General features: G+C 40.3%; 2 protein-coding genes across 7 annotated transcripts; both read left to right on the forward strand.

Moving 5' to 3' along the window:
* Positions 1–7,193: 7,193 nt before the first annotated feature.
* Positions 7,194–35,111, forward strand: FAM214A (family with sequence similarity 214 member A). Of its 2 annotated transcripts, XM_042039558.1 has the most exons (12): positions 7,194–7,281; positions 17,963–18,147; positions 18,963–19,165; positions 19,615–19,740; positions 20,003–21,848; positions 22,489–22,605; positions 23,553–23,632; positions 24,464–24,572; positions 25,403–25,561; positions 27,391–27,459; positions 28,302–28,501; positions 33,868–35,111. In XM_042039558.1, the coding sequence occupies exons 3-12, from the start codon at positions 18,996–18,998 to the stop codon at positions 34,019–34,021; spliced, it is 3,030 nt and encodes a 1,009-aa protein (XP_041895492.1). In that variant the 5' UTR covers positions 7,194–7,281; positions 17,963–18,147; positions 18,963–18,995; the 3' UTR covers positions 34,022–35,111. The 2 variants fall into 2 exon arrangements, with proteins under 2 accessions (XP_041895492.1, XP_041895491.1); XM_042039557.1 differs by lacking the exon at positions 7,194–7,281 and having other exon boundaries at positions 17,956–18,147.
* A 4,005-nt stretch (positions 35,112–39,116) lies between these two features.
* ARPP19 (cAMP regulated phosphoprotein 19) lies at positions 39,117–50,438 on the forward strand. 5 transcript variants are annotated; one of them, XM_042039559.1, is made up of 3 exons: positions 39,117–39,325; positions 44,135–44,257; positions 46,917–50,438. In XM_042039559.1, the coding sequence occupies exons 1-3, from the start codon at positions 39,281–39,283 to the stop codon at positions 47,085–47,087; spliced, it is 339 nt and encodes a 112-aa protein (XP_041895493.1). In that variant the 5' UTR covers positions 39,117–39,280; the 3' UTR covers positions 47,088–50,438. The 5 variants fall into 5 exon arrangements, with proteins under 5 accessions (XP_041895493.1, XP_041895497.1, XP_041895496.1 ...); XM_042039563.1 differs by lacking the exon at positions 39,117–39,325 and adding an exon at positions 41,559–41,914; XM_042039562.1 differs by lacking the exon at positions 39,117–39,325 and adding an exon at positions 41,559–41,911.
* The last annotated feature ends 2,706 nt before the right edge of the window (positions 50,439–53,144 follow it).

Here is a 53,144-nt window from a genome sequence, read left to right on the forward strand (position 1 = left end):
GTTGCTATGCGCGCCCCTACTCTGCCTCCTTTGTGGAGGATGCCGTGGGCAGCCACCCGCCCGCGCCGGCGCTGCGGGGCTCGCTGCGGGGCTCGCTGCCGGAGCGCCGCGCCGCGCCGAGAAGGTGCGTACGGCAGCGAGCCCCCGGGCCGGGCCGCTCGGGGCGGGGGCCGGGCGGAGCGGCGGGGGGAGGCTGGAGGCGGCCGCACCGGCCCGGACTGGCTTCCCGGGCGTGAAGCGAGTTCAAGCCGTGTGGCTCGGAGCGATCGGCCGTTGTTGGTGGTGTTTGCCTGGGAAGGGTGATTTGGAGTCCGCCTACAGTGAAGTGTACCCAAGTTTGCCTCTCCGGTTGAGTCTGTAAACAGTTCCTTTAGAAACCCGAACCAGACATTCTTCCTTTCCTTCTGTATACTGAGCCTATGAAAGGCTGAATTTCTGTGAGTTAGGGGTTGGCTTCTTTTTTTTTTTTTTTTTTTCCCTTTTTTAACATTCCCTTAAAGGAAAGTAATGGACAGCCTAAAAATTAACTCGGTTAATTCATTAGGTTGTTAGGGCAAGAGTATTAAATGTCCTGGAACAGGAGGGGAGGATTTTAAAGCCTTTAAAGTGAGACGGGTAGTGAAGTGTCAGATGTGCTAACAGTTGTAGTTAGTGTAGCCATATGTAACTGTTTGACTCTTCATTGTTGTGAGAAAAAAAACCAACCTCTTCCTCCTCCCAAAAACACCCTGAAGCTTAACTGAGTTTCTTCTGTGCCTTGTTATGTAGGTCAAGTTTCTCTCTCCTCTTTTTTTTTTTTTTTTTCTCTAGCAGGAGGAAACTATTACAGTATTTTGATTTCTGCTAGAAACAATGCATGAAACATTATCAGCCCTTTGCCACTACTAGTTTGTCTTGGGGCAAATGAAGCTGATGCAAATATGTCATCTTTGGGGGCAATAAAAATATGTATTTTTAGTTAGCATCTTACTGGTTGCTCAACTATATGGTATAAAAAGCTAATTAAATAGCAGACTGAACTCAGTGCAGAACTGAGGATTAGCCATTGCTTTTTGTGCAAACTTATCTAAAAACGTGACTGTTGCTCTGACTAAGTACTTGCATATATATATATTTATATATATATTTATCCTGTGTCTAGAGCTTGTTGATATTCCTGTGAAAAGTACAAGAGCTCTAGTTTAAGTGAGCTTGCTGACATTGGATGCCCACTTCCTGACACGGGAGCAGGAGTGATTCCACTAGTGTACTCTTGTGTTTTGTGTGGCAATATCGGCTTTGAATCACTGAAGCATTGCTTTGTACAGTAGTAAGGAATTTTTGAGAGGACAAAGTGAAATCTCATAATTGCATATATTAAATTTTAAATATGTGAGTCTGCCATTTTGCTATGTGGAAAATTACCATATATTAGGGGAGAGGGAGGCAAACTAGATTCTTGGCTGAAATTCTGTTAAGCCTTTCAGTTTTGACCCTATTTAATGTTTTATTCTTTGGAGTACCAGAAGACTATTACAGCTTAATAACATGACTTACAGTGTGGAAACTTGTAAATAGCTGAATTGTGCTGTGTGACACAGTTCAATTCTAAAACTATCAAAAATGTTCTTTTGTTTTATGCATTCAAAATTCCATAGTAGGCTCTGGTGTCCATTTTAAAGTGTGCAGTCTTTTACAGAGCTTGAGAGTTGTAATGTCCTCATTTATCCTCCCAAATAAAATTTTAAAACAATTTTATGGGCCTGGCCACTCTCCCAGGAATTTTTCAAATGGGAAGCATATATTGTCTCTTTTGTAACTTTTTTACTTTTGCAGGTTACTGTTTAACCACTTAGGGACAGGCGTTGTAGGTGAAGGTTAATAGCATTGGAAAAATGACCTGAGGAGCTTCATGCTGCTCCACCATCATCAATTTCATCTCTCAGAGCTCCTTGCATTTCTCAGGAAGAAGTACAGTCTCTGCCTTTGGTCTGCTAGCCTTATGCCTCTCCTTCCACCCCACCCTCTCAATAATTTGGACTGCAAATACTGAAACAAACCTGCTGGAGGTAGCCTTACTAGCTAGGAGGAGGATTTTGGGTGGTCAAACATGTTCTGACAAAGTTCCACAAGATAAATTACCCACCACTTAGATGACAATGAATGGTTTGTAACATCAAAGTTTTGGGAGATCAAGTAGCACAAAGAGAAGATGAATACAAAAAGAAACTGCCGTAGAAGAGGTCAGATGTTATGAAAATAGTTTGCTCTGGGCTTTTTGTTTTGTCTTTTTCTGTATTTCAGATAAAATAATGGAATTCTTAATCTACATTCCTCACCTGAGGACACCTCCTAACAAGTCCTGTGCTTTTTTTCCCTGTGTGCTTTTTAAAGTTCTGTTCTAGCAGCAGGGCTGCAGAAGTTCTCAGCTTGTAGGTATGACTTCTAACTGACATGTTTAATAAAGCTATAGGAATATCAGCTCCTACTTAACCTGCATACTATAATGTTTAATGTCTTGTCCATTAAAATAAAAGTATTGAATTCTTGAGTGTTGCTATCTCCTCTCCTTGTGAATGCTCTTTAAAAGCTTTATTATTATCCGTGCATTTGCACTCTTGGGTTCGTTTCTCATTTTCTTGTTTTTCAGTTATTTTGGGGGGGAAAAAAGAATTGCAGCTCAGTGGCATTAGTAGGTGCCTTGCATGTAGGCAGAAAATGTGCTTAACAGTTCTTCCCCATGACTGTATAAATAGATCTTTTATAATAATCTTCAGCTTAGTTATGCCATCAGTGTTCACGTACTTGTTGGAGCTGAACCAAGCCTCTCGAGTTGATATGGTCTGATAGTCAGAAAGCTGCTCTGGATGTGTTTCTCCAAGCCTTCACCTGTGAAGTCAGGTATTTGTAATGGAGAATTTTCCTGAACATGCTGAAAGGAAAACCTTTTCAGGCACTTCTAGACTGTTCAGTTGCATCATTCTCTTTGGAACCAGAAGTAATGACACTGGGTTCTAGTTCTGGGTCTCTAAACCATAGCATTATGTCAGATCCATCCTATGCACCTGTGGTCGTATCTACCAAGTCTCTCGTCTTTGTAGTCTGAGAAGGCATCTTAGCCTGTGCTGAGCCATGTCCTGCTGCACTGAAATTGCTGGTGCATGTAACAGGCTGCTGCTCTGCTTGTCATCATGAAAGAGCGACCAGCCTGGAAAATACTGTCTTGTTCTTGGGATGTGTGAATATGAATTAGTCTTCTGATGCCCTGCAACTCTCTTTCCATATTCCACATAAGTATTTTTCAAATTTTTCTTCCACTTTATAATTTTGGAGGATCTGAGTTTTGCTGGCTGTACCTGTGAACGGAGTGCTCTTAGCATATGTTAGGGTGTTAAATGACCGAAACAAGGACTTCCTGCTTTCTGCTGAAGGCCTCTTCCTTGCTCCTAATAGTACAGGGTTTTGGGGTTGTTTTTTTTGTGAAGTAGTTTTAGGAACAGTAAAAGAAACAGACACATTGTTCCCTTTTGTCACTGTACAGCCTCCCACTTCATTCTGAGGGTATGATGAGTGAGGAGCAACAAGACTGGCCTGCTTTCCTAGGATGAGATTCAGAAAGAGTCAGTATTTTTCTTTAGGTCATCCAGATTTAAATGAAGGTAGTGGAGTCAAGATAAGGTAAAATGCTTTTAACTCCAAAATTCTAAGCTTGGAAGTGTGTAACTAAGTTTTTGTTTTCTTCATGTATGCAGCAAGTAGAGAAATATATTTCAGATTCTCTCAGAGGATAAAAGGCAGTATTTACTTGTTAGCAACACATAGTTGAATCAATGCTATTCATCCTCTGAAATAAAATTACAAAGCTTTTCTTTTGCAATATCAAGAAGGTGGGATAAAGAAGATTGAGGGATGCTGTGGAACTTGGGGAAGATAATGTATAGTGGAGTATACTTAAATGGGAGGGATATAGCGTGTCTTGGACTTCAGCCACATCATCTGTCTGATGAAATTCTTTTCAAATTGATGTCTAACAATAAAGCTGCTGCTTCTAGAGGTTGGTGTCTGCATAAGTGTTTGCTTTTTCCTTGGTGAGAAAGGAGAATTTTGGCCAAGTTGAAGTAATGGTGGTCATCCTACCTGAAAGATAACTGAGCCCTCAGATGAATTTCCACATTAATTAGGAGATTTTCAAAAGGGCTGAAGGTGGGGAGACTTAAATAGCAAGCACCAGTGCTAACAAGCAAGACTGTTGTTAAACAGTTAATAACAGATGGCTGAACTTCTGATGCAAATGATGAGACAGAGCAAGAGAAGTTCTCTGCATCCTGACCCAGCGACTCCTCACCACTGCCATGGCAACTAACACTTTTTACTCTCCAGTTTTAGCAAAGTTTATGAAACTGAAGATAACTTGTTGGTTTTATGACTTTAAAATAAATTTTAAAAGGCAAAGCAAACCAGCTGGAGAAGGAGAAAAAGTAAACTAAGAGAAAGTGGATATGAATTCCTAGAGGCCTTGGATATTCTAATTCCTATAACATCTTTCTAAAAGATGTCTGAAGTACTGTATACTTTAAAATGCCTGGCAGTTAAAACATTAGTTTAAATGCAAAAGTTTGTAATGTGAGCAGATCTCTCTGAATGTGTTCTTTAACTTCACATGAAATTCTTTAACTTCACATGAAAATTGCCTCATGCACCTTGAATAGCATTGCAAAGGGGAAAGGGAGCAGGAGGTAGGAAGCTCTATGCCTTTGACCTGGGCATGGTACAGGTGAGGAGGAGCCTGTAGTCTGTGGGGTGGATGTGACTCCTCATCTGACTCGCACGTGCAGCTGAGGTGCTGGCCTTGGGCTGTGTGAGCAGGATGCTGGAAGCACCCCAAGTGCTCTCTTACTCTTATAGCAAGGTTACTCTATGGCTCCTGCACCTACTGTAGTTAAATTCAAACCAGAAGTGTCAATATCTCTTTTTAGGCCAGGACATCTGAAGGATTGTTGTTGTAGACTATAAACTTCATGGCACTGAAAGTACTGGAGGCTGGGGTTTGATTTGGGAAGTCACGAACAAGACCTGTGTATTTAACTGAATCCAGGTCACTTCTCATAAAGCATAAACAACTTGTTGTAAGTCTGTTTTATCAGTGCTGTTTAGAACTTGCAGTTTCCTCAGCTTTTGCTGTGTTTGTGAGGGACATCTATGCTTGTGGGTCTTGCACTGCAGCAGTGGCTTCTTTAGAGTGAAGGGAGTACTTCACATAGTTGTGTGCCAAGCCTCTATATTCTCACGCTGTGTTTCCTGACTGTTTAGTATTGCTGTGTTAGATGGATCAAGGACTTCTTCATCCTCCAGGTGTGTAACTCAGTCATAAGAGGACTTAAAGAGAAGGCAAGCAAATTCATGGGGTTATTGCCTGAAGATTATTATTTGTTATCTGTGATACAAATTAAGAGTCACACTTGGGTATTGTGATTTGCTGGGTATTATACAAGCATGGAACAAAAGACTATCCTCACCTCAGACCTTATGCAAGTATCAAACGCTAAATCAATGGCTTCCAACAGAGGGCTGTGAGGAAACAAAGGGATAATACTGATGGAGGCAGATAAACTGTGCTCCCACAGGCTAACAAGCCTTTATCATCGTAATGGAGAAGCTGCAAAGCAGAGTCATTTTAATCAAGTGTAGGACAACATAGGGCAGGGGAAATAGGGACTAGTGATTAAAGTAATCAGAGGCCAGTTCACTGCAGTAGTGAGTGGGTGACAGCAGGAACGGTGGTAAGCTGTGGAGGATCTTGAAAGCAAAAAAAGAATAATTTTCTTGTTATGAAAGATGATGATTTAGGAGACAAAAAACCCAGGAAAACATGGTTTCCTGTCAGGCACCAACCAGACGTACCTTACAAGGCTGGATGGTCGTGAGGCACAAGCGTGTCTGTGCCTTTCTCACACAAATTCCGTGAGAAATCCTGCAGGCACTGCTGACTCTTCCCAGGGCAGGCAGATAAGGCACTGCCATCTGGTAGCTGAGGCCGGGTGGCATTCACGTGGGCTGTGCCCGGACCAGAGGTCCCCGCTGGCAGGGCGTGCTTCCAGCTTCATCACAGCTTGGACTGGGAAGGATTTATCTCTGAGAAAAATCTTTGGATTTCAGACAAGCATTTTTCCATACTCAAGAGGAAAACCAACTCGTGCTAAAAGCAGTTCTCTAAATACTGTTTCCTAGGGATTCAGCCCAGCAAGAAGGGTGTTGTAAACCCAGTTTGCATGTTTTTCTGGGGATAAAGAGGGCAGGTTGCTTGTTGTCTGGATTCCCATGCCAGATTCTGATCCTTTCAAGATCAGCCACTAATTCAGATGGTAAGAATAAAATGTTCTGTGCTAAAAATCTCTCAGATGTGTTTTTTATTAGTTCTTGAAGATAAGTGATTGCAAAAAACCAGCTGTTTACAGTAATAGCCAATGCAATCAGATATTTCTAAATGGAAACTTAAAGTCTTTTTGACTGTACTCTTCTGTGCTATTGTGTTATCTCTTAGAAAAAATCCTCTTCCTCCAACAAAATTATGCATTGTTGTCCCTTGATAATAACAGAATTTATTTTCTTTATTGATTTCTAGTAGAAAATCTCCGTATAATGTTTTTGCTAATGGGAGGGTTGACAAATTAAGTTATGGGTATCAGGCACTTGGGTTCTGGAATGTTTGTGAACGGCTTTTGTTTTTTTTACCTGATGCTTAACTTGAGCATTCACAATAATTTATTAGATCTATTAAACCTGACAAGTGGGCAAATCCTTAATGTTGCCTGAACTCTGTTAGAAGCTGAAGTGTAGCTTTTGGCATATCTGAGCTGAATTCATCTTGGAGCAATTTTCCCTGAAAGAGAGTAATTTTGATATTTACTTTGGGCATTAATACTTTTTCTGCTGGTCCAAAACTCAGCTTTTTGTTGTTTTTTTTTTTTTTTTTCCCTGCTGTTTACTTTTAATATATATTTGCAAATTGTTAAGGAGGAACTAAAGTTAGGTTTTACCTGTCTGTCTTTGCTTATGTCAATTGGTTTTGCCCAGATAAAAAGAGGCTGTGGAGGGCCTTGAGCTTTGACTGGATAAAAATTTATTATTCTTCATGTGCTGCTCGTGTTCTCTATTTTTAGTGTAGTGTTTTGTTTTTCCTAATAATTTATTGCTCTATCCCTTGACTCACAGGTCACCTGATTTCAGAGCAGGCGAGCAGGGTCTGGACCCTTTTCCCTGAGCCGATAGTTTATCTCGAGGAGCAGGATGCTGCTGCTGCTGGTGAGATTGGGCTGGAAGTGGAGGGGCGAGCCCTGTCCCTCGGTTCTCTGGAAAGTGCGTTCCAGGAATACGCAGCACAGGGTGTTGCAAAACACACGTGCAGCCAATAAGCTGGAGCCACCAGGGTCACCCCGGAGGGTGACTCGGGGTCAGCCCGGGCAGGGCGGCTGCTGCTGCCGCTGTCCTCGCCCGCCTGCCCTCGCTCCGTGCCAGCAGCGGCGCCGCCAGCCCTGCGCTCGCTTTTCCCTGCGAGGGAGAAGCGTTTTGAACAGATACTCGATGAACACACCGCTATTGTTCTTGCTCCAGCAGTGTTGGTTTTGGCACTTCGTACGAGTGTCTGGCATCTCGGGTTGTCGTAAGCTTGTTTTGTTCTGTGAGGTGCCCAGTGGCCCGATGGTCCTGGTAGCCTTCAAAGCTGCAATGCAAGCCTGGCAGGATGGTTGAATGAAGGGGAGAGGGAAAGCAGACGCTTAAATTTTGTAAGCAAACAAGTATGCTGTTTGAAATGTCACTGTTCAAGTGGGCCCAGCTTTTAAAAAGGTACTTTCCAAGGTCCCGTGCTCCAGAGTTTCATTAGTCTGATTGTTTTGGGTTTTTTTAAAATCTTAAAGTCAATCCGATACATAACAAGATAAATGTCACTCAGCTAGACCCTGTCAATTCCTCAAATTGGGTGAAAGCAAAGAGGAAGAAAAACTGCATACATCAAGGTATTCAGTACTTGTGGAGATGAAATATGTCTAGACATGTAAAATGACTGTTTTGATTATTTGGATTGAACTAAAAGTTAGTTACTGCCCAAGCAGTTGCAGATTTTTAATTCCTGGCCCATGAGGTCTATTCAGCCCTGTGGAAAACTGCACAGACTGTCATCTTCTCCAGAATTTAAAAATAAAGCCAATTAACCTTCATTTATCTGGATCAGGGCCATTGGCTGACCTAGGTAACAGTGCTGGCATTCATTCATAACTTCACGGCTTTTACAGGTTCGTCTAAGACAACAGGATATTTATAATTGAGTGTTATCCACCCTTGAGGGAGAGGGGCTGCCTTTTGGGTGGGTGCAGGGTTTATTGCTGCCCTGGTGAGTTGCTGATAGCACCTATTTTACACTCTTACCAAATTTGTAATGTAAGTAACAAACCCAAAACTTTCTTAAAATGTGCTACTTGTAGATGATCAAAATTCTTGCCCTGGAAGAAATAACATACTAACCATGCATGGGAGAGGTCTTTTGTTCATCTGGTTTTATTTTTTTTAATAGTCTTTTAATAGAGTAGACTACTTTCACCAAAAATTGGACTAGGTGGGTTTTTTTCAAGAACATGTAAACTTCTGCCCACCCCTGTACCACAGTCTTCTCTGGTTTATTTTTGTTTGGGGTTTTGGTAACCAGTGTAAAACTGAGAAATTGCAGTATCTATTAAAAATAGATACTGATAGGTATCATTTGAGGAGATTTTCAGCATACAAGAGCTTCCTCAGTAGTATGGTTTTCAAAAACCATCGGCCAGGCCCGTTGGCACCCGACCCCAGTGTGAAGATGAGTGTTTGAGTATTGGCTGTTGAAAGTTTTCTGAGTGTGTGGAAGGGAAGGCTGACTGTTTTGGTGCTTACAAAACCTCATTTGCCTTGACAACAGTATTGTGTTGAGGGCAGAATGCCCAGTGAAAGGTTTCCATAATGTGTGATCCTGTAAGTGACCATGGTACTTTCAGCAGGGGCTTTCCCTGACTCCAGCAGCTGTGGCATGCCTGCTGATTCCACCCAAAAGTGAGTCAGTGCTCTCACACAGCACTTTTCAAATTCTCTCTGGTTTATTTTCCAACAAGTCCAACTATGGTCTGAAGCAAAGGGCATGTGATGTAACAGTTCTTTTTCTTGCAATGGTCTTAGGGAAGAAGAACACCAGCTTGTGCCTGGTGGTTGTAAGCCAGAGTGGAACCTGTGCACACACAGAGCAGTGCTGGCCTTTCCCAGCAAGACTTTTGTGTTCCCATTGCAGTTTTGTCAGGCACTAAATGACTCTTCCAAATAATTTGCTCAAAATCTTTTTGAAAGCTGAATGCTACTTTATATTTCTCCTCAGAAAAGAAGTGTTATTTTATCTGTATTAATAGAAAAATAAGCATGAGAACACTTGAAAGTATATTGCCAAAGTTTCTGAGCACTGTAAGTATTTAAGGTGATGAGATAAAGCATGAAATACCCCAAATTTTTTTTGGTGTTATTTGGGGAAATTTTAGAAACCAGTATTTTTTGGCAAGGATAACACTTCATCTCTATAAATGCTGAGCCCAAAGAGGCTTGTGTCTATTGTGAAGATACATTACAGAGGAATAAACTGAGTGACACTTTAGCAAAAATCTGGTCAGCAAAAGGTGCAAACATGTAGTGTTTATGTAGAGGGCTACGCTCTCTGGCAGCTCTCATGGGCACTGAAATACCTACTGCAGGATTTTTTAAAAGGTCTGTGTTGTTTTCCAGTAACATCTGAAAGTGATTTATTTTCACAAATTACTGCTTTCCATCTCTAAACCAATCCCTGTATGAAATAGTACAGAAGTCTGCAAGTAGTTGAATCTTTGTCAGGCTGGATTGTTAAACAAATTAAAACTGAAACTCGTGTATGTCGTCCTGTATTGTATTGTGTTTAGGGCCTGAAATAAAATTTCTGGCACGCACTTTCATTTATGTACTATAAAAATGCTGTCACAGCTGGAATTTAATGCAGAGCTGCCATCAACCTGTTTAATGGGAGTGATGTCTTGGCTTGGGAGTTAGACTTCCCAATACTCAATTGCAACTGTCACATGGATGATATGCCTTCAGGAAGAGACAAGGATTAGCTAAAGAGATGTGCTGGCTTTCATGTGAAAAGAAAGCAGCAGCTATGGAGGCACTGCAGTATGATGTTTACAGCTAACATGAAGTTGAGTAAGTTGATCAAAGCCTTTGGTCTGTGTGTCTTCAGCCATGTAGTTGCTGCTAAGCTCCTTCTTGAGTTAATGAGTAACCATAATGAAGATGGTCATCATTCTCATCTCCAAAGTTCCCTTGGCTTGGAAAGCCTTGATGAGAGTTATCAGTATCAGTGAGGGAAGCATGGAAAAAAAAATATAGAAATGTTGTATTGGAAAATTCTGTGTTTTAGTGTAAAAATGCTCAGTTATTTGCCAAGGAAACACCTTAGGAAGACATTCTCACATACTCTGTAAGCTTAAGTGTGCTCTGCTTTCTGTTCTAGGGTGACACTCGGCTCCATCAGCTTCTCAAACCAAGCATTTGGATGGGTTTTGCATTGTGGTGCCAGTGCCTGTGAAGTTAGTTTGGGTCTGGTCTCCACATTGCCCTTGCTACCCCCTGGGAACTAGGATGGGATTTAAAACAGGAGCATCTCAGTAATTTGTTTTGAATATAATTCTGCAAAGTTTCTATCAGCATATTTACAAGGGTAATAAATCCTTGTACTGGTGGTGAGTGAAGGCTGGATAGAAACCTATTCCCTTCCAATTACAGCCAAGTGTCTGTTCTATACTAAGCACCACACACTAATTTTAAAAGATCTGTTTTCTCCTAATTATTTTCTTTTTGAAATGAAATACCTGACAGAAATCCTTTGGCTTTTCTGGGAATTAGTTTTCTTTTTTTTTCAGATAGGTGTATTGTGTCATGCAGTTTGTTCTAACACAGTCTAGCTTAGGCAGAGCATCAGCTAAACAAGGGGAAAATGTAAAAAGCTAGAGGTGAATTAATGGAAATTACTTGGTGTGCTCCTTATAGGCATTTTTGTTTCATTAAAGTGTAACTTCAGTTTTTTTGTGTAGTCACATTTAATGTAATCACAATGTAGGAAGCTAATATAAAGGAAAACAGAAATTGATGTGCTCTCGAGGGCTTTAGCTGAGCCAAGTCCTCTTTGCTTTCAGGACCTGTCCAGTTGTAGCATGTTGGTATAAGTAGCACCTTTAGTTTAGGAGTCAGCAAAAAGGAAAATGTTCTCTTCCCACAAGTGGCTTCTATTTAAACTGCTAACCATTGCAGCACTGATAATCTTACAGCCTTGCACTGACATTTCAGCACTTATGTAACCATGTCAGGATACAGGGGGATAGGTGTATTTTACAATATATATGTTCTCTTGCAACTTTTGGTGAATTGATGTTTAAAATAAGCCTCGAAGTTCATGTTTTCAGGTATTGCTTTCCTTCTACTAAATACAGATGTTGAAATTGTAATGATTGACCTACTTTACAATTTGTGATTTCATTGTGAGCAAGAAACAATTCAGCTTGTACCATTTGTTCTTATTCCTTTTCTTTGTCCAGTTAAGGGAAAACAAAACCAGTTTCCCTTGCAAATATTGGATCTAGAATCTGGTTTAATGCCAAAAAATCAAAAGAAGCACATTAAACTGTTGTTGCTTAGATAAAAATAGAAGCTACAGTTGGACGAAGAGAAGTGACTCAGTAAGCAGTATGGTGATGGCAAAATAGGATGTCAGCCAAAACTCAGGAAGCAAGATGGGAACACCCAGATCAGTTTAACAGTCTGCATTTTACACTCCCAGACAGCAGTAGTTTCAGAGATGACTGCAGGAAACTTAAGCTTTAAATGGATTTTATGTCTATACTTATTAAGCTGTTTGAATCTGAGTAAGTTTTAGTAAAATGTGAGCTGTAGTTTGTTTTTTCCCTCCGGCCCAGTTTTAAAACCAGTCTCTCTATTTACAGTAAAGCTGCCTCGAGATTAGCTCTGGGTGCTGTGAGAGGCATCCACAGGAACGTGCAGGAGATGAGCAGTGATACACACGGAGCCAGGGAATTACTGCAGCACTGCACTCTGCAGTGGAGCTCATGGCACTGATTGATTTTTATTGCTCTGCAGCTCTGGAATAACTTCATCAACTCCACATAGCTCTGTCTTGGGCTTTTAAAATCCCCCCTTGCTTACAAGGTAGTGTGCTTTGGTTTGTTTTTCTGCTTATGAACTGGCATAACAACACAGAAGCAGGTGAATTTCTTCCTGTTTTATGTGAAACTAAGTAGGATCAGAGGTTTTTTTATAGCTTATACTGTTATTTCATTTGACAAGCAGGTATGCATCAGTTCCAGTATAAATTCCTATGCTGCCATTTTCTGCCTACAGCTGAACTGCTTTGATACCCAGGTAGTGGTTCAGTTTGGTACCCTGGAAAAAGTAAGCAGATAGTAACAATAAAATGAATTACTGTGCTGCTCTCCTCATGTTTTCACAATGACTGTCCCTGAGCTCAAAGATCTTGAGCCATAAGAACGTAAGACAGTTGTCAGTGTGTGTCAGTCTGTATAGGATTATTCCTAAATCAAGGTGAGTAACCAATTCATTGCATTTGCTTGAGTTTAAGTAACTAATAGCTTGTTTCTTGAAACAAGTAGTCCATCTAATGACTTTACCTCTTGATAGCTTAAATTATACCTAAACTCTTACTATTGCAAAGCTTTTGAAGCGTGTGACTTCAGATATAATGATGGATTTGTAATATGCAGACACAACATGACCGCTCATTTAGAGAATCTTGGATTTGGGGGATTCAAGGGCAACTTTCATTTGAAGTGAAGCACAATGTGGAATTAGTTAACCAAAGCATCCGTAGGTGTTTCTAATTCCAGAAGAGAAGCTGTTAGTCAAACGTTTACATTGTGTTTCATTTCCTTTACAGTAGTTTCTTGAATCCCTGCCTTACTCTTAAAATGTGGAAGTACCTTTCACCTATTTCTTGGAATAGTGAGATAATAAAACTTACCAGAGTTGATTGTTTTGGGAGAAGAGCTTTTGCTGTAATTTTTTCAATGCAGAGCAATGCCCTTGCTGGGAGGTGCTGGGTTCTGAGTGCTGACAGTGCAGCCACTTTATCTCCAGTGTACCTGACTCTCCTGCCATGGGACCCTTGGACCAAAGTGTTTCCTGAGGGACTGCCTGTACTGAAAGTACAAAAAGTAAGATCCAAGTGCTTAAGCCATGCTTTTAGTCTTTGAAAAAGGAAGGAGAGAGCAGGTGTGGGCGACCATGCCACGGTGCCCACTGGACAGCCTGGGTAGGGCAGGAGCAGAGCTTGCATCAGCTGGGAATCTCAACAGCCTACACCATGCATTCCATATTTTGTTGAGTGTTTTGCTTACTGGGTTTCACCTTTCTAAGAAGTGAAATAGGAATGTGATTACTTTAAATCAGTGGCCTTCAAAATCCATTGTGGGTGCCTAAAGATTTTCCAGGAGCGGTCTGCACTGTTACAGAGCATATTCAAAGGCAATTATTAGTTGTTTCATGGACTCTTGAAGGAAGTAGCTCTCAATCAGTGAAGGTCAGGATTAAAGGATACTCCAGTTGAACTAAATTATCTTTCTTTGAAGTCTCTTTGCAAAAATGAGCTCTTTTTCTGAGAAGAGGACAAGCTTGGTAGGCAGTTGTGGTGAGCAGTGCAGTATGAGAGGTGCTAAGACAATAAAATAAGCATGGACTAAGAGAGATTGTGGTCGTATCACGGCTTGGTCATGATGGGAGGGGGTAGCACAGGGCAGGAGCGGCTCTGCTGGGGCCATTTATTGCCTTGCTGTGCCCAGGCAGGACAGGGCAGCAGCTTCCAGATGTGCTGCCCTTCTGGTGCCACCTGGAACACAATGGGTTACATGATACCCAGTGTCTCTGTTTCCTGGCCTAGGCCTAGAAAACTGATTAAATGCTTTTCTAAAACATGTCTTTCAGGAAAACACTTTCTGTAATTACTACAGAAAATGCTGTGATAGGAAAAGGAAGGGAGTTGGTCTGCACCAGCGTGACCTAGTTGGGAAAGGAGTCAGCTGGGCATAACTTGATTAACTGAAGTTTTGGGAGAGTCCTTGGGTTCCAGTTAAGTGGATTTCTGAATCCCTACTACCACAGGACTAACCTTAATTGATGTTTCAGGATGTGAACCAATTTCATTTTTTGGGGAAGATTGTGAGTTCTTATTCTGTATTCCAGTGCTCGTGCACCTGTGTGTAGTGGAGGTAGGAGGACAAGGATGTGAAGACTCCTTGACATTTCTGGTTAAATGGGCTTTTCTGTTTGTCCAGAAGGTGTAGAAAATCAGTCTTTGTTGAGGTTGGTATGTGCAGGAGGCAAAGGAAAACAAAATGATGTGCCTTCAGGTGTCAGTTCTGCAGTACTGTCTGCTTTGCTCTATGCACAGTAGCTTCAGTCTAAATTTAAATTTCTCTTTTTTCCTCCTGGAGTGGTCTGACACCTGCTGCTGTCTCTTGTGACCACCTGGTCAATAACCTTTTCTTTCAATGTATTGGTTAGAGGGCTGTAGTGCCTTATTACTTTAATTCCTATTTACTTGTGTCAGCTAACTTGATTTTTTTGCTATTTTAAGGGGAATAAACCCCAGACACTGCAGGGATGCCTATTTTATGCTATATACTTGCATGTTGCATTGCTAGAGATGAAGCAGAACAATAAAATCATATTTGTATAGTCAGGTTATAGGACTGAGGTTATTCTGTACACAATATATGATGTGTCCTAGGGCTGATTCATACACAAAACCAAACAGTTGCAGCACACACAGAGTAGGACTTTTTTTAACTAAACACTGAGTTTGCTGTTTCTATAAATGTCATTCTACCCTTGTCCTCAATTGCATCAACTTGCATCATCTGTGTCTGTTGTATGGGAACAATTACCAGGCTTCTCAACGGTTATAGGGTTTTTTTCTTTATGAAAACTCTTAGAAGTTGCTAAATGATATATAAATCTAGTGGAGCTATAAAAAGATACTATGCCACATGAACTTTGTAGGAAAAAATATATTTCTCGTTATCTGTTGCTGTTTGTGCTTTACATTTTTTTTTAAAGTCTAGATCAAATAACTGGTTTGTTACATTGCTGACATAATTTTAAAGTGCTGGCTCTGTCTTTATAATGCTGTAGCATTTCCTAGTTCAGCACAGGCTTTTTAATGATGCCATTTTTATTTTGAAACAACATGGTGTTTTTGTAACTGCAGCCAATATAAGTATATAAATACGTCTCTTAAGCTAGTTGGGTCTTCCATTCTTAAGGCAAGAAACTGGTTGCTTCTGAAATAATAGGTCTGATACAGGAACAGGAGCAATATTTGTAAATTGAACTTGGAAATGAGCTTTATCTGTTTATGTGAAATAACATCATGTATGTAATCTGAATCTTGAGCGATGATTACTTCAGAATATGCACCTGGATTTATTGCTTATTTATCTTGCTTATTTACTATTCACTGGATCTTGCATTTGAATATTTTAAACTGTCTATGTCTTGTTGTAGTACCCTGTAATATGTCTCTGAAGGCACTGAGCACTATAAGTATGCAATACAAGCTTTGGTATCAGAGGCTTTTTAACACAAAAAAAGGGGTGGGATTTTCCCTAAATCTAGCTCAGCAGAAGCACTCAGACCATAGGATTTGTCCATTAATTTGTGTCAAGTCCAAAAGATTTTGAGAACATATGGATTATCTTCTTAAAAAGAGAGCTAAATAGTAGAAAGTCTACTGCTTCATATGGTAAGCGTCTAATGATAATTGAAGGGCATGTCTCTTTTACTGTTACTTGCCACTTAAAATTCTCTAGTGTAAATTTTCAGGTATCACATTTTACTGTGCACATGCTGATCTTGATCACACTCTTTACAGTTTTTCTTAAAAATCATACATGTTTTTATGTATTTTAACTAAAAAGAGTTCTTCTTGTGCATGTTCATAGGGATGAAATAGCTTTGTTTAGTCTGCTAAGCATGAGACAATTCTAGTTTAAATTAATTTCACTCCTGTTGAACACTTTCGAGATTTTTGAACTTCTCTGTCAGAGTAGGCAAAATAGTCCACTAGTGATCCTTCCTGCTGGGGCTTTCTTGAAATTACCATGGCCTTTGGACATACAAAGATGAGCTTAGCAGCAAGATAATGCTGCAATTTTTTTTTTTTTTTTTGTCTGTTGTATATCCAAATCCTTTTCAGAGTCTTCCCAAATTCCATTTTCCTGTTCCCAAGTATGACTTGCCTTTTGTTCACCAGACTTCCAGCTGAAAAAAAAATTGCAGGTGCCTAATTTTGTAGGTGACTCATATCACTACCTAAGAGTCTTGTCCTCTCTGTTATTTACCATTCCTTTAATCTTTCATTCACCCTTTATTAGATATTTTTTGCCATCCGTCAGGTGAATGACCATTTTAACATATGCCAGATGAATTAATGTGTTGTTCACATGCCATATGGGGTCCTCCAGGGTAATTCATCTGTCCTCTGGCTCTTCTTCAGCAGTGGGCTGACTTCTGTTATTTACCTTGTGTAGATCCCTTCAAATAGGCTGTAAGCCCTGGGGTCGGTGGTGTACAAGCCTGGGCTAGGCAAATATGTACATGCAAAAGCTGGTTTTACACACTTGATGATTTGCATATGCAGATAATTGCACATTTAATTGGAGCTTTTGTTTCACGCATCCATTCTTGTATGCATCTCTCAAGTCTGCCTTGCAATGTTTGCCAAATGCTCTGCTATTAGGGGACCAAGACAAAAAAGACTTCTGAAGGGTATTTTATGCATGATAATTGAAACATGCATAGAAATTAACTCTGTCCCTGTGGCAGTTTTGTTTTGATGGATGACATAGGACATTTAAGCTAAAATTGTGAGGATGTCATGTGCTTTTGTTCCCCTAAAGCTTGAAAATAAAGGTAAAGAACTGCTGGCGGCCCTGCCTCCACCCGCTTTTTTTTGCTGCTCTTAAAATAGACTTTGAAGTGAATGTATTTTCTCTTTCATGGAAACGAGAGTTTTCTGTAACCTCTTCAGTAATTAAATAATTTTGAAACTTGAAGTGTTTTGAAGCAGAGAGGAGAACGACATGATCTGGTTGTACTTAAATCTGTTTGAATGATGGGTGACATCCTCGTGATGAGGGAGGAGGAGGAGAAGGGTGCTCTGTAAAACACCATAAAATGGTGCATCTTAGCTCTGCAGGAACTGAGTGTGCCAGGGCTCTTCATGAAGAGCAGTGCCAGCTGCTGCTTTGTCTGCAGAGACTTGTTGAGTTTTCATTCTTTGCACAAGTTTAGACTGACCGTGGTACAAAACAATGAATACTCTGTATGTTTCTTCGGGACATTTCCTATGTGTTAATGGTAACTAAAAATGGACCTCTGAAGTAAGCCTTGCTCTCAGCAGGAGGGACTTGCAATAAAAATCTTAAAGAACATTGTGTCCCACTTTTTCTGTAATGGAAGTAAATATTCCTTTTTTTCCTTCTTCTTCAATTTTTAAACTATTTTATGATATATTGTGGCTTCTTATTCCATCTGTCAGATGATAATAACAGTGCCAAGTCATACTGTCATCAGACTTCTCCCACAAGAGCCCAGGAAAGCTTTTGTCTTCTAGAAAAGCTGTAGAAAAACAAAGTTCTTTGTCTGTTTGTAGTGACAACATTATGAGATGAGGAAAGTTGTTTTGTGGTGCTACAGTGGGGAGTGGTGGGCTTTATGGGGAGTGCAGCCAGTCTGACACGAAGATCCATTTCCCATAGCCCACTCTCATTTCAAATGTAATTGAAACAAACTGCAGGGTCAGCCAACAGTTGTTATACAGCAAATGTCATTAATTTTTGTCTTTTTGAAATGACAGATACTTTGGATGAATACTTTGAGTATGAAGCTGAGGAGTTCCTGGTTTCCTTGGCCTTGCTGATCACTGAGGGCCGGACACCAGAGTACTCGATCAAGGGCAGGACAGAGGGCTTCCACTGCCCACCAGCACAGTCAAGTCAGCCACCAACAACTAAGCATGAATGCAGCGACAAACTGGCTCAGGTATGGCCGTGGTTCCCATTTCATGTCCCAAATCCTTGCTACTGTGGTTAAAGTCAGCCAAGAACCCACAGTGGATTCACAGTTAAGCATGAGTAACAATGGCTCTCTGTCAGTCCTTCATTTAAATGAGTATGTAATTCAGTATCCTACTAATAATAGATCTGTCCTTAAAATGAGAGATCATTAAGCCTTTTATCCTTGAACGTGAAGTTCTGCACGACTACCTGAATGCAGTGCCTATTTGAATCTTTATTATGTAAATGACGAGCACTATACTTAGCATTCTTGGTCTAGGGTTTCTTTTGAGAAAATGCAGGCTGACTTGCCTAACTTTTTGCTTTTCCAGGTGTTCTTGAAAAGTTAGTGATCAAAAAAACACAAGCACATCAAATCTAGCCAGTCTGTTTGGGAGTAAAGTTGAAGTTCCTAAGTACTGTGGGAATTTATGTTATATTCATGCAGAAGGTTAGCCTGCTTCAAGACACAGAATTTATAAAGATACTGCTGAGTTGGTCTATCCAAGAGGGTGCCTTGTGGAGAGATAACTGCAAGGTAGCAAAGTGCAGTGGTTGGGGATATGTATTTTTATAAGCTTTTTTTAATTTTCTAAAGAAATTTGCTCAAATGGCAACTGTAAAGGATTTGTTAATTATTTTTTCATTTAATAGCTTTGGAATCTTATTTCTGATTTGGTGAAACCAAACAGAATTTGACCCTTATCCTTCTCTAGTACTTTGGAATGTGCTTTTAAATTAGATTTAAATCTGGCTAGTATTTTTATGGCTTGTGTATGTTGACATTTTCCTTTCCCTCAGTGTCGTCAGGCCAGGCGAACCAGATCTGAGGTTATGCTTCTGTGGAAGAACAATATTCCAATCATGGTAGAAGTGATGCTACTTCCAGACTGTTGCTATAGTGATGAAGGGCCCACCACCGAGGGGAATGATTTAAATGATCCTGCAATCAAACAAGATGCATTGCTGTTAGAAAGGTGGATTTTGGAGCCAGTTCCTCGACAGTAAGTTAGATATGAAGATTAGCTGGTAATTGCAAGAATCTTGTCATATTAAAGTCCTTAAAGTAATCAGTGTTTTTGAACTGGCTCTTTGCCATGAGGACTCATCTAAGCAAACCACTGTTTGCTAGTGAAATCGAAGCATCTCAGTTTTAGTCTTCTTATACTCAAAATTTCTGCAGTACACATTGTGCAGTGCAGAATATGAAAATGATCCTGGCTGCAAATGGTCCTTTAAATACGTTTAACATTTGTTACGTCAAGTTTTGTCAATTTTAATGTGTATAAAAACAAACGAGGCTCTGGGATCTTCAAAAATGTGTGAGGAGTTTTTGTTTTGCTTGATTAAGCTGTATTTTATTATTCTGACCAAAGATCTGACAATATTCTAGTTCTAAAAAGTCTCTGAATATTCTTACCAACACTTATGTGTTTGTCTTTAAATGTCTTAGGAGTGGAGATCGATTTATTGAAGAGAAGACCCTTTTATTGGCTGTCCGGTCCTTTGTCTTCTTCTCTCAGCTGAGCGCGTGGCTGAGCGTTTCACACGGTGCTGTTCCCCGAAACATCCTCTACAGGTACTCCTGGAATGGAAAAAAACTCGTTTGCTGTTTGCAGATTGCTGCAGCTTGTCTTAAAATCATTCTTCTCTCCTGTCCTCCTGCTTGATTTTAGAATTGTTGGCCTGGTACTTTGGCAGTTCTATAGGATTTGTGTACTATGCAAAGTACAGCAGTTGCTGATGTTTTTAGTGCTTTTTCTTAGACCTTTGTTATGAAGTAGATAATTAAAAACTCTTCATTTAGCTATTGTTGTAAATGCCCTTCGGTATTGTTTCAGGGTGAGCGCTGCAGATGTGGATTTGCCGTGGACGTTCTCCCAGACACCCACTGAGCATGTCTTTCCTGTTCCTAATGTTTCTCACAATGTGGCCTTGAGAGTCAGCGTCCAGTCCTTGCCCAGGCAATCCAACTACCCAGTTTTGACCTGTAGTATTCACACCAACCTTAGCTTTTACGAAAAGCGAATGCAAGAGCGTAAGTTCCATCAGCACGGCGATCCCAGTGCTGCTCAGCAATGCAGTACTCCCAGTCCACAGCGTTTTCGTGGGAAACAGACATGGACAATGACACCTGAAGGCCTACTTAATGGAAAAAAGTTGCCTGAATTTACTACATCTTTCAGAAATTTAAAACTTTATCCATCTACCGGACTTGGATCTGACTTTGGGGCATCGCAGTCTAAAGTTCAGTGCTATAATGCTACAGCAGACAGTAAGACACAACCTCATGAAACACCGGTCAGGACTTTTAAATCCTGTTCTCTAGTTGATTCCCGTGTTTCAAATAGTCATTGCTCTCATCAGCCCACAGAAACCAATCCTTTGATAGGCTCTTTACTTCAAGAGCGACAAGAAGTCATTGCTAGGATTGCTCAGCACTTGATTCACTGTGATCCAGCTACTTCACCAGTTGTTGCTGGGCGTCCGTTCAACACACATGAAAACATCTCGGCTACACCAAAAGCTTTCCGGAGTACTTTCGAAGACGAGAACTTGCCAAGGAAAAGCAAGGAAAGCACCCCTGTTTCTGTTGCCAGCTCAGACAATGCAATACAGGAGGATAGTGGGGAAGGCAAAACGAGAGCAGTGCCAGAGGTCACCCTGCTCGACGCCCGTGTTCCAGGGAGCCACTGTGGCCGTCAGTCGGCAGGAGAGAGTAACCCCCTGATCGATTCCCTGCTCCAGGAGCGGCAGGAGGTGATAGCAAGGATTGCCCAACACTTGATTCATTGTGATCCAGCCACTTCCCATGTTGCTGGACGTCCATTCAAGGTGCATGAGGCTAGTCCAGTCACTTCAAAAATTTTCCGAAGTACATATGAAGATGAAAATTTGCTGAAGAAAGGCAAGGAACCGCCTTCTGTTTCTTTTGCTAAATCCAGTTTTTCTCTGTTAGAAGACAGCAGTAAATCAGGGACAAAGACACCTGATACTCCTATCAGTCCTTCTAGGTTTGATGGAGAATTGAAGACGTCTCTGAAAGTCCAAGCAAGAAGAAAATTGGTTTTAGCAAAACCCAGTGAAGCTGTCCAAAATGCATTTCATCAGACTTCAAATAAAACTTCTCATGCATTTAATAACATTCACACATCATCATCATGTATTAAAGGAAATAAATCTGAAGTTCCAGATAAATTTGAAATACATTCTGGTTGTGCACAGAAAGACCAGATAACCAACAGAATTAAACAGGGTTCAAATTCCAGCAGCATTGATGAACAGATTTGCACAAATAAACTTAAAGAAAGAACAGTTGTTAGTGAGAACAACGGCACAGACAGTTTTAATAATTTACAGATAGAAAAATGCAGAATACTTGAAGGTACAAAAAAAGCAACCGTGATGCCAGTATCTGACTCTTTGCACAAAAATGAGCTCAAGCGTTTAGATAAAGACTCCAAAAAACCAAATATTTATGAGCAAAATACTCAGCTTGTTAGTATTGAAAATTATTTAAATAAAGACCATGACAGTTTCAAAAACAAAACCAAACAAGATAAAACAAAAACTGCACATGATGAGAATGAAGACCCAACAAGCCTGGATTTTCAAAGCACTTCTCAGAAGAAACCTGCTGAAGACAATGTAGTTAAGTGTGAGAGGCAGAAGAACCCAGACGTACAGGTAAATACATATGGGAACAGACTATAATTCCTACAGCTGCCCTTTGTCAGATAGCTTGTACCCTCTATCTGCTAAGGACCAGCATGAAGAGGAGTTTAAGCTTGACCTTGTAGGAAGCAGCGTGTTACCATTGTAATCTTGGTCTGAAGTAACTCAGGAAGGATTTCTTCATGGAGAGGGTTAAGCATGGGAATGGACTGCCCAGGTGCTGGTGTCACCAACCCTGGAGGTGTTCAAGAAACAACTTAGTGCCATGGTCTAGCTGACAAGGTGACATGTCAAATGATTCTGTGTGATTGGGTAACTTGGCTGGTGGTGCCTCCCCTAAACTTCGTCAGTTTACCACGGAGAAGAACGCTGTCCTGTTCCACTGCCGGGGCCAGAGCTGGGACTGTTTCCATAGGCAGTGAGGCAGCCTGGTTTGCAGAAGGACACCTGTCTGAGTATGCTCTGTGGTCTTTTGGGAGCAGTCTGTGTAATTATAGATCAAGGGGAATTTATACTGAGTGTTTCATCCCACGCTAGTGTGATGGAGATCCACCTGGGTCAGGAGTCTTGTCCCTTACAGCAAGTGAGTGTTATCATGATAGGTCACTGAAATATCCCATTGATAACCTGAGTGAATTTGTTCTGCTGGCAGAAAGCACCGTCTCTAAAACACACAAACACATGGCGGAAACACAACTTTCGATCCCTGGATGGAACTTCAACCAAGGCTTTTCATCCCAGAACTGGACTGCCTCTGCTTTCAAGTCCTGTAAGTTATTTTTGAAATTCTTTTAACTGAGAAAGGGAGTATTTGTTCTTCTAATGTCTGTGCATGGTATAAAATTTGACAAAATACCTAGGTGAAGTGAGTGTATTTACTTTGTGTCACAGTGAATACTCTTGTGAGTGGAAATTAATGCTTAAATGAGAGTTAACCTGTAAATGAAGCCAAACAGTAGTTTTGGAAAAGAAAATATTAAAGACATACATAGTTGTTGAGATAATATCAAGATTAACAAAAGGTGGCATTAGAAAAATCAATAGAAACAATGCTTTGGTGCCATTTTAGAGCACAAAAGAAAGCATTTTGAAGATCAGTGCTTTAAGTGTAAATTAACATTTTGTCATTTGAGAGGTTTTGTGTTAGTTTTTAATACCTGATTGCCTATTATTCCAAAGCTTTTGTTTCTGTGACCAGTTTGTACAGTACATTCTTCAGTAACCAGAGATGTCATGGAATGATTTAGTGAAACAAAACTGCTGTGATAAGGCAGACTTTGGGGAAGTGTTACAGTTCTTGGTAGGTTGTTAGGAGTTTTAAAAAAGGAGGCAGTCCCTATTAAAACTACTGAAGTAGTGATGTCCTGTAATCAACATGTGATATGCTTTATTCTTCATTGTTTGTAAAGGCTGTCATGTTTTCAGGGAAATTTGATGGAAATTGTTACAGCCTGTTTATTCTGTACTGTTCCAAAGAGACATCAGCTTCCTGAATGTCTTTACTGAAATACTTCCTGCTAATCAGAATTTACAGTCTCGTCATTAATAGTCCTAGAACTTTCTTCACTATGTTTAAAATGTATAAGAATTACTCTCTATGCTCTGTTTTTATAATTTTGTAATGTCATGAAAATTCTTGGCAAAATGTGCTTACTTGGCAAAATTGTCTGTGGTAGCAGCTCAGTTTTCAAATTAGCATCTTCTTTCCTTGTTGAGGTTCCTCAAAGGAAAACACAGTCTGGGTGCTTTGATCTGGATTCATCATTGCTGCAGCTGAAATGTCTGTCTGCAAGAAGGTATGTTTTATTTACCAGAAACATGGAGAATTTTGAGGGAGGCATAATGTGTATATATATATTTATATGCAAAAACAAAGCTTGTTAGCAAAGACAAAAAATGCTTTCAAAAGAATCCTTATTTTAAAACAAGGCTCAGCAGCTGAGGTGCCCTGGGAGTTTCCAGGTTAGCACAGCTCTGGGACATAGCCATGGAATGAGAGCTGCTGGCAGAATGAGTTCTGTCCCCAGCAGGGGTAGATATGCTGTCAGATACACTTGAGTTTTCAGACAGAAAAGCTAGTAATCACTGATTCTTCTTCAAATCAATGTTAATTTTGTGCTGTATTTTGTCCTTAGTGTTGAACAAGTTAAGCATTTTAATGTCTTAACTTGTTCAGAGAATCAGACTTTTAAAAAGGGCCAATCCTGACCTTTTGTACATTAATACATGTAACATAAACAGCTTTTGGTATGGTAGTTTGATGTCAGGAATATGAGATATGCTTCAGAATATGAGACAAAAGTACCTACATACAAGAGAAAATAATCTGATCTTTTGATTCCTGCTAATGGAGTTAAAGAACAAAATTTCTATTGTCTTTATCCCTTGTAATGTAAAACTGGTGAAAATATTTTTCAGTTAACTAGAAAATGCTTTGCTGCTATTATTATTATTATTATTAAATTTGCTACTTTGCTAAAGTATTAATAGGCAATGTTCAACTGTTACTTCTTTAGGACAACATTTTGTAGTACAGTAAATAAATTATTCTCTCTAGAACTGTTTATACCCAGAAGACAAAAGCAAATGTGTTTATTCTTTATATTTATTCTGTCTTTTTTTAATAGCCCACAACAATGTATAAACAGAGACAGTGATCCAGACAGCCATGGGAAACCATTTCTAAGTTCCAGTGCTCCACCAGTAACAAGTCTTAGCCTTCTGGGAAACTTTGAGGTATTGCATATTCTCTAGAATTCTTGTGGTATTTTTAATACTCTTCTGTACTGCTTTTAGAAGTATATTACTGTGAACAATTCCAGCCTTATTAAAATGTAAAAGTTCCTAACTAAATTGAATAAAATTTGTTTTCATTTCCAGCTGTAAAGGCACTTATTTCATGCCCCAGACATCTTCTGTCTCAGAGAATCAAATACAATGAGTTGCTTAAGCTTTTGTTTCTCACTATGGTCAAGTTAGAAGATGTTCTGTTGCCTTAAGTGAGATTTAATAACCTGTAATTGTTCATGTTTATAATGTCCTTACCTAGAAAAAAGGATTTACATTTTCACTCTTAAAGTCTACTTAATATGTCACAAAAGCGGAATTAAATCGGTGTATTAAACAGAACATGTTTGAAGGGTAGGCTCCAGCTCTTCACTTCATGTAGCATATCCAGTAACAGCAACTAACAGCCAGTGCATTAACGGGTTGTATTGTACTGTCTTGTGAAATATGCAGCTGAATTTGTTGGGGAAGGTTACAGATTCTAGGTTATTATGTTTTTCAGATAGTATATGCTGCAAATCATGCATAGATCCTGCTGCAGTAAAGTTCTCCGTGGGCTTTTGCACAGTTTCAGCAGGACGAAGACAGGATTTGGACGCTTTCTCTTAAACCACTGTCATCTTACTGAACGTTCATCATTTTTGCCTTAGTGATTTTTGATTTTTGGCAGGTCACCTTATGAAAGACACAAAGTTTTATATAGACTTGTTTCCTGATCAGTTACACTCTGTTTTATTTGAGGTGTTCCCAAGCTGAGCTGTATGTGCCTTGTTTTCCAGGAATCTGTCCTGAATTTCCGCTTGGACCCGCTCGGTGTTGTGGAGGGTTTCACAGCAGAGGTGGGAGCCAGTGGAGTCTTTTGTCCCACGCACATGACTCTGCCAGTTGAAGTGTCGTTCTACAGCGTTTCAGATGACAATGCGCCCTCTCCTTACATGGTAAGTGTGTGGTTGGATTTATTTTAAATAAATTCTGGTACATGGAGGCGAAGAGCAAGAGCTTGGTGAGTAGAGGGTTCAGAAGGTGAAGATTTGCAGGGATCTGGCTTATTTTCAACTGCCTATGACAGAGTTGTCCTCTCCCCCTTCCTTTCCCTAACTAGTGCTTTTCCTTCCACTTCTCTGCCCCACCATTCAGCTGTTCTCATCTTGGGATATTGAATGTATTTGTCTCCCCCCACACTGCAGTGATCAACCCCCAACATCTCTTTTTATCCATCTACCTTAAAATAGCAGTGAGGCAATAGCTGGACTTACCAGGATACGTTTTGTTGTCCCAACAAGCAGCTGCTCTGGGCAACTAACCACTCTGCAGAGTGGCTTAGGTGCAGGCCAAGGGGCAATTGCTGATGGAGACCTTAGACTTGGAAGTTATTCAGCCCTTTCTTTTAAAGCAGATATTGTTGGGGCTGTCGTGGCACACGGCACTCTCACAGGCTGCATGCTTTGCTGATGTTTGCAGCCACACAGTGTTTGTGTTCTCCGTCTCTGGGTGCTAATTCTGTTCCACCTTTCTACAGTGACAGCACGGGTGTTGCACGTCTAAAAGTGCTCCTCTGTAAAAAGCAAATGGTGTCTTATATGCTGGCAGTGAATCAGAGGCTGGATTTATTCTGAATGCCTGTTAAAGAACCTCAATTTTACATAGGTGGCAGCTCCAATTTTTAGAGGTTTTTGTATGTGTACGTCTGTCTAATACACGGTAAAGAGGTTGTTTAAACATGTAAGTCAAGCAATGAACATCTGAGTATCCCAACATTTAGATTTTAAATTCATAGCAGTTACCATATTTCTGACCTTCTGTTTTGGAAAGTATTCAGAAAAGGAAACTGCTTAGAGTTTAAGTAATGGCTTTGAGTTTAAACTTGTGTATGTCTTAACTGCTGCAAAAAGTATCTCTTCTTTTGCTTTCATCTTTCTAGATTATTTCACTTAATTTTCTAGGAGGTGAAGGGATTCTCATGCTCCTCAAACGGTTAAAGTAGCATTGCTTATTTTCCTAGCTGGGTTTCATTGTTTCAGGCTTTTCCACATGCTCTAAATATGCTATTATGGCTGAGTCTCCCAGGATTAATACAGCATTTGTGTAGTGCCTCCATCATCAGAAACATTGTTTCTGTTTGTATAGCTAGTTTCTCTGCTTTGGGGTCTTTTTTTGGTTGTTTGGTTTGGGTTTTTTGAGTCCAGTGCAGTGGGGTGCAGCAGTGGTGCCCTGCAGGGTGACCAGAGGTGTGGCAGTGCCCTGAGCGTGGCCTCGGCAGCGTCCTGTGCGGCACTCAGGGGTGCTCTGCAGATCACAGCTGGTACCAAAGCAGATGTCATCCTTCCCAAAATTTGGATTAGAGTGGAAGATTAAGTGCATCTGCTGCCTTTGAAAAGCAAAAGTGAGTTCTGTGAGATTTGGAGTATTATTGGTGCAACTGTAGATGATATAGAAATGGAAAGGAGGAGACAAATGTTTCATTTCAACCTCCCAGCTGCTTTGAAAGAAAGCTCTGTTTTGTCCTAGCTCCCTGATGTGGAGAAGATGTGGAAACTTGAATCTTGTTTCAAGAGGAGAACGTACCTCTTATTGCACAGCTTTTAATGGTCTGCCAAACTATCTGTAAGGCCCCTACTGCTGATTTTTTACCTGCATCTTAAATGCATTGCCTTCTATTTTTAGTTTTTGTAAATTACTGATTATGTTTCAAATCAATGCAATTACATGATTAGAACATTTTGATTTGTTTATCTCTGTGACCTAAATATGTGTTTTGTTTTTGTAGGGTGTAATTACTTTAGAGTCCCTTGGTAAAAGGGGTTATCGGGTACCGCCTTCAGGAACAATACAAGTGGTACGTACTCAGCAGATAAGGGTGCCTTGAAACCACTAATATCAAGAAAGTCATGCAGAGATGAGGTTATTGGAGATGAGCATGAAGCTAGCAGTGGAAATGTGTATCTCTGTAGGTATACTGTAGTAATTCAGAGTAGAAGTCTGTGCATGGGACAAAGAAGATTCCCAATCTTTGAACACTTCTGTGCTCTGAGGAGTCTTAAAATCAGTTACAGGAGAATCAGAATACTTGGGGACACTGTGGCTTTGAAAAAGTGATGGGGAAGTAATTAGGCCACAGTCTAAATTCTGAATTTCTTCTAAAGTGATTAAGATTGAATAATGAATGGTATCTACCTTTTGTAATATTTTAACACCACCTTTACTTGTGTAATAAAACCACGAAGTAAATCACAGTCATTGCTAAGAACCAGTGAACTGACTCCTTCTTTTAAGAACCCAGTCCAAGATAACACATTCGTAATTTCAGGTTTAAAAGCGGAGCCCACCACTGTGCTTCCTGCGAGTGTATTGTGTCTGGAAAACAGTGTAGACAAAAAGCTGACTGGAAAAATAAACAAAAATGGGGATGCTGATTAGCAAAGTAAGAGTAGTCCTACACTAGTGTTTCATTCAGATTAGATTGTATTTAGCATTATATTTAAAAATGGGAACTGCTGGTAGTTGAAGTGTTGAAAACCAGAAAAGCTTCCCGCTGTTTTTACATAAACGTTGCTCTATGGCACAGAAACGTGCATGGAGGACTATTCTGATGGATCGAGTTTGGGTTAGGTTTGTTGGGTTTTTTTTTCAAATTTGTCATCTCTAAAGAGTATTGTATTGAACTGTTTGTCTTTTCAGACCTTATTTAACCCTAACAAAACTGTGGTGAAGATGTTTGTGGTGATCTATGACTTGAGAGAAATGCCAGCTAATCATCAAACATTCCTACGGCAAAGAACGTTTTCTGTTCCTGTGAGACGAGAAGTCAAGCGAACTGTCAATAAAGAAAACAGTCACCAGACTGAAGAAAGGCTACTACGCTACCTCATACATCTGAGGTAAGCTCCTTGAAGTTAAAAAACCAAAATAAAACAAAAAACCCCCAACAAACCCAAGCCAAAACCACAAAAAAGTATCTGCCAAAATTTAACTCATAATTTCTTTCCCAGCCAGCCTTTCTGTATACAGAAATAAGAACGCATGAAAAGAAAAAATAAAAAAAAAGGAATGTTAACTTGATCTTGAAGCTAGACAGTAGAGGAGGAAGAGCTAATAAATAATTTGGATTCTCCTTGGGAGAAACAAAGTTAAAATACAACATAAAGCTCTCTCTTGGCACTGAAGTATTTCGTATACCATCGCAAAGCTTAAATCTTTTCTTAGTGAGAGAGATATTGTTCCAGCTGAATCTATGCACTTTTTTTGAGGTTACAGGAAATAGTGAAAGTGGATGTTATATGGGCAAAAGCCAAAACTAAGGATCAAGGAAGAGAAGGTGCCCGGTGTGCTTCTCATGTGCCTCTTCACCAGAACAGCTTGTAACGGTCTGAGCTACTCCTAAAAATACAGTGTTTAGTGGCAAAAATGTAAATACCTGTTTCATGATGCAATACTGGTGATAATGTCTTTCACTTTATAAAATATTCACTGAATCTTCCTTAAATGATTTACAAAGCACTGCCTGAAACCAGACACTGTGCTGCTGCTCTTGGGGTGTTCTGGAGACTGCAGCTGGAAACAAAGGGGAATGATGGATATACTCTGTCCTCCTGCAGTTTGCAGACTTCTTTGCCTGTGTTTTTGTAGGAAGAAATGCCTGTACACATAGAGCCAGTGCTTTCACCGCAGCACTTGGAAACCCACCAGCAGCTGACATTCTGAAGTGAGCAAGCAGAACAAAATCAAACACCTTACACTTCTCTATTGTTGTACAATCATTTCTGGTACATATTATTTTTCCTATTTAGTGGCATTGATTTCTATCCAACAGACTTTTGAAACACAGCCTTGTCTAGAACAGTGATTCTAAGCCAGACTCTCCCACTAAATGAAAGTTGACAGTCGAAAAAAGCGTGTTGGTTTACTGGAGTGTGATAATAGTGTCATAAGGCTGTTGAACAGTGTTTTCATTCTGAAATTTAGCCTGAATTGAAATTCATCCTTTCAGGCCACACTAACTTGCAGTGTCTAACCTAACCATGTTCCAGCATTTTTCTTTTGGGGCAAATTCTGAAAAAGTGTGTAGCCCCAGTAGAAGGCTCTATTCAGTTGTAATGTTGATCTGACTGTGCAGAGGAACTGGGGAGAGGCCTCAGCTGCAGTGGTGGGTAAAAGTCTGTGGCCAGCTGGGTCTAGCATACCTGCATGAAAAGTAGTGGTCTTGTGTCGTCCCCTTTCAGTTTCTACTTTAATGCAGTTTGTAAATTTCTTGTTGACAGACCCAAGAATTCTATTTGAAGGCAAATCTGCTTTTGGCTCTTTCATCTGTTACAGCTACAAGTCTTTTTTAAGAGCTTCCTATTTCTAATACCTGCTGAGAGACAGAAATGTTGCAGTTCTGATGCTTCTCATTTTGGAATATCTGTACAATTTAGCTTTCAGACCTCTGGTAGGGATGAGTTCATGGGTTTATGATGAGTAATTGGAAATGCATCCATTTCTGATTGGAAAAACCAAAATCATAATTATGATGCTTAGCTTCTTTCTTTGGAAAGTGAATAACTACAGAGTATGCCACAAGTTTTTTCTTCAGTGATGAACCCAAGCTTTGGGTCCCTTCTCATAATGTAAGAATGGCAGAACTCCTTGAAATATTGAAGTGGCTTATGTTGATCTGTCTTGTGGTTTATTATACTGAGCACTTACGATTTTACAAAAGACTCAGTTGTCCATTTAGCATCCTTCTTTACTAAAGATGGATTTTAATTAGGAGGGCTTAAAAAAATCTTCGTAGTATATTAATTCACATGTAAGTCGGTTTTAAAACTTCATTTTTAAAAGCACCAAAGTTTCTTAAAGTCTGCTTTACTGAAAAGTTATACAGACCTAGAAAGTTTTAACTATTCATATTTATTTTTGTTTGTTACTCAAGTTGACTTAGAACAGCCTTTCAGTTTTAGTTGCTGTAGTTATTGAGCACAAGCATCTTAAGCTTACGTATTGAAATTTTGTTCAAAAAACAAATGAAGTCACCACCAGTGAGCTGCATTGTGGTCGCATCTGCTTGCGAGGCCTTAATCACACTTGTCAGCACTCGCATTATGAAAGCTCCTTTTCAAGTGGTAATTCAGCAAAAATGCTTGCATAGGTCTGGAGCTTAACATTGGCGGCCAGATTTTCTACAACAGTCTTTAAAGTGTCAGGTTTATTGTGTGTGCAGCTTCTGCATGCAGTTCTGTATGTTTGAGGGACTGTTCAATATGCCATTAGACTGTACTTGTACCCACAGCTACAGGATTGAGATCCCAAATACAGCTTGCACAGACAGCAGAGCTTTATTCATTATTAAAAACCCCCAAGAGTTGCACCTGCAGTTTAAGTTGTTTTCTGAGTATGCTTTGGGGATAATTTTTTTGTTGCAAGTGAAGCAATGACTTTCTGTCTTGTAATTAAATCGACTTGAGCATAAGAGCTCAGCTCTGCTTGTGCCTCGTTTCTGCCCAGTGTTGTGAGGATGACGACCATCTATGGGTTTCTAGGTCATGTTCTGGCACCCTTGTGAAAAGCAATTAAACAGCTAACCTGCCCACAGCTCAGCGTTTTTCAAGTTTTTAAAGCTTGGTCAACAGCCTTAGTACTGACACATTGCCAGGAATGGCATGGAGCGTAGTTGTTGCTTAACAGCTAGAACAGGGGTTGTTGCTGAGGGCTTGGTGGAGGGTAAGCTTGAAACTGGTTGTTAAAAGTAGTGATTCCTCAAGGTGTTGAGAAACTTTTTGGAAAATACTTTCCTAGTATGACATACACCTTTATTGGTGGAAGCTGAAGATACCTGCTATTACTGATTTACTAGCTGCTTTTGATCTTTATGGTCTCTCAGCATTTTTTCTTATCTAGAAATTTTTATCCTTGTCCCAATGATTTTACTTACCGATTTTATAGATTGTGTTGTACAGTCTTTTTCACTTATAAAACACGTTTTGCTACATATGTTTTCAAGACTATCCTGCTTCTGTGAATTACTCTGTTCTTTGTAAATTTTGATGGCCTATAAAATACATGTAGGGACTTTGTGCTTGTATTTGTCATTTGTTCAGTAAAGTTCCTCTGCCAGACTTTCTAGCATCTGATATTTGTGTGTTTAAGCATTCCTGTATTTGTCTGTTGTTACTGTTCCTGGGACACCGTCTGTCAGAGACCTTGGTTGTGTTGGGTTTTTTAAATTTCTTTACACAAAACTACTGGAGCTGCCACAGCTCTGCAGTCAGTCCTGTGCTGGCCACTCCATCACCACCCTGCAAGGGTGTAGGGAATTCTTGTCTTGATTATTCCAATGTATTTGTGTGTATGAAAAGCAACACTTCTAAATCCCAATTACTAGGGTAGACCTGTCTAAAAGAAAAAAAATAGGTAATGGATGCAGAGATAAGAAGAATCCCTTGAACTTTGCTGCTGTCTCCCACTTATCCTTCTTCCATCTTTTTGAAATGTCGTGCTCAGAAAAATCATGTTGCAGGGAACCATTATTTACTGAGCAAAGGGAGCCTTGCAGGATTATCACTCATAGAAAAGAGCAAGCTTGAGAAGTTTAAAAATAGGCTGTGCTAATAATTCTTTTGAAAGATCCATGTGTAAAATGGAAGTTGAGTTCTATTTTATTATGGTGCTTTGATAACAAGATCTATAGGAATTAATTTCAATCATACTTAGCTACAATAGACATTTCAGTTAAAATTTTTCCTTTTAGAATGTGTTACGAGCTACATTCTGAGTTAACTGTTTGTGGTGTTTGCTCTGTCCCTTGTCTCTTTCAATCTTCCTTGTGCTCTCTTCCACAGTCTTCTCTTAAGATAGTGTCTTCTCCCTTTTGCCTATCAGGTAAAGGGCTTTCACACTGACAGCACCGAGCAAATAAATAGTGATGGATGGGATCTCTGTGGGAGCCAGTAGGAGCATTCTGCTGGACCCTGCTGCATTTAATGTCCTTGACAGCTGTATCTAGGAGAACAGAGTTTTCCTTTGTCTGGCTGTGGGGATGAGTACAAGCTATTCTGCATCACTCATCTGAACAGAACAGTGCCACAGAATCCATTTCCACAACTTGCCTTCCTCAGATGATGAAGCCTTGATGGATCTTCTGTACTTGTCCTTCTCCTACCTCTCAGAATTTCAGTCAAATTATGCATAGGTTTTTCTAGAGATACTGCTTTTGCTTCAATGGGGTCAATAAGTAAAAGCCTATTAAAAATCTGTGCAAATTGTAATGCATGCCAGTACAGCATGCACTGCTCTCTCAGCATTTGCAGTGGCATCATCCTGTTGTGACAACAGCAATGGTTTTCTGTTTCTATTGCAGCAGCAAAAGCATTTCTCCCTCACTGTGGCATAGTGGTAGTGATGTTCAGTTCAGTTGCCATCAGAAATGCTCCTTAGGCTCTTGTGCCTTTCCTGGTGGAGAGAAGGAAATTAAGGAGTTCTGCCACATGAGAACTATAGAATACAGTTCTCTGAAATGCAGATCTTGCCTCTCTATATACAGTTGTTAAAGCCCAGAGAAAGTGGAACTGGCACATTCCTGCAGGTTTGGAGGACCTGAATTAGGCTGTTTAGCTGCAGCATAAAAGGTGAACGGGCCCAGGAACTGACCAGTGTTTGCTTTGGTGATTGGGCCCGTGAGCTGCAGTCTCTTTGAAATGCTCCCCAGTCTGTTCAAAAAAAATTCCCTGCCTGCCTGCAGAGATCCAGGTATCTACTGCTTCTCAAGACAAGTTCTTTCTATGTTTGGAGTGTGGTATAAAGCAGTAGTGAACCTCCTGGTGCTACATTCACGAGGAGAGCAGTGCAATCTGTCTACATGATTGCTGGAACTAAATGCGTATTTGATATGTATATTGTTGGAAATTCCCTTTTGTGTGTGCTTAGGCCACCCTTTGGACATTTTCAGTGCTCACTGAAGAGCATTTTTTGCCATTCCAGATTACTGAGGACTTTAATCTTCGATGTACATAATGGCAGTGTGAACTTCAAATATTCCATGCCACTTTCAAAGCTGTGCACTGCATTGATTACGAACAGAACCTTTAAATGTCAAAAGAAACAAAGCAGAATGAAAGTGTTAGGATCTTCTTTTTCCTTTCATTTTAACTGACTAATTTTGTTTGTTCAAATGTGTTTTGGCTGTAATGTTTTAGAAGTGCATTTTATTTAATAATTTTTAAAGATTTATCTTTTGTTTTAGATAACACAGGTATTTGTATCTTTTCAGGTTCCAGAGTTCTAAATCTGGAAAGATCTACCTCCACAGAGATGTAAGGCTCCTATTCTCTCGGAAATCCATGGAAGTTGATAGCGGCGCTGCATATGAACTCAAATCTTACACTGAATCTCCAACAAATCCTCAGTTTTCACCAAGATGCTAGCAAACAATGGCAAACAAAAGTATTCATTTTGCTGTTGAGTACTCCTTGCAAGCAAAGATTGGTAGAGACAACAGTATAAAGTTAAGTCTGTAAAGGAATAAAAATAGCGCTCAAGAGAAAGAAGGTTCTGTGTGATCCTGGACCAGTTTTTAAAAGGTTTCTGGAATGAGCTTTGTGTATTCCAAGTAGACTGGAAACATACTTAAATCTAATCTTTTTGTACTGTTTAAAACCACTTCATTGGATGTGTTGCAATAGCAAATTCCCAAGTTAGTTTAGTGTTTACACTTTTTATTTTATTTTTCAGTTATTTAATATTTAATGTTTCATTTAATACTCAAGTGATGTTTGTCTTTAGTGTTCTAATGTAGCATAAATCCTATGTAAAATCATACTATGTATTTTTGGCATTAATATTGAAATCTGAAATATATACAGATGTCTTTAATCTGTGTGCTGTTTTAAGTGATATTCATTTAAGTTATTGAAAATGGGGACAACAGGTGAATTTCCATAACATTTCATACTATGCAAGCATTTAGCTGTTTTTTCTCTTTAATGGTACCCTTTTCCATTTTTTCTCACAACCAGATTTAATAACACTTGCAACCACTGTGCAGATTGTTTATTTACTTACTCATGCATTCAGATCATTAATTCAATTCACATTTTGCTCCCTCAATTTATTTTCTTTCCTTAAGGGCCATTTTAATTTTGCTTTCTGTTATTGGTTTTCCTGACATAAAATGTGCACCCTCCCCCATTTTATTTCTCAAATTGTGTTAAAGGATGTACTGTGCAAACAAATTAGTATTTATATCTTAAATATATGCAAAAGCTATGAAACTTGTACTTTTTGTTTTATTTTTAGATGAGAGGATCTTCATGTAATCCTAAATATTTTTCATAGGTCAATTCCATGTAGGCCACTAGGTGGCCATAGGAGGTTTTACTAGCAATGCTACCCTGGGCATATGACTATTTTCCGATACGTGTGTGTATTCCTAAAACAAAACAGTCAGATGAACAGTTTATGCTAAGTGTTAAACTGTGTAACTGAGAGAAATAAAGTTAGAAGCATTTGATTATATTTGAACTATATATTTAATAATGAAAATGAAGCTTTATGATGTTTGATGAAGATCTGAGTTTCTCAACTGTCTTACCTTGATTTATGTGTTTTTCTTTACTTTGCTGTAGGTTTTAGAGTGTCAGTAATATGCAAGGTGCCCTTTAATGCTTATCTGATGAAGACTGGAGAAAGGATGAATGTGCATCTTGTATATTCAGCACTGCCCTTAGATGAGAGAAGTCAGTGTATCATGAAATCTCCAGGAAGTCTGCCAGGGAGCGTAAGGGAGACTGCACTTTCCAGATGATACTTATCAACTATCTTGTACATGCAAATGACTGCTGCTCCAAAAGGGCAAAGCTCAGATATTGCTGAGTCCTTTCCCCGCTTCAGCAGTGTTTTCCACTCTTACACCAGGTTTTCAAAGGTTACCTAGCGTTCACTTTAGAGAGAATTGGGGGAAACTGTACAGGAAGAGATTGTTTGCAATTTCTAGTCATTTGTGTGCCCTCTAAAACTGAGAAAAGATTTCTTTTGGTAGCAGAAGAGTCAAACACAACTGCAGTTGTACTGTGTACAGAACTGTGGTCTGGACTAGGATATCAAGAGTGTGTCCTAGTTTCTGTATAGCTGCTATTGAGTCATAAGCAAACAGCATGTATCCTCAAACTATTTTTTTGTGTCATGGTGCACAGCTGCTTGCATACTCAATGAAAAAAAAGCATGAAGAAAGGACACATTTTTAATGAAAAGTCACCATTCCCCTGTAGTAGATTAACCTTTTATTTTGCACTGACATTATGCAATGTTTGTATCTTGATAACTTTATTTAAATAGACTTCTCCAAGTCATCTCCATTCAATTATTTGCTTTGAACAGCAAATAAGTGTGGATTTTGAATATGTGGTTACTACAAGTCATGTCTAGGAAATAAATTTGTATTCACTTTAATAGTCAAACTACACTTAGTCCATATATGGATTTGGAATGAAAGTGACCTTGGATTATCTGTGCACAACTTTGATTTTACTGAGTCATTCTCCATTTACAGCTTGATCTGAGTAAACACTTTCCATTAGGGACACACCTGGAGAAATGCTGGATGCTCATAAACTATGAGCTAAATTCTACACAGCCTTCTATGCATAGGTTAAGACTAAACTAATTTTTGAGAGGTCATTGGTTTCTTCTCTTTAGTCCTCAATAGGCTCAACCATATAGCATTATTTTTAATACATGTTTGAGTGGTTTATAAGGGCCTCCAGTGATGGCTGCTACAACTAATCTCTTCCAGTGATAAATGATACTTAGCATGAGAAAGTTATTTATAACATCCAACTAAATCTTGCTGAAGTTGAGTTAAATACTGCTTAGGCCTTTTCACTATAAGCAAAGAAAACAGTTCTTGTATCTCCCTTCTCAGTCTTTTTTTCGTAACTAAGACAACCCCAGACTGTTCAGTCAGCCTTTCTTTTTTGCACCTCTCATCATTCTGGCTCTTTGCTTTCTTCTTTAGGACTGAATCGGTCTTGAAGTGTCTGAGGCTGGACACAGCATCCCAGTCAGGGCCTCTCTGTGCCAATCAGACTGGAAGAATGGGTTGATAAATCACATGGATTAAAGTCCTCTTCATACATCCTGTTGTAATACGCTGTTTTTCAGTATCAGGAGGTGTCAACTTGCATTCATCTTGTTACCCAGTATAAGAGATGTCCTACCTGCTTGTTCCCAGAATGGTAGCTCTCCCTATTGAACTTTATTCTCTCACTACCCAAGATTTTATATGCTCAACACAGCATTGCTTTTTGAAGAACTGATAGCTGTTTCCAACAAACTTGCATCCACCACATTAAAGTTTCATCTAATTAAGTTTCCCTAGTTTGCATGGGGAAGTGTCAGAAGCCTTATTAATGCCAGAAGGCATCTGGAACTTCAGCCACCTTCACCCACTTCTCCACATGGTCTGTTTCCTTTTTCTTAAAGGAAAGATGATTGTGTGAAACCCTGTTCTTAACTGTGAATTCCTGCCTAGCTACTCAGTTTCTTTTGAGTGCTTATTTTAGATGATTTATCAAGTCATTATTGACAGCTTAATTACATAGCTTGTATTCTGTCCTCCCCTTACTCTTATTCAAATTCAGGAAAAGTGACTCCTGGAAACCCATTCATTTGTTACAGGTTCCTATATGAATCACCAGTAATTAACTGGAGATTGCTTCTGTCATTCTCTAATCTCTTAAGGATATTTTTTCATCCAAGTTGAAAATATTTACCAAAACTAATTAAAGTAACCTGTAAACCAGTCTTTCCTTCTTCCAGCTAGAGGCTATACTCCATTTGTTACACTATTTACCTTGATCATGCCAGATTGAACAAAAAGAAACATTAAACTCTTTGGTCTTTACAAGTTTTGTTCAGTAATATTTCAGTGCCCCCTTGTCTTCATGATCTGCTTTAGATACACATCCTTAAAAACTGACCTAGTTACTGTAGGCTGCTTTCTTGTATTTGAGGCCATTGAAGAATTTATTTCCCATCTCTCCTCTGCATTGTGTTCTCTTAAAGAAATAATTATATTAAGGAACTGCTGAATCCTTGAAACTGTTTTCCCTCACATTAATTTTCTAAGAGATTTGAAAGAAATTCCTGAAGTTTGCATTCTTGTCTGCAGTCACTGCTTTGGTCTTCTGCTTCCTTTTAAAAATCTTTGAACTTCATCCTTTTTATGATCATTTTTTCTATGTTGCTCTGTTTTTCACACTTTCAGACCGTTTCTCCCTGATTTTGCTAGAAGCAAATGTGGCACACCCACCACTGGCATGGCTTTTTTCATCATTAAGAAAAAACCCACTGGTGCGCTCTATGATTATTTTTCTGTGCAATCTGCCTGGCTGTATCCCTTTCTGAATGAGGGATGTTGACATTCCTTGGGTTCCCCGCAGCTACATGATCCTGGTTTCTGGACAAATCTCTCAGGTGCACAAGAAACCTCTTACTGGTACAATTCAGCTGTGGCAAAATCATTGACAGCTTCTGTTTTCACAGACCTTTCTGCCTTGCCTCTTGTTTTCTTCCCAACCACAATCACACAAAGCCTGTCATGGCCAGTCCCTCCGGAGCTGTGCCAAGTAGAATCCATACCTTGCTGTTCACATAATCCTTCTATTTAGGGACCCCTAAATATTTATTAATGGTGGGCTATTTAAACCCCTCCTTTATGCTCTTGGAAGAGAGTCCACAGAAGGTTATTGTTCAGCCAAGAACCAGACAGTGAAAAGTAAATGGGGAGGGAATAAAATACTCCATATAACTTCATCCTGTGCTGTTAGGGAGTTCCAGGGGACTGAGACCTCCTATCCTGTCAGCTGCTGTCTGGGATTCAAGAGATCTCGAGTAAAGCTGCTGAGGACTCGGCTTCTTGTATTTTGATCACTAAAAGTGGCCGAAACAACTAACTTCAGCCAAGCAGTAAAGGTTTTTTTCCCTTTACCCTGGTGCTGAGCAGGGGAGGCCACGCAGGCCTGACAAGCCGGGGTTAGGGGTTGTAGTGAGGTGGGGGCCTGTGAGGGGACCAGAGGAAGTGGCCTTAAGCTGAGACGCGGGAGATTGTCATTAGATACCAAAGAGTTTTCAGTGTTCGGCTGGTGAGGCCTTGGAACAGGCTGCCCAGGGCGGCGATGGAGTCGCCATCCCCGGAAGCGTTTCAGAGACGTCTGCCTCTGGCTCCGGGTGATGTGGTTTTGTGGTTACAGGGACGCCTCTACGGGTGGACTGGACCATACTGAACGTCTCTTCCAACCCTAATGTTTCTGTAATTCCGTGATTCTAACGGGCGGAACACCAGGGCAGTGCAGCCTCTGAGAGCCGCCCAGCGCTGCCCCCGGAGCCGGGTCCCGAACCCGCGGCCCCGGAAGTGACGCGCGGAGCGCGGGCGGATCCCGCCCCCGAGCCCCAGCCCGCGCGCGCGGGGGCCGAGGCGGAGGAAGTCTGGCCCCGCCGACGCGCCGTCGCGCGCGCCGCCGCCATCTTGTGCGGGAGGAGGCGGCAGCAGCAGCAGCAGCAGCAGCAGCGCGGAGGAGCCGCGGCCGCGCCTCCCGCCCGCCTCCTTCCCGGCTTCCCTCCTTCCCGGCTTCCCTCCTTCCCGGCTTCCCTCCTTCCCGGCCCCGCCGTCCCGCTGCCGCGGCGCCATGTCTGCCGAGAGCCCCGAGCCCGCCTCGGCCGAGGAGCAGAAGGTGGGTGGCCGGGCCGAGAAGTACAGGGAGGCCCGCGGGGCTTCTCCCGCTTCCATCGGCGCGGCCGAGCCTCTCCCTCCCTCAGCCGAGCGAGCCCCGCGGGCCGCAGCGTCTCCTGGGCCCGGCCGCCCCTCAGAGTACCGGCTGCCCCTGCTGTCCGCCGCCGCGCAGCAGGGCCGGGCGGCGCTCCCCGGGCGGGACGGGCCCCGCCGCCTGCGGCCGTGTGGGGCTGGAGGCGGAGGAGCCGCACCACCGTGATGGCTCGGGAGCTGGTGTTCCCTGGCGATCCTCGGTGTGCTCTGGCCTGGCCGGGCCGATGGCGCTCCCTCTCTCGTTCTCCGGCTTCGGCCCCGCTCCCTCCGGGTGCTGCGCGGGCCGCGCCGTGCTGCACGATGGGCTGCGGCTCACGATCGCAGCGGCGGGGTGGACACCAGCCACAATCCGGAGGCTAAACGTCTGTTTCATTTCTAGAAAATGTTCCGCTTTTAATGTAATCAGTTCAGGAGAAAAAATACCCAAATCACAACGACCGTGACCTGTGCTAGTTAAGGCTTCTAGAAGGAATAACTGGCTGGGTTATCTTGTGGTGGCCCTCTTATGTCATCTCTGTAGCTAATAATTGTATCGTTTCTCAAGTGGGATTTGGTTTCATAGATGGCTGTGCTGTGACTTTAAGAAGCCGTTTGTTTTTTAGTCTTGTCATTGCTGTGGGAGCCTGGTTGCAATCCCCGCGGCTATGATCCGGAGAAGTTATGAAACACAAGTACTGCTTTGAAGGACGCTAAAAGAAAAAGCTTAATCTACCTCATCTGATAAGTTTTTGTTTAATAATTTACAATTTGTAATATGAGTTAGTCGCACGAGTAGAGCTTTAGGAGTTAATATGGAATGATACCTTCTCAATAGGTGGTGTAATCAGAACCAGCTTCTTAGGCAGGTCTGTAATCTGCTCTTAAATAGGTGTGTTCTGCAGTGTGGCTTAACGTTCATGCTAGGTAGGCTGCTGAAGGGATACTGTTCCTGTTCAAAGCCTATAAAAATAAGTCCCTGGCCTGTGCAGCACTCCTAGAATAGCTCTGTAATAAGAGCATAGTTAAACATGTGGCAGCAAGTTTATTGTAATGCCTTCTAGGGTGTTCTTATGAAGTCAGGTGACTGGGGCTGATCTTCCTAACGAACTTTCAGACTGAAGTCTTGAAATGTCATGTTTATGCAGTGCTTGGAAAAATTACCCTTTATTTGAGAGACGGGAGTTCCTTGCTGATCTCCTAATTTAGTTTTATTCTTATAAGGTGTTCAAGAAAAATTATATAACATCAATAAAAGAAAATTTGGCTTTCTGCAAGATTATGTCTTAGTCTGATACTGTGATATCAGTGCCGTTATGACATTGCAATATTAACCTCCACTAAAACTATTTGTCTGGGTAGGCAGAATTGAACATTCACTCAGTTAATGCTTAGCTCTGGAGCACTTACATAAACAACCCATTTTGCAGTACTTACTTGTATGTATGCTTAAAAAAGATGATGCCCCTAAATGAACTTTGAGGCAGTGTTTTCATAATCAGAGATTTTTTCTAAACTTTTCTGACATGCTGTAAGAAGCTTGTGCTGAGCGAGAAAGGTTTTTACCTACAGTGATACAAACTGAAAATCTGCCAAAGACCAGCGTTTCCTGTTCTTGGTATGAAAACTCAGGACAGTGACGGGGAAGTTCAGAAACAAAGGAAGTTTGGATATAGGAAAACGTATGTTTGCTTGACTCTTTTTGCCTTAAAAGCCTGTATTTTTCAGGAAACTGTTAGAGGTGGTGCATTTTGTTGCTGTGCTTTTGCCACATCAGTTTGCTGTAGGGTTGTGCTGTTGCCATGTTTTTCCCATTTTCTGCTTTGCATTTTGTCGAATGTCTTCTGGTAAAGATGAGCCATTCATACCAGAGTTTTAAAAGGTTGATGGCTCTTTTTTATAGCCATGCGGGTCAGTTGTCCAGCAGATACAGAACTTTATGCCGCTAGAACCACTGCAAAGATTAAAAGCAAAAGCTGTCTTTTAAGTGAGTTAGGTAACTACTGCCTTCCTGGTAGATCATTTTAATGACTTCATGAGCTGTGTCAGATTCCTGTAGAGAACTAAAATTATAACTTTTGTGTGGTTGTCACTGGGAAGAAGAGCGTGGTATATCTTGATTCCTGCCCACTCCCCAGTCATTTGTTAGTCACTTGGTTGTTGCTTCTGTAATTCAAGGGAGAATGTTCTGAATGTAGGAGTGGCTTGGATTAAAGTCTTCGGGGCTCAGCAGCACATCTCCGAGAGTGTTCAATACCATCTAGTCCTCAGAAGAATATAAGATCAGGACGTGCAGGCAGTGATCTTCCCAAGAAAACTCTCCGAGGTCTCAGCAATCTGATTTAAAAGGCTTCTGAGCTGCAAATGAACACATCGAATTGCTTTCTGAATCTAAGTTCTTGGCACCCCCTGTATCCTTCAGCAAGGAGTTCTGCAGCTTAACTGTATTTTATGTGAAGAACTGTTGTCTTAAGTATTTTTTGAACCTGCCATCAGCTGGTTTTGTTTGACACCCCAGGTCGTGGTATTGAAATTCTTTCATTTGTGTTCCATGTGTTTTTGAGTCTTAGTTGTTGTTGGTCATCAAGAAGAAGCAGCCGTGCTCTGTATCCTTTTGAGCTGCATTGATGCGTAACACAGTGTTTGTGTTTGGATTGCTTGCTGTGCCATAATTTGTCAGCCCTGTGAGTTTGTATAAATGTCTCCTTTGATGCACCGTGAATACATATTTATCTAAGCTATTTATTGTTGGTCCTCTCATCTTAAAAAATACGTCCTTTTGGTTTTTAGTGGCAAAATAATGCCCCCTCAAATACTCTGTCTGTTGGCTCAGCAGTGAGTACCCAGTGATTCAGCATTAGATGTTGAAAGTGTTGAGCTGAAAGGATTACTTTTGAGCAAATCCAGTCCATGTTGGCATTCTGATGAACCACAATAGGGAGAGCAGCAGTTGCGTGATCTTTGTAATGCACGAGAACTGCAGGCTTGGCTAGCGTGATACTGCCTCGTGAGAAGTAGTGTGGTTCTCTGTCCGTAGTGTCAGGGAAACTTGCCCTTTATTTGTGTTTGTATTTTGCATTGTATTGCCTAGCTGCATTTTCATCTAATAAAAAGCAGTGGTTCCTGTTGTCACAGAAGTTTCTCTTCAATTGTTATGAGAGTTTCTATTTTTTCCTTGGGAGGACCGTTAATTCAGCTTCCTGTTGTATTGTGCAAAGCTGTCCTTGAGGTGTTGTGGCTAAGTGGAGCAAGTAGAAAATGTTATATTCTAAATCATGTATATCTATTCATCATAATGTTACAATGTTTGTTTCTGAGGCATCTTACCAGAAAGATGTTGAATCTTACACAACCTGGAGCATTTTACAAGGAATAGAGAAGAGCACCTAGGGATAGGCGAGTGTGGTGGTGGTGGCTCTCGTTCCTCAGCAGTTCTGGCTTAAGTAGCTCCCAGCTCCTTGTGTTCCTGTCCTCCCTGCTGCTGTGTTAACATACCTGTTTGTGCAGCTGCTTGGTCATCCAGGCTCTGGAAACCGATCCAAACAAAACAGCCCAACAAGGGGAGAAGAAAAAAATGATTAAATGGTTATTTTTCTGCTGAATCAGTTTCTGTAACCCCTTACTAGGGAGTACAGGCAGTCATGCTGATTGATGCAATGCAAAGGATGATGACAGGCATGGAAAAGAGTCTGAAGGGGCTGCCTAAGCAGCTCTTAAGTGGACATGAAATCTTAGTCATAGATGAATGAAATCCTCCTGATTTCAATGGCAATTCTTACTTCCTGCCTGAAAGTCTTTCTGTGACTTCAGGTGATAGTAACGATTCTACACTACAGCAGTCAGTGCAAATCATTACATATTTTCTCTGAACTAGCAGTGGTTTGCATTAAAAAAAAAAAAAAAGGCTGTGGCCAAATAGTGGAAAAAAACAAACCAAGGATTTTGAATGAAAGATATTTTAGAAACTATCCAGTAGAATAACTTGTACTTCATACATCAAATATCTACATGGATGTGGACCAGATGAGTGTGAAGTAGAGGCCAGTGAACAAATTGCAGTTTAGCTAAATGAGTATCTCTTAAATTATTATTTTGAGCATCCATGTTTTACGGTATACTCATAAAACAGGCATTTTATTTTACACAAATGCACTATCCAACTGTCTTCATCCTCATAATTTCAGGATAATTATAGACATGTATAGAGAAACACAGTATTGCTATTAATGTAACAGCAGGCATGTTTTTGAGACTGTTTCACAGTGAATATTAACACATTACAGCTGAAGCAGCCTTACAGATCAACGTGGCAGTGGAAGTGCCAGTCTGCCTGTGCAACTAAATGACGAAATGGGCATTTGGAAGAAAAGTCCTGTGGTTCTTGCTCAGTATTCAACATTTGTTTGTTCTTAGTGGACTCCTTGTTTTGACAAAAAAAAAAAAAAGTTTAAAAGTTTTGTTTGAGGCTTTTTTTCAGGCTTGAATAATTCAAACTACTTTTCTTTGAGGGGGAAGTGTGCACATCTTCAGTATCTCCAGGAAGGGTGTCTTAAAAGGGGAGGTTGAACCCCTTCAGTTGCTGTCAGGATTTGAGAAAGAATGTATGAAAATGTCTAATCAGATAATTGTTATGCTCACTTGGTAGCAGCAATGGGCATGTGGGTGTATTACCTGCAAAGCTGTTCTGCATAAATATACACTGCTGTATGTTTCACTTAGAGTATCACTGATTGTCTTTCAGGAAATGGAAGATAAGGTAATAAGTCCAGAAAAAGCTGAAGAAGCAAAATTGAAAGCAAGATACCCTCATTTGGGCCAGAAGCCAGGAGGCTCAGACTTCTTGAGGAAGAGGCTTCAAAAAGGAGTAAGTTCCTTATTGTCCACAGGGTATGGACAACAAAATCCAAAATTCCTGTATCTGCGATTTTTTCCCCATTCCACAGGCCTTTGCATGGAACGAGTCCTAAGAACTTTAAATTTTGAGAAAGCACGAGGAAGAGAAATTTGTCTCTGCAAAACAAATGCCAGGTTGGCAGGATAGCTGTTTACAGCATCAGTGGCTCAACCACACTTGTTATAAAAAATTAAACTTAGAAGCTGCTGTGATAGACTTGAAAAAACATTAGGATAGAAACTCATCCTGATTTTATCATGCTCATTCTTAACCCCCAAAATTGATGTCCACTCCTTTTATCCATGTTTCTAGCACATGAAAGTTTGGTGTCTGCTGTTAGACCAGGCATCATCTGACATTAGTGGTTTGAGAATGGTAGTATTATTCTGGATATACTCCCAGACCAAAAAATAATGATAGAAGAATGAAGAGTGAGTGAATATTTCAGCATTGTTCCACATCTAACCAGTGTCTCTTATTTTCTTAGCTATTTGATCGGGGATTTTTTTTTAGTGTAATTATTCATAGAGTGATTATGTAATGCCTTTCAGGCATGCTAGAACCCTGTTCTTGGAATAATCCTAGTATGTCACTGTTTCTGATGGTGCTTTCATTGCTGTCACACTGTTGTGTGTTTTTTTCTACTAGTGTCTGGGCCCTTTCAGTACAGGCAATGATTCCAAGTATAAATACTTGGCAAACCAGCTGGTGGAGTTCAGTGCTGATCTAAATCTGTGCTATCTGGTAACATCTCTTGGGAATTGTTGCTGTTGGCAGGTTTTTTGGATAATGTTTGTCTCCTAAGTTGGAACATACAAAGCAGCTAATGGCTGCTGGGCCTGGGCAGGTGGTAGATGAGGCGACTCCCTCTGAGTTATGCTGCTGCGAGGTCAAAGGCAGCCTGAATGAGACTTCATCGGGTTCAGGGTATGTGTAGACACAGAAGGGAGTGGTGAGTATGTATTGTGATGATATCTCAGGAAAGCAGGCCAGCATTCACTCAGCAAGGATTGATAGCCATAAAGGAATTAGGACTGCTTGCACTTGGTGCAAACGTGAGAAAATCTCACCACAAGCAGTAACAACCTGTACAATATCTTCATCTTAATTATACACTATTGAATGCAAAGGTTCTTGCAGCATTTACTTTCAAATTTGAGCACAGACAGATCAATGGCCATCTTAATTGACTTTTGCTACTCTTGGTAAAAGATAGCATAAACTTGTGGATTCCAGTTCATGATATGCCTTCTGCAGTTCCTGATGTGGTGATATAGCTTTCTTCCATTTTATTTTTTATTATTTCAGTTTAGTGTGCTCGGTGTCTTAAATGAGGAGGTATCTTTACTTGATGGAGATTCTGGTGTACACTGGGCTGCCTGTACCAAGGAAGGTTTAAAATAGAGTGAGGGTAGTGTGTGTGCTTTCAGGTAGTGTTTCTGACACAGAGGCACTTGGACAGACATAATTGGTTTGAAGGGAATGCTCAAATGCAGGCCATCTGTGAGAAGCTAGAATAAATCAGGAAAATGCTGAGCATTTTGCAGCTGGTTGGTACTAATGCAGAATAAAGACTGATGGCAATGTGCTGCCTGGAAGCACTTAGACACAGCAGGTAGTGATGGCTGTTGTTCAGCTGACTGAGGACTAAGCTTGTACAAAACTAACTGAAGACTCTGCTCTTCAGAGATGGTTGTGATTGTAAGAGTAGTTAGTGCTGTAAATCTTAATCCTGAATCTAATTTTTTTTGCCTCATATGAAATCTGTTCAAAATAATGGATTACAAGTATCTTAGTGGTAGACCTCATGGTAAGACGTAAAAACAATGCAACCATTCCTGCAAAATGTGTCAGGGAGCAGTTGAAAACTTGATGCAGAGCTGGGATGAAATTCCATGCATCATCTCACCATGATGTGGATAAATAACAGTCATTTGGCTTTGACATGCATAGATAATTTAATATTCTGAGAAATGTGGCTGCTCTTAAAAGTAATGCTAATAAAAACTTGCTGATATATTAAGGAACACTGTTTTTCAACAAGGAATTTCAAACTTAATTTACTTTTGTATTCAGAAAAAAATGGAATGTGGGATAATAATTTCCTTGACATAGTTCAGAAGGACTGTACAGTAGATTTGACTTTGCTAAATAATTGGTTTGGGAACTTGAGGGATTATAGTTTCACTGTTTTAACATGTGCAGAGAAGGGGTTTTCTTGTTAGCACGCAGTTTCATGCTGCTTTGATCTCTGATGTGATAGACCAGGCTCTGTTCTCCAGCTTTAATTTGTGCATTGTTTGGTTATTCTGTGTAGCAGAACCTGTTCACTGCAACAAAATTTGCAAACCCCAAGGTTTCAGTTGTGGGAGATGAGCTTTTGGTAAAACCAGGGCAAAAATAATGTTCGCATTATTGTTCACAATAATGTTCACAATGATGTTAAGAGTTTAGCTATCTGTGCTTAATAGTCTTGATAATAACTTTTTTTAATCAATGTAGAGCCACCTTGACGAATCAGGGAGATTTTACAACCTTTTAAAATTTAAAATACCTATTTAACAATGTAATTCAGTGTATACATCTGATAAGATTTCAGGCTTTTAAGTATATGTGTTTTGTCTTCTAGCAAAAATACTTTGATTCTGGTGATTACAACATGGCTAAAGCAAAGATGAAGAATAAGCAACTGCCTACTGCAGCTCCTGACAAGACAGAAGTCACTGGTGACCATATTCCTACTCCACAGGATCTTCCACAGCGAAAACCATCTCTTGTTGCTAGCAAGCTGGCTGGCTGACGAGAACAGCTGAACTGCATGATTATTCTCATTCCTGTTCTTTCTCCTTAATAGTTATTTCTCACCCACCCTCACATCCCCCTTTTTCTTTCTTACACTAAGTCATGAGACTGACAGCTTTGCAGGTAGCGATAGCATGTGCTGCTATTGTAAGGGAATACTGTTAAGAGTAAAACGTAGTATTTGGACTAGTTGAGAACAATGCACTGATTTAAAAGGACAAGTTTGGTTAGAGCAATGTAATCTACTTGAAAATGTACATATTGCCCATTTCCTAGTGTAGGACTGGTTCCAGCAAGTGACATCGCAAGTTTTACAACTTCTAATGTTTATGCTTTTGTTATTTCATCTTAATTACAGCATATTTGTATTTAATATAACCTCCAGTTGTGTTGGGTTTTTCTTCCGTGTTTGGGTTTGTTGTCTAAAATAGAGGTTTAGACCACAAGTTGCTGGATGGTAAAGCATGTATAAAAACAAAGACAGGGCTCTGATTGAATTTTGTTTCTGCTTTTAAACTTGAACGGCCTTAAACCTGTTTCAGCTTTAACAATAGAGTTTTTACTTGGGCAATATTTGCCCATTCTGGCATAACTCTTGTGAACCTAGTGCTTATTGACAACTGCCTGTTGAAGCTGGTGTTCTTTTCAGTTCCGTAGCTTAGGACACACTTTCGTTGAAGATGTGGATGAAGTGTGCATGTGCATAGACTGTTGAATTCACTCTTGTGCCATTCTTTGTAAATACAATAGTTTTGCACAACCTTTTGCAAACGTCTATTAGTTTTACATTTTAAAAAGCAGATAATGTGCCAATCAAAGCACAAGTGATTCTGTATCTTTCAAAGTCTTGTCCTGAAACTAAGAGCCCAGAATCTTGCTACTGAAAGTAAAAATTGTATACCTGAAATTTGTGAAACACATTTACACTTGACTCACACTTAACGCTTTTGCAGTTGTACATTTTGTTTCACAACAATATCCAGCGTTCAAATAGAAATCTGGAATTTGTACCTATATTTGCAGGCAAGTGCCCTTTCTCTTCAGTAGTTGTTTAAGCTTTTAAAGCAGAAATGCTCTGTTGATATGGAATATGACTAAGTGTACTGTTCTAGAGAGTTCCCTGTGTGGCAAACACCATATCTAGGCTCACTAGCATTTGATATGCAGTTACCCTTGGGCTATTTTAGACTTCTGGAAGCAGAAAGGTATCTTTTTTTTTTCCTTGGACTCCTGAAGAGGTAGTAAACGATTTCCTTTTCTTTGTTCTACAGCAGCCCCTCATTGGTTTTGGGAAAATAAATATCTGGAAAGGTATTTCTATAATGACCTATTGAGAAATAGGTAACTTTTCATATCAGAAAATAGGAATGAACTCCATTTCATGTTTATGATGAAGGTTGTAAGTACTAGATAGCCAAAATACATAGTTGATATTAGCCAGGTGAATTGATGCATTTAAAAGCATGTTAGTTCAATGAAATCAGAATATTGTAAGTGGTGTATGATCCATAATATAATTGATTTTCATTTGAGTAGTCACAGCCTTCACATTCTTTGGGGGAACAAGAAACTCTTTGGGAAGATCAGTTTACTGAATGCCTCTCTTTTAAAAAATAGTTTGGTAACAGCCTATTGAGAACAAAGCACCAATGTGAGTATTTTAAGAGAAAATACTTAAAGATGCATGATTTTAGAAGCTTGTACTTGGTGCTGACATATTCAGAAAGGTCTTGGGGTATAAAGGACTGCTAGTCAAAACCAGTGCTGGCCCATATCTTCTGCAATGCTCTCTTCTAAAGGCAAACAAGGTGGTCAAGAGAAAATGAATAGTCTCTATTTGGTCCTGTTCTGGTCAGAACATACAGTGTCTAGGTAAGGGTTTTGATTCAGAGAAGCACTTCCAGAGAATTTCAAAATTGCTAACCTGATTCTTTTGAAGTCCATACAGCCCTTTTCTAGTAATTAGATGGGCTTTGTCAAGCTTGTCCTTACTCCTTATACTCCCCTAGTATTACAAATAATTTGTGGTTTTTGCAGAACTTTTTGCAGTTTGAAAGAAATGGACCTACCTGACTTCTTTAAGAAATTAGGCTGGAAGAATAACACAGAAACTGGAATACTGAAGCAAGCTGCTTTTTACAGATGTTTGTTCTAATGTGAAAACCCCTCTTTATTTCTTTCTATAAATGAAATTGAAACTTAATGATAAGACTGGGCCTGAAAGAAATGTTGAACAGCTTAAGGTGACTTGCTGTGTATTGTCTGGTGCCACTATTCTGTAGCTCCCCTAAGGTGAGTTCTCTTGATCTTTGGGAAGGTTTAAAAAGATAGCCATTTAAATTTAAACATTCCACTCACTTAGCTACAACTCAGCTTGCCCTGCTGGTTGGACAACACAAGCTCTTCCGATGCTCACTCAGTGACTTGCAGTTCCTAAGATTACTACAAATCCTGCTATGAATATATTATCCATGTGTATATTTGAAGTACTGTAATACTAACTAGGTCAGTGACTGATTATGAGCCTTCACATCTGACAGACCTCAGCAGCAGGCACAGCTATTTTGATTCTATACACTGTATAAAACTTAAGTCCAGTAGTCACTTAACAGTAAATGGAACATGACTGCAAATCGATGCTTACTTTCAGCTTACTCCAGCAAGATAACTCAGCTATCCAAACTGATGTACATAATGTATTATATGAGTTTTACCATTTGATAATTGCCTTTTTCAAAGAAAACCTGTCCACACTATAGACTGGCAGTCCCTTTCATATCTTGCCTTTAAAAATAGATGGTGTTTAGTTGTTAGAGTAGTACTCATGTAGGCTTGTAATAGAAGATAGCACCAACATTTTATTTGAGATAGTTAAGTGGATTAATTACAACTTCACAGATATGTCCCCAAATCTGTAACACCAAAGGCTTCTCTCTCATTGTTCTTGATGTAGTAGGACAGTGTTTGCGTAAAGGCCACAGGAGTACACTTTGTTGGACATATTTACACCCAGTCAAGATGTTAAGGTGATAAAAATGTCAATTGTTCTTTACAAACTTACACATTGTATAGTATACAGAATAAATTGATTTACTTAGTTTTTATTGCAACATGGAGGTTTGTCTCATCTTTACTGTGGTTTCCTAAACAATACTGGATACTTAGGTATTCTCTGTGGAAAATTTCTAAACCCTAAATCTTGCTACTCTGTATCATTAAAAATATGACTGGGCTTTGGTTTCTAGTATGTTAGACTACAGAATTACTTTAATGTAATCACATTTATATATATTTCAGTGCTTATTTTTCTATTAAGGCAATTAAAGCTTATTGTTTGAAAACTCCGTAACAGATGATTGTTTTGGTCCCTTGCACTGAATGAAGGGGATGTCTGGGAACCAGCCTGGTGCAAAGAAGTTGGCATTGCTTTAGACTGTTGGCCTAAATATGGCAACATTTCCAGAAATCACAATGCTGGAAAAAGTCCAGCTAATTTCCCAGTCAGTCTGAGGCTGGGGTACTGATCTTTGCACAGCTTCGAGAGCCATAGGGTGTTACTTACACAGTTCGCTCAGTGCCCAAGGTTACAGTAACACCCTCTGTGCTCTGCATACCTGCATGGTACACAATTGTCTCTCTTCCAACACGTCTCTTGCATTAAATTTCAGAGTTCTTAACTGCTCATCAGTGCTGGCTGAAACCAGCCCTGTTTGTTTTCTACAGCTGAAGTCTTCAGGCCTGGTCCATGGAGTGTGAGAATATGGGCTTGGCAGAGAACTCACTGCTCGCTTGTGGTACAGTGTGACAACAGAATAGGAAGCCCTATGTGAGAAGGGAATTTCTCTGCCACAGTTGAACAGATGATAGATGTGAACGGAACACAGATGTAAGAAGAAAGATAGGACAGATGACATAAAAATTCAGTATAAAATTCTGCATGTGGACTGTGTCAGTTACATCAGCTATACTTCGTTATCTGGAACACCCTGGGATCTGTGCTCTGAAAAAAGTGCCATCTTTTCAAAAAGATGTGCAAGGTAAGAGATGAGGTCGTTTAAAATCTTGCCAGCAAATATTTGATGCAAGAGATGCATCTTAAAGTAATAAGTAGTCAGTCTGGATATATTACAAACAGGTTGTTTCTTGGCAACTTTCAGTGCCCCCAATTTCTGTCCTTAATGGCAGATTTGAAATCCTGGTTTATGCAAATTGTGTCAAATCATAGCATATTTTGGACTCAGATATCTATTTTTTGCTGTCGCTTATAATTACATTTGGCTCCTGAGCTCCAGCTGTGAATGGCTGAGATCAGTAATCCACAGTCCAGGCGAACTCCTGAAATGAGTGTCTTTGAATTTAGAATAGATATCCTGAGGAAAGGGTTCAAAATAACGGCTAGGAAGCATCCCACAGTCAGAGGGGAGGTCCAGGTCCTATCTGAAAACAAAACTGACTTTTCAGTTGTTGACAATTTCAGTGTTGCACATGAAGGATGACTGGTAGCTTTAGTATAGATCTCTGTGGTGTGCCTTGGCATACAGATGAAGAGCAGCTATGTAAACTGCTTAGCCAAAACCTCACCCCTGACCTGGACAGCAGTTCCCAGGAACCTGTTCTGGGCTTTTTATAGCACTGAGAGTGAATGTCCTGTTCTGCTGATGGGAGTGAGCCTCCTGGCATGGGACAGCAACAGCAGTTGTGGTTGATAAGCCTGGACATATGGGTAGAACATGGAAAAAAAAGTATTTTTAAAATTCAGCTCACATTATTTTGAACTCTCCCAGCATAATCATGCATTGTTTTAATCTCTATTCTGAATTTACCAACCTTAGTTTCCTAGCTGTGAAGGCCATATATCTGCACCTAATACAAACAACTCTGGGTAAGCTCCGTATTTTCATCTTGGCTATTTTTCATTTGTACTTGCTACTTTCTCCATCTCCTTCCTAGATAGCAGCAGCAAAGTCCAGCTAAGCATCTATTGGGAGTGTTTGTTTCAGGAGTCAGGATAGCATTTTCTCTCTCTGTTACTAAGTTGATGAGTGATCTCTGACCCATCTCTTTCATCAGTCTCTCTGTAAAGGTTTGTCTGTTTCTTTCCCGTCACGGTGAGTTTCAGGTGCAGTACTGATACTACCCACTGAATACAGCTGTTAGCTAAAACAGCTGAATTCTGAGAGAGGATAAAGAGTCAAAAGCACTTTGGTGGACAGTGTGGCAAACATACATATTTCAAACTTGTTTTGTATTTTGGACTACTTGGAGTAGTAGGATGCAATTCCAAGGTGAAAAAGGAAAACCAAGAAAGAGAGTAGTATCTTCAGTTCTGCTGTCAGAAGAACTCCTGTCATAACCTGAGCTGTAAAAAACAGACATTAACGATTCATAAAGCAGTGGGGTGTCATCTTGAGACTTTGCTGGAACATGGAGTAGGCTTTTCATTCCGATTTGACATGGATATTAAACTTTTCAAAGATGTGTACCTCTGTGTCTTGGTAACAACTGGACTTAATTATTGAAGGAACTGGTTTGGGCCCATTTCCCTTTAGTGGTTTCAGTAATGGTTTGAACGACAGATGCAATCAAGCTGAAGGAGGCTGTAAACAATTTGAAGGATGGGATTAAAATCGGAGAGAAAAAAAACCCCAAAACTGGAAAACTTGGAAAAAAAACAAAACCAAAAAAACCAAACCCAAAACCTGAGAAATATATGCCAAATGCACAATGTGAATAACTGGAGGGGTGGTAGGATGGCAGCCAGGCACACAGAGGCTGCAGCAGGATGTAAACCCAGCGCGACGAGGCTCATCTCCCGCCGGCTCTGAGAGAGGACCGGCGCCGGTGAAAGGAAGGGACCGGACCGCTCCTGCGCCTGCTGGTGCCCGGGGTGCGGAGCCTCCTCCGCGCCTCCAGCAGAGCACGGGCTGGGGGCCAGCCAAAATTATAAACACCCCTGATGAAGAAACGAGCAATTTGCTCGGTCTATGAGAGAAAAAATAAAATTAATTATAAAAACCCCAGGATGGTGAGGGAGAGGAGGAATACCGGTTCTAGC

Source organism: Corvus kubaryi, unplaced genomic scaffold (assembly GCF_017639235.1).
Source record: "Corvus kubaryi isolate FWS band 111438036 unplaced genomic scaffold, C.kubaryi_AGA036_p1.0 37394, whole genome shotgun sequence".
Taxonomy (NCBI): Eukaryota; Metazoa; Chordata; class Aves; order Passeriformes; family Corvidae; genus Corvus; species Corvus kubaryi.

Bases quoted from the DNA above. Each gene is read 5' to 3' on its own strand.
- FAM214A (XM_042039557.1), top strand. From the start codon at position 17,956: ATGACAGATACTTTGGATGAATACTTTGAGTATGAAGCTGAGGAGTTC. The intron at 18,148-18,962 runs GTATGGCCGTGG...CCTTTCCCTCAG, and splicing joins GCAGCGACAAACTGGCTCAG to TGTCGTCAGGCCAGGCGAAC. The intron at 25,562-27,390 runs GTAAGTGTGTGG...TTGTTTTTGTAG, and splicing joins ATGCGCCCTCTCCTTACATG to GGTGTAATTACTTTAGAGTC.
- ARPP19 (XM_042039559.1), top strand. From the start codon at position 39,281: ATGTCTGCCGAGAGCCCCGAGCCCGCCTCGGCCGAGGAGCAGAAG. The intron at 39,326-44,134 runs GTGGGTGGCCGG...ATTGTCTTTCAG, and splicing joins CCTCGGCCGAGGAGCAGAAG to GAAATGGAAGATAAGGTAAT. The intron at 44,258-46,916 runs GTAAGTTCCTTA...TTTGTCTTCTAG, and splicing joins GGAAGAGGCTTCAAAAAGGA to CAAAAATACTTTGATTCTGG.